The sequence below is a fragment of the Varanus komodoensis genome, unplaced genomic scaffold (assembly GCF_004798865.1).
Source record: "Varanus komodoensis strain SLA01 unplaced genomic scaffold, ASM479886v1 scaffold1, whole genome shotgun sequence".
Taxonomy (NCBI): Eukaryota; Metazoa; Chordata; class Lepidosauria; order Squamata; family Varanidae; genus Varanus; species Varanus komodoensis.
In genome coordinates this window covers 121,131,612-121,193,264 of record NW_025335268.1, presented here as the reverse complement: position 1 = coordinate 121,193,264, position 61,653 = coordinate 121,131,612, and the positions used below count along the sequence as shown (strand labels likewise).

Here is a 61,653-nt window from a genome sequence, read left to right as displayed (position 1 = left end):
AGGCCTTTTGCTTTCCATCTAACCTTGTCTACGATGGTGCTTTAGGAGAATTAAGGACATGAAAGATTGCATTTCACCTTCCAGGGGCCATTCTGGAATTGTAAAGTTTCTCAAGGCCAGGGTAGCATCTGGTAAATATTCAAGAATTCCACAAGGAAGAGGCTGTCCTTGAAGTCCTCTTCTAAGTTACTGAGTGAGCCCTGTAACAATCCTGTTACAGCAGGTTGTTCTATTTCAGATTGGATCTCTTAAGAGCTGCCTTTAACAATTTAAGAACACAATTCTATTTATGTTTGGACGGAAAAAAAGTCCTACAAGACCTACTATGGCTGACTGTGACATATTGGGAACTCTACGACCTTTCTCTCTGAACATGCATAATATTACACTTTACTAAGCTTTACCAGTTCAAACATATCGCCAGTGTTTCACACATTCCTTCTTTGTCATGTTTAAGCACTTTCTTCTCATTCATCTCCTAATCACCCTAAAGATTAAAAAAATAAATAAAATGCCACCTAGAGATTCTCATTCCCTTTGTCAGTCTGCTTCAAGCGGGATCCCAGAGGACTCTCAGTTTTCATATTGTTATTGCGTGCTGTCAAGTAATCTTTGCCTTATGGAAGCCCCATGAATGTGGACCCTCCAAAATGTCCTGTCCATTAGTTCCAATTTCAAGGCTGTGGCTTCCTTTATGAATTCAGTCTCTCTCAGATTTGCTCTTCCTTTTCTTCTCCTGCCTTCGGGTTTCCCTAGCAGGATTGTCTTCTCCAACGAGTCTTGCCTTCTCCTGATGTGCCCAAAGTATGACAGCCTGTTTTGTCATTTTTGCTTCTAGGGAAAGCACTGGCTTGATTTGATCCAGGACCCACCTGTTCCTCTTTTTGTCGGGGCAGGGCATTCGCAAAGCTCCTCCAGCACCGTGTTTCGAATGCATCGATTTCAAATTCTACTAAGCAATAAAAGTGTGGGGGGTAGTGATTGTTCTCCCCGGGCAGCTTTTGATTAGGTCTCTCTGAGCCACGTGTCAAAGGCCGTTTCTCGAACTTTTCCTGCTTTTTCTGTGAGCTTTTAAGCAGCGCTGGCCCTTTAACGAGTCCTAAGAAATCGACGCCCCTCGGCGGCGGTGGCGCGCAGAGCTTTTCTTAAGCTCCTCGCTGGGGGCTTCCTCTTTCGCTACTTCTGCAGCGAGAGCGCGAGGCGGGGCGGTCGAGGCAGCCGGAGCCGATTCAAGCACCATCATGGCCATGATTCTGGGCTACTGGGATATTCGAGGGGTGAGTTTCTTCCCGTCCAGAGAAAGACGAACAGGTGCTTCGCGTCCTTTTGCTTCCCCGAACTCGTAGCTGGACCTCGAGTGTCGCAGATCCCTCGCCAGCGTTCCGCCCCCTTCTACCGGGGCGCTGCTCGTGGCTTGCCTTCCCAGGTGGGCACGCCGCCGGCCACGACTCAGCAAGCCTGGCGGCTCGCCCCTGTCTGCCTGGGCCGTGGAGGCGCGGAGGGCTGGGCAGGAGTTCTTTGCGGAGGAGAGCTGGGGGTGGGCTTGGGGGGCCCTGAGCTTTCCTCGGGGCGCGGAGATGGTGTTGATCAAAGAGGCGCTCGGGGGGAGGCAGGGTTGTCCTGCTAGCCGCAAGTCGCCTGAAAGTCCCCCGTGGATCTGCAGGGAAAATGCAGCGTGCCTGCAGCCAGCGGTTGGAGGGCCTTCGTCGGTCTGCGGGCGCGGAGAGCTCGCGGGCCATTCCTAAAGCGTTACAGCGCCGCTGGGCACTTCGGCTCGGCTTTCTCTCCCGAGCAGTTCGCGCTCCCGTGCACGAGGAGCGCGTGGGTTGCGCGCCGCAGCGGAGACGTGGGCGCGTGCAGGACAGCGTCCTTTGTCCTCGGGAAAGAAGCAGCGGCTTGTTCGCCGACCTGTTCGCGCCAGCAAAGCTCTGCTCGGTCGTCCGCGTCTGCCGTGCTCCCGCCTCTCTTCCTGCGCGCCTCGAAACGGTAGGAGCTCAAGACGCGCTGATCTGGGGGCGGCGCGAACCCCGCTGGGACTTGGCGCTGCCTAAATGCAACCTGGGTGATGCTGCGCGATAAGGAGACGCGCAATCTTACTGTAGCTAAGCGCGTAACTCCCGCTCTCTTTTGAATTCTCGTTTCTTTCGGTGCATCGAGTGAACAAGCTTCGCTTGTTCCTGGCTCATAAAGTTGTGTCTGTGTGCATTTATACTATGCAACATATATATCACATGCGCGCACTACCTTTAGTGGCTCTGGTTTTCCCAGGGTGGCCTGTGAAGTTGAAGAAGGTAAAATATCAAATTAGAAAGCACCCTTTTAACTTTCAGTTATGTGAAAATATGCAAGCTAAAAATAAAATGTCATTGAAAATGTATCGAAGAAGCAAGCAAGCAAAAAAAAAAAAAAAAGGTTCTGTTAAAGGCCAGAGAGTGCAAAGATTCTTCAAAGGAGCCACAGGTGGTGTCACTTGTGCATATGACACCTGATAGGTTTCTAATGACTGTATTGTTTAGGTATTTAAGCTGGATATGGTTTGATTTGATTTCACCTTACAAAGAGAAGTTGAGGGGATGCATCGGCCTTAAGGTACGATCAGTGCCCCATCTATGGCTGTGGTGGGAGGATGAGAAGAGCGGTAAGATGGGGAGGTGGGGGAGGAGACAGGGGTTATGGCAAAAGCCATGGGAAGGGCCAGAGGGGGAGGGCGGCAGGGAGGTTATAGTGATCTGAACGCACAATACCGAGCTGAGTGCACAGAGCTGCTGACTTAATTGTGACACTGCTTTTTTGTGTTTACTGTTAGTAATCTTTTGCCAGTTATACTGGGGTTGTTGACCTCTTCTTGCTCAAAGGGGAACCTTCACTGGCACTGCATTTGTACTGCCAGCTGGCCTCTTCTTCATGGCAATGCCCTGTTTGCACAGGGGGTGAGGAATCTTGTGCCAGGGGCTGGTTGTGGCTCCTTGTGTAGCTTCAGCCAGTGCCAGGCATTTTCAGGGAGCGCCATCCCTCAAGGGAAGGGCCACCCAGCAGATTGGCCAGTTGGGTGCAGTGCTCTGCAGAACTGCCTGGCTGTGCCGTCCAAAGGTCTCTCGTCTGTCTGTCTTGCCATTGAGAAAATGTTCCCTGGTAGAAGAGCAGATGTCTAGGTTCTCACTTCTTATCTTGTGATATTCCTCCTTTTAGTCAGTGGAGCTTCAGCCAATGCCAACAGTACAGTATTGTATTTGTAGGCATTACAGTATGCTTAATTTGTGGCTCATATAAATTAGAGTTAGCCTAACCTTTATAATCACACCTTCCTGCCCAAAATGTGCTTAGCATGGCTAACAAGGATAGGACATAAAGCTATGTCATCTATTTGTAAAGAGTCCTGGGTCTTAATTTAGGAAATAATTCACAGGTAATATCTCTTGCATAATAAATGGTATCCAAGCAAATTTTGCAGGGATACACCGAAGACACTTCAGAAGTTTTTTGTTGATATTCCTGCAGGTCTGCTTACTAGTTTGAGTTTGTTAGGAAATGCTGCATAAAATATATTGCTAATGTATGTGTTTCATATTAGGACTGTATGCTTATTCAGAAACCATCCTGAAATTTCTTCTTATAATGGTACCCAATCCTCTTACCAGTAGCTACTGTTTTCTCATAGTACTTTGGCACTTTCTCCTTTACAGCTTGCCCATAGCATCCGGTTGCTTCTAGAATACACAGGAACACCTTACGAAGATAAGCTGTACAGCTGTGGGGAAGGTAGGTGTTACTGGGCTTTATATGCCAGAGCCAGGCAAGGGTAGATGAAGCGTCTCTGTTGTACTTAAGCCAGCCCAATTTGTTCCGAATGTTCATAGCTGCAATTTGCAGTTGTAGCACTAAATTGTAAAAGTTTCTGATGGATTGTTGAGGGACTTGTAACATCCATATACAGAATGAATCTGTTGTAGGAGAAAGTATCACATAAAGCTGTATTTTCAGAGTGGTTGACACACCCTCACAGATGCATACACTGCTTCAAAAGAAACTGCATTGGCTATCTGGTATTATTTTGAAATCTATTTCCAGAGTTGTGTATGTTGAGATTCTGAGCAAGAATACAAAAGGAGCCTGCTGAGAGTCTTGGGTGTTCTCTCTGCTACTGTTTAGGGACCCGTAAGCTTGTAGCTTTTACTGTGCAGGCTGTATCTCTCTGAAATCTTGGGAGCCAGAAATATGAGAGGTCAGAGCTGCAGTACCTGCTAATTATGGAAGGAATAAAACAAAGAAGGAGCATTCCTATGGTACCAGCATCTAAGGGGCCATGGAATGTTTCATATTCTCCAGTCTTTCGTTAGATCAGGGGCTCTGATGTCAGAGGAGGGAATTACAGCACTAGCACCTCTCCCCTTTGCAGCCAGTTAGAAACTCAGTGCCAGAGAAGGGGGCATTTTTATGGGTTGTGGAGAGGAGGTTGATGAGTATAATGTATGAGTTATCATGAGGCCTCTGCATCCAAGTTAGACAAATAGCCCATCTAGTGAAAATTGCAGAGCAGGAGAATGGGGAGGTGAAACTCATAAGTTTCTGGGGGTTTAGGATTATTAAGGGTGCAGCCCATGGGACTGTGCTCTGAATGATTTAAAATTCACATCTAATGGTACAGAACTTGGATGACATTAGGGTAGTAGGGTAGGGATATTGGATTCAGGTTAGTGTGTGAAGCTGCTGTAACAGAACCTTACCAGATTAATCAGAAAACAGCTTTTATACCACTGACGCATTCTAGGACCAATAATATGGTCGCCTATCCCAGCTTTCCCCAACCTGGTTTGTGGCCTTGTCCCTGGAGAAGTGTGTAGCCCACAAGGAAAATATCAGAAGATAATTTTCACTGTTCAGACTTTTGATACTCAAACTTATGCTTTCACCAGGTTGTGGAAGGTGACGGTAATCACAAATCCTCCTGAAGTATGGTAAAAACTAGTTATAGCATTAAATCATGATGATGGTGTTTATTTCTTGTCCCTTAATGTCAGTCTCAGTTCAGTGCAATTCTTTCTCCAAGAACTTGAAGAGGGAAGGGGCTTAGACTGAGGAGTCGCAATGGCGCTACTTTATTTGCTCATTTCTCCAGAGAGAAATCTGATTGGGTGCTCCTGGAGTATCTTTTCACATTAGGGGAGTATGTAGTTAGCAGGGATAGCTCTACTTGAAATTTCATACATGTTTCAGATACCTGAAATGGCAGGACAAAGGCAAGAAGTGGGAGAAGGCCTTGTTAAGCAAAGCAGGGATGGAAATCATTTAAAGGGATTAAAAACACACCTCAAAATTCCATAACAATGGAGTTTATTGATAGCTTTCATGCTATGTGATGCCAAGTGTGTTCCTTCTGGCCTGTGGGAGGGGAAGAAACTTTCCTAAGAGTAAAGAGCTAACTGAAGGAGCTCTTTCTACAGCAGAAGCAAGGACCTTAGGCAAGATGGCTGCATTTGAAAATGTATGCCAGTAACCATGTTTCTTGCTGAAGAACAGTTTGTTTGGAAAAGCCCTACGTGGTCCACTAGAACTATAATGGAAGCTTTGTCTTCTCATGTGCTTTAAACCGCAGATCTTGTTTTTTTGTCTTAATATGTCTTCAGCCTGCCAGTCTTTTTTTTTAAATCTGTTGAATGCTCTGTGGTGTTAGTTGATGCAAAACTAGGCCAGAGTGAAAATGCTCCACAGAGGCCTGGTGCAAGAAGCTTTGCTGTGTGAGAAGGGCAAGAAGGCCTCCTTCCCTGTTCCAGTTCCATATGAAAAATCCAACTGCAGTGCTGCTTGCCTTTCTATATGTCTTTGGCTATACATTGTTCTGTCTTGCCACACTTTGCTGCCACCTCCTCCTGATTCCACCTCATTGTCCCTAATGGCAAGGCCAACTCTGGTTTCACATAAATACCTTTCCAAGATCTGTCAGAATGAAGCATACCAAGAGGATAAGTTAAAGGCTTGGTTGGGGGGATTAAAGGACTTGCCTGAACTTGTTATCAGCTTGAGTAGTGTTTCTATAACTCAGCAGTTCAAGAGAAAGCCTGTTAAAACATCTCGGTGCATTTGCAATGGGGTGTGGTAAAGCTTAGAAGTAAATCTTGTTGAATGCCTCGAGCTCTTCCTTGAACAAGTGTCTGGCTGCAGAATCGACATAGACTTTCTAGCGTGTCTTAAGATTGGATCTTCTTGGGTAGGTGAAAAACTGAATTGTGATTGAGCATATTTTCTGTGCCGGAATTTAACCCTCCCTGCATCTTTTTCAGCTCCTGACTATGATAAGAGTCAGTGGATGAATGAAAAAGAGAAGTTGGGACTGGATTTCCCTAATGTATGTAACTTTTTTTTAACTCATATGATGGGTGGGAAGAATATCTTGCCAGGTTGTCCATGAGGTCTGGATGTATGGTGGAGGCACATGCTCTTACCTGTGGTACTCATGTGTCAGACCTTAAAAGAGAAGAAACAGCTGAGGAACAAGTATGAGTATTGTAAATAAAGTGCTAATAGTGAGCTGGAAGTACAAAGCAAGGATTCCACCTTAAGCCGCTCACTTTGCTTTTTTTCCAGCTTCCTTACCTAATTGATGGTAAGACCAAGCTTACACAAAGTAATGCCATCCTCCGGTACATCGCACGCAAGCACAAACTCTGTGAGTATACCTAAGGACTTCTGGGGTCTAGACTGGATGCTCAAAACCTGTCTGCCCAGGAGTTCTCATCTTCTTGTGGTGGCTCCAGGTGGAGAAACTGAAGAAGAGATGATCAGAGTGGATATGCTGGAGAACCAGGTGATGGATTTCCGCTTGGCCCTTGTGATGGTCTGCTACAATTCTGATTTTGTGAGTTGGTCATTTTCATCTGCTACTGTATTGGGCTAGATGGGGATTTGGGGTGCTACAGGGTGCCTGTAAAATGACGTTAGGTCCATGGTGAAGAGTTGCTATGTATACACAGTAGGGGTGGGATGGGCCCTATTGGATGCCCTTCCAAGCATTCCCCGGCTCCCTCTTGTTCTTGGCTTGGTTTTCCAAAGTGAGCTGAGCCCAAGGAAAGTCTGTGAATGCTCACAGATGCCCAGTTGTGCAACTGGGAACCACCTTGCGTTGTATAAATGGCAACTGCACCTGATGGAGGAGGAGGATGCTGCTTGCCCAGCATGTGGAATTCAGTTCCTGGTGAACGTTCCGTAAATGCTGGGCACACTCACTAGGAATTTGGTGGGAATGCTGAGCACACTCACTAGGAATTTGGGCTGCTGCAAAGCAGACAGGAGTTTGGGGAGCTGCGCTCAGGGAATCCAGTGGATTCCTCACACATCCCGAATGTGCTCCAGTGTCCCATGTGATAAATGCATAAAGTGTAGGTGATGTGCATGGACTCCTCCAAAGCCTGTGTCTGGTTTCTGGGAAGCTCATATCCTTAAAGGTATGGCTTATTTATACTTTGCAGGAAACAGCAGTGTAGACTCGGTAACTGTCCTTGCTGTGTAAAATATAAAGCTGATCGAGAACAGCATCTTTCATTCTCTCCTTTCACTCTGTGCGTGTTACAGCAGTGATGAATAGAATTTGGCTAGCGGAAGGAGGAATGCCTATGTTATGATGTAAAACTGCTGTTCAAAGCCAAGCCTAGCCTTTTCTTGCCAATACTCTCTGAAGGCAAGGTGTCTCCTGGATTATACAGGGAGTCCCTGAGCTACAAGCCACCCGTACTTATGAACTGCCCTCAGGTCTGTTAATTTAGGAAAATTGTCATTAGCCTAGGGAGAGAGGAAGCCTATCCAGAGAGGGAAATCTTTCCAGCATGTTCTTGTTGCAGAGGAGGCACTGGTGAGTTTGGGTGGGGGAAGGGACCTAGATATATTCTTGGTTTTTCCACTCTCGCAAGGGTCCTGCACCCCTTAAACCCTTCCAATGTGGAAGGCCAACTATATGTGAGCCAACTTAAATACAAATTTGACTTACAAATTTCTGTTTTGTAAGAACTCATTTGTAACCTGGGTCATGCCTGTACTAATGCCTCTTGGACTGATGGCACCAAATTCCATAGCTCTGTGGAATAGATGGAAACCACTGAACTTTTATCTATGATTTGCAGTTCATTTTTCCTTATTTTGCAGGAGAAACTAAAACCTGGATACTTGGAACAGCTGCCCGGGAAGCTCAAACTGTTCTCCCAGTTCTTGGGGGACCGAAAGTGGTTTGCTGGTGACAAGGTAGTATATGTTCACACGGTGGGTGTCTGAAGGCAGGGCTGATCACTCTGTGGTCTCACTGTTAATTCTTTTTCCAGATCACATTTGTTGACTTCCTCATGTACGATGTACTTGACCAAAACCGTATGTTTGAACCCACGTGCCTTGATCAGTTCAAGAATCTTCAGGATTTTCTCACCCGCTTTGAGGTTAGTTTTTGTCTTGCTGCGACGTGCTAACTTGCAGGTCTTTGCTACTATCTAGTGACTTGCTTTGCTAGTTACTGGCAAGAATCCACCAACAGATTAATTGACGACAAAGTTTCAAACTGACTAGAGCAGCTGGCCAAGCTGGCAAGGACAGGAAAATGAGAGAAACACAGTTGGCACATTACGAGGAGTGGGAGAGCGTTCAGAAATGCGTATTTCTATCAGGAGGCATGGTAGTAACTTTCCTTGTTTCCCTTATTCAACCTTTTCCTCTTTGATGTGGCTGCTAGCAATGCAAAGATTAGCTCTGCTGCAAGCTGTAACATCTTGGCATGTATCTGCATATTTGAGTGAACTAAGATAAGATAAAATCCCTACAACTCCCATATTCCCTAGTCTTTCCTAGAACAGCATGGCTCCTAGTTTTCCTAGTTGAAAACTTTCCTCATTATTGTGTGTGAGTGTGAGTGTGCGTGTGAGGGAGAGGGAGAAGTTTCATTATGAGTCACAGAGGCCTTTTGAGATAAGAGATTATGGCGGCTTGATGCAAGTAGAATTGTGGGGCTGGAATGAGCCAGCACAAGGAAGGCACGGTTGTGGCCTTGAGTCATTCCCGGTGTTCACATGGCACCTGCCAGGAGCTGAGCCCCGTTTGCTGCACAACCATCACCCCTCTTTTGCACCGTGTGCCAGCAGCCTTGGTTTCTGCTGCTGCACCTAACTGAAGACTGCTGATGATGCAAACGTTGTTCTGCCAGTGTGGCTCACTTTTCAAGACCAGGCTCAGCGTGAGGGAAGTCCACGAATGCAAGAGGAATGGCTTTTCCTGAGTTTCATCCCAACCCTTTGCTCCAGATTTTTTGGGCTATAACTCCAGCCATCCCTGCCATTGCTTGCTAGGTCAGATGGAAGCTGGAGTCCAGGATCTTGGCAGGACTAGAGGGTCCGTTTTCCCATGGGCAAATCTTAGGCAGGCAAGGGGGACTGTTAGTTTCTTAAAGCTCTCTAGCCTCTCCCCCACCCCCAAGTCCCTTCTCCCACAGCACTGTTTTCCTAAAGTCCTCCTGCTTCTGTGTTCTCAGGCTCTGGAAAAGATTGCTGCCTACATGAGCTCCAACCGCTTTATGAAGACTCCCATTAATAACAAGATGGCCAAATGGGGTAACAAGAAAGAATAGAAGGATGATTTAAACATCTCCTTGCTGCTGTGAATGACAGACAACTACTACTTCTTGCTCTTGGCTGGAGTCAATCCAATAGACTAAAGCAGTTGCCTTTTCTAGAATTTGGTGCACTCTTTGTGTAGAATGGTGGTTGATGCTTTTTTGTATCTTGAAAGCCGTAGTAGCCAATAAAGAATCCTGGAATGATGTGACATTGTGCTGAAAGTGCCCTCACATCTTTGCTGGCCATTGGCCTCATGGCAGACTGTCTTGAGGTGCAGTCTGATGCATATTGATATAGAAAAAGTTGTACAGCTTCCAGCATTCCTTGGCTGGCAAGGGAATGCTGGAAGCTGTAGGAATTTCTCTCTCTAAACATACACAGGATGGCATCTTTAATGTCACAGTTCTTTGAAGGATTATATGAGCAAACCTTAGAAGACAAGACTATTGCATGTGGTGATCAAAGGTAAATTGCCTGTTAGCTTTCTGTTAACTCAAGGATAAATTGCATATTTTTTGTTTATTAGAATATTGCCCATCAGTTCAAAGGCTCCCTGGGCAATTCATAAAATCAAAAGATACAATAATATAAAACAATCATTTTAAAATCTCAGTAATACAATTACTATAAATATAATACTATAATAAAAATGATCTATCCACTACAACTGCAGATAAATCAATCTAGAGGGACACTAGGAAAATACATTAAAATGGAAATAAGTCTATTAAAATACTGGGGAAGTAAAAGGGTTAGAGTACATGCCAGGTGAACCTCTTGGGGGAGCTGGTTCTACAGATGGGCTGCTACACTGGGGAAGGCCCTTGCTTGCTTTGGAGGGAACTCTGCAAAGGACTACTGATGATGATCTCTGCTAGGCTTGTACAGGAGGAGGTGTTCTTTCAGATAATCTGGCCCCAAATTGTTTAAGGCTTTAAATGTTGGTATTAGTACTTTAAATTGGCCCGGACATCAATCAGTAACCAATGTAGTTGATAGAGGACTGGTGTGCTATCAATGCTGGAATTATCTGAAATGGCAGATTTCCTTGGCAGCAAACTGTATTTTCTATAGAATTCCCCCCAATATTTAGATGAACATCTTGACTTAACAGGGTAACAACCTTAGCACTAGTATTTGCAGAAAAGCAGTTACTCAAACAGCCTTCTGCAAATCTGATTGTAAGAACATAGGAAGCTGCCATGAGCAGACCATGGGCCATCTAGCCCAGTAATTTCCACACTTGATTGGCAGTGGCTTTCCAGGGTTTCAGGCAGGAATATTTCTAGCCTTACCTGAAGATGCTGAAGACTGAACATGGGACCACTGAGCAACATGCTTATTGGGTCGTATGGTTCTTGCTATGTTCTGTTTGTGGACTGTCCAGCTTTTTGTGCTTGCTGGTTGGTTCACTGATGGAATCAGATTTCTCATTTTCTTGAACCTGAGAAATACATACCCTGCACTTAATTGCAAAAGAAAAGGCCATGGAGGAGGAATTTCTGGTCCTCTTCCATTGGCTAGAATACTACTGAATACTTCTAGGATGTAGTCTGGTTTATGTTTTAAACAGGGAAGTCTCTACAACTTAGTGTTCCACAATCAGCTTTGTTGGGAATACTGGCAGTTCTAGGACTTCTGTTTAAAAGTGCATAGAACTCCCCACCCTGCCCCACTTTATATACATGTTAAATTAGCTTCATTGGTACTTTCTTTAGCTCCATTCATTTTCCAATAGCCTGCCCTGGGGAGCTTTTCCATTGTTTCTGGTTATGCTATTTTACTACTGCTACTTCCATTCTCAAACTTTCAGCCCAAACTAAGTTTTGTAAGTTGTGTTCAGTTTTCCCATCCTTCAATTAATGAAAAAAAGTCTGAAATGAGTGTATACTTGAGCACAACAGATGCCCAGGTACCTATTCTTCCCATCCTCACATCTTCAGCCTAACCTGTCAGGGCATCAACATATGGTTGGAACTGCAAAAAATATTACTGAATAGAGTGTCCTGAAAATCTTTCATGTTTAAACAAATTTCTTGACCTTGTGGTTGGAAAGGATGTGAAGTGTGGGAATGCCTGATAGCTCTGGAGCCAGGGCAGGTGGATTGTACATAGTCTTGCATGAGCCATTGTTGAGTATGTTGCAAAGGGAAGGGAGGAGAGGACGCCTTAAGGAACACAATGCCCTTCTGCTTTCAGTATCAACTAATTTATACTTCTGACATTATTTAGCCCTAGTTTTCTTAATCTTAGCAACCTAAGGGTTTCTTCCCAGTGGGGTGGGTGGGTTCTGGCTGCAGGGCCAAATGTTACCTGCAGATTTTGTCCTCGCCCCCAAACCTGTAATGGAAAGCACATGCCCAGGAAAGCACATGCCCAGAATCCATGCCCATGGAAAGCACATGCCCAGAATTAAATGTACTATTTACAAACATTGAAATAATTCCAAAGTGGTCGGTATAATAGGGAGCAATATCAGGCGAGCTTAAATGGAAAAATGGTTTACAGTTCCCAGCATGCTTTAGCCAGCTTTGGGTTTTTGGCCGTTTCTGTTTCAGAACATGCATTGGATTGCACCCTTTGTCTAGCACAATAAATACCAAAGCATCTTAGAAATGAACATTTGTTTGGAACCAGCCCTACACAAACAAGAGTCAGTCTTTGAAACTAGTAGGATAACGGGAACAGAGCTTCTTTGGCAGAATGATGTCATCGGAAAGTCAACATTCTTCTACACAGGTAGACTTAGGATTTCTGAATTAGGATTTAAATTTGATTCTATTCTCAGGCATTCAATCAAGAATAGAGTTTTCTCTCCCACTACAGGTTTTCACATTGGTCCTGCAAGTTTTGGAAGATGCAACTTGAGCTTCATAAAGGAATGTCACTGGTAGGGTTTTTGCGTTGCATGGTCTACTATCTCACCACTCAAAATTAGTTTTCCTTTATAGCTGTGCATTTGTGGCATCCATCACCTAAGGATAACCAGTTTCTGAGAGAATGTTCTTGAAAGGTACTAAAGCAGAGCTATTGTTGTCGTGATGATCTCTTAGAAGTCAGCTAAAGGCAGCTACATCAGACCAAGCTGTTAAAGGAAACAGGCAGAGAGAAGTATCAGTTTGAAGTAGAATAAGGTCTAACCTTCCAAATCACACATGGCCAATGGCATGCTTTGGCAAGGGTGTCAAAAGTTCAGAGCCATGAGCCCAGGTCTGGTCAGCCTCCCTTTCCTCTGACCACTGATCTTTTGAAGGTTTCTTGGCTTTTGTGCAGTTCCCCCTCCATGCTAAAAGACTGAAATGCTTCTCATAAGACTTGGTTACTAGCAGTAAGAGCTTCTGAGCACAATCTTATTGCTCCCACTCTATCTGTAAACTTCCAAACTTGGCGACTTTGGGTGGAAGAGGCTGAACACCCCAAATCTATGGTCTATCCTGCATCGACCTCACAGCAGTGCTGAAATTGTGGGGCTTAGCAACAGTAGCTTGCCCAAGGACACCCAGCAAGCTGCACTGGAGAGCGGGGTATTCAGCGGACTGGGAAATGAGTGGAGAGGTCCTGTAGATAGAGATGCTGAGTAGCATCTGAGATGCCTAAAATTGGTCTGATTTTAGTGTCCAGTCCTTAAATACAAAGTGTGTGTGTGTGTGTGCGCGCGCGCGGTGGGGTTACAGATGCATGGGGGAAAGGGCTTCTCTTACTACTGCTGTCACTGCAACCATCCAACAGGTGGATTGAATGGAGATCAAGCAACAGCCAAAATGGTGAATTAAAGTACTAGCGTGGAAATTGCATTCCACTTCATTCCAAAAGTGCCAACTTTAGAATAAGAAAATGTATCCCTAGTGACAACATTCTTGTGCTATAGTTGTTTGGCTAGGAGTCCCTCCTTGGGAGGAATACAATTTGCAACAGTAGCACCCAATCTCTAAAAGCCTCAGATGAGATTCATTCTGCCATGGGTTTCATAATCCAAGTACAATTTTTCTGCAACAGTTTAAAGATAACAGATCTTGGTCAGCATGTGGCCCTCTTCATTCCCATGTCTGTGTTCCTTCTAGATTATCAAGTTGCCTTGGGGCTGAATGTGAGTTTATGCTCCTGCTTCCAGGAATTTAATGCACAATTAGCACAAATGGATTCTCCATACCCCTTTTGACAGCTAAAAGACTGATATAACATTGGAAGGATGAATACTCACTTCATGTGAAGCAATGGAATGGGATTTAACATTACAGTAGCATATAGATACCACTTCCTAATACTGTTTGGCCTGATTTTTGGAAACATGTGTAAAATTCTTAAAGCTGTATTTGCATTTTTAAATATAAATCTAATATGCACTCTCATTTAATAAGCATATACTGAAATCAACACATTCAGATTTATGCAGCAACATGTAAATATTTACAAAACAAAAGGGAAGAAAACATTTCCAGAACATACAGTTAAAAGTAGTAAGTAAGAGAATTGGACAAACCCTTCTTAAAGAGACATTGTGGAGCCCTCTGGACAGGAGTTTTGTTTTGCTCAATAACGTATAACCTAAGATGTACAGATGTTTTGGATGCAGACACAAAAGCAGAAATCCAGTGATAAGGCAGACTGGAACAATCCACTTCCCTTTTCCACTCCTGATTAAGACTGAAACCAAGGTGCCTGAAAGACCACCTCCTTCCATACAAGATTGCCTGGGTCTTAAGATTCTTGGGGTGCGGGGCATTACCATCAGTGGCACCGTATCACCCCTTGCTCCATGTTCACCACTGCCCTTACCGTTTAGCAGCTCTCTGGTGGCAAGACAGATGGGTGCAACATCCATTTCTGCTGGCTCTTACCTGTGTGTTCCCTCCTGAAAGTATGGAAAAAACTTTCCTCCCTTCTTCTGGGCAGGCTGCGTTTAGTTCAGCTTGGCTCAATGACAGCAGTTGTCTTCCGTTAAGGATACCCAGGGTCTTAACTGTGCTGTTTAAAGATTACGAAAAGGTACAAATGTGCCCAGGCACTTTTCACTATTATGCACAGCTCCTCCTCCCATGGGTGTGGCACTGTGGTCACCCGACCCACCTGACCCTCGCCTCCATAACTTTCCTTGTCTTTCTAATAGCTCTAGTTTTCGGCTGTAAGGACACCAAGAGTGGGCACACAATCTTGCCCTTCTGGGCTGAGCATCTGGATCGACGTGCACTAGACTTCAGATTTAGTTTGAATGCTAGCTCAAGGATTTGGAGGCCCTTGGAGAAGAGGCTGAAAGGGCTGCTCTTCTCAGTGTACCTGGGAACTGCCATTACTACCTCTATTACCTCACCCTCCTCCTCCTCATTGCTACCACTTGCCTGCTCAACAGGGAGCGAGGGGCAACTAGGCAGTGCCCGCTGTTGTTCCCTGTCACCACCAACTTCATCTGGTCTGGCATGAGAGGCAGATGAACATGAGGTTGCAATGGTCAAAAGCAGCAACTCCGGGGGGTCCTTGCCAATGAGCCTCTGCTGGGGTGCGGACACGCAACAGGGAGGTGCCCAACATATAGCCTGTGGGACATAATACCTTGATGCTAAGGAATACAAGAACGGCACTTGCAAAATGGGCAGAGCTCTCCCCACCTTCCTTGCTTCCAAGTGAGAATGTAAGGAGGAAATCTCTGAAACTGCAAATGAGCCAGAGAGCATCATGATAGCGGGCAATGCCATTGCTCTTTGCTGTTTTCTGATTTGCTAAGTCTAGGTGGGTAGTGTGTGCAAAGTTGTGAATCAGCCTGGTTAGGGTATGAGGCCAAGAGCGATCACTAGGGAAGAATTGTTTGGTTAGTTCGAAAAGTGACCCCTACATTTTGGAGAAGCCTTTTGTCCTGAGCCAAGCTGTGACCTCTGCTGGGGTGGAACTTGGCTGGAGGTCAGGGAAACCACTTGAGACCTGAATACAGAAACACCAGGGAAAGATGTTTAATAGGAAATGAGAATATTAGCAGTGCAATTCTACACATGTCCACTCAGCTTCCAAGTAAATGGGCATATGATCGCAGCCTATGGTTTTTTAAATTAATTTTTTATCATCCATTTCAAAATCAAATCCAAACCCTAATATACCAATAAAATGAAATAAAATATTAATTTTCTTACAATGAGATTTGAGTGCACCTATTATGAAATATACATATATACTATGTATACCTATATGTTTTATAGATGACAAGATATAGCACTATTGTTAAAGATAATTAAAGGCTGCATGGATATCCACATATTTGTCCATTTGTAAATTACATCTGACAGCCACCTGCTCAAAAATTGAAGGTTTCATCAAGTCCCCCACCCATCATGTTATTGCAGATGGACACCTGGACACCTGTCCTTTCAGTAGTGTAATATTAGTCCTAAAGCTGTCAAAAGGGGGTGGAGAATCCACTTAATGTTGACTTTGTTCTAAATGTCAAGGGTATTTCCATAAATATTAAAGACCTTTTCAACATAAAATGTATCCAAATTATTACCTCCTCCCAAAAGGAAGTAACCATTGAGCATTGCCAAACCATAAGAATAGGAGAAGTGTTAGCTGTGTTGCACTAAAAAAGAGATTGTGGCATCCAATATACTCAAAGCATCTATGATTCCATTGAGTCTATTCTGACTAAATTTGGATCAAACCTTACAGTTCTGGTTGTGTGTTATATTGTCCTTCTTGGGGGCCTCATGGATGTAATCAAATATTGCAGTTAGGAGGAGGGACATGAGAATTTTACAAACTTCAACTATTCTGCACTGCTGCAGGGGCATTGGGTACAGCAAAGAGTTGTAATTACCTGCTGTGTATTGTTTCCCTTAATTGTCCTTGGATCCACAGTCTCCAGGATGTTGTTAGGAATGTATCCCTCCATCCCTGCAGTATTTCTAGCAAGCCACCATTTCTTCTTTTTGTCCAAAATCTAGAAATGTGTGCATGTGTGAGAGAGAAGCACATGACTTGTAACAGCCTATCAAATCCAATGTTCTGGACCCCATTTAAAAGACATCTATCCCAGTATTCAGCTTTCCAAATGCTAGTAAGTGGGATATATAGCATTAAATAAAAGAGCTTCCATCTTACCTCTAATAGATCTCCTTTCATTACGGTAAGTTCTTTGGGGTTTCTTGCATGGAAATCATAAATGGCTTGCAGAAGCTGCGGATGCTGCGATTCACTGAAAAAGGAGATGAGATCATTACTGAAAAAAGGAAAATGGGGAATGGGAGGCCAGGTCTCCTTTTTTAGATTCCAGGTAAAACTGCTGGGCAAATTCCCCAAATTACATTGCTCATTTTTGCTCCCAAGGGCATCAACACACAGGAATGCTGGTAAGCAAGAGATGTACGAGAGTTGTTCTGGCAACAGCACTCTGATACAGATGTGGTTCTGCATCTGTATTCTTCCTATGGTTAAGCAGGTGGGGATCTTTGGCTCTCACTTAGGTCAGTGTAAACCTAAGCTTACAACTGAGGTGTGTTCATATGGAGTATGATATTCTCACTTGCATCTGGAGGCAGAGAGAGAGAGAGATTGCATGCTCTGTTCCACTGTCGTGTCTGATGCAGGTTGCTGTTGTTTGCAACTAGAAATGTCACCCTTTGTGAATATTCTCTGTCACATAAGGCAGTCATAAGAGGGCATACCTGTCCAAGAAGTCCTTAGTTCCATTAGGGACCTGTGTGAAAAACAATACATATGGGATATTCAAACATTTATTGTGAGTGGGAAAAGGCATATTGCTACTATGCATTACATGGATTTTTAAAAAATCCTAATTATTCCATATCTGTGGACAAAGGCATTATTCCCAGTGATACACAGTTCCTTATATACAGTGCTTTGCAGCTTCTTGCCTATATATCTGAGGTGGGAAGTTGCAGTAAAATTTTATTCAAATGATCAGTGAATGCATTGATGTGTTGGGATTGGTTCTGCAATCTTTGGCAATGTTATAAAGCAATTCTTTGCATGCGGCAGGTTGTCCAGAGAAGCACACTGCATTCTTTTAATAAACAAAGCCCATGCTTATTGTGAGTGATAGGAATTGCAGTCCAACCCATCCAGAGGACACCCAGTTGAGGAAAGCTGAAATACGGAGCAACATTGGAGAGGAATCCTTGTAAATCTTTTTCACATAAGGCACCGCTTGGCAGCTCTACATGGGTATTTCCAGGAAAACTAGCTTTGTTCTGGAACAACTTACTGGAGTATAAGATGGGGCTTTTTTGTCCTCCCCCTGAGTAAAACAGGAGGTCTTGGCCAGATATCTGCCATCCATAAAGTGCCTATGTGTTATAGACTGAGGAAGTCTGGTTCCAGTTTGCCAGTGGTATTCTGCCTTTCAGGAGGCACTCACCATTTCCGAATGAGCGAGTCTCCAAGTGGGCATGGGAAGCACCCATCCATCCGAGAAAATGGGCATGTAGGAAGGGACGGATTCTCCCCCTGGATACTGTGACCTGGAGAGAAGAAACGAATGTGTTGTTCAAGTCCTTCCAAAATGAAAAAGTTGATCCAAAGCGGCACACAGGCCATTTCTAATCACGTATGAGCTAGCAAACGGTGACACAACTTTTCACCACAACCTCTGTTTGAAATTGCAGATAGAATTACAGTTTCAGAGTATGACCAGGAGGACTGAGGTGGAACAGCGAATGCACACACGCAGTTCAGGGCACAAAACTGGCCAAAGCTGGGTGTCCTTCCCTGGAAGGAATGCAATAATAGGAGAGTAATCGGGCTTGTACATGACATTAGCCCATTTTTTAATACGAGGGTTCTTCAAAAACTTTCCGCACTTTTAAAAACTCCTATTTATTAAGAATTTCAAAAACAAATTAAATCACTTTTCTACATACTCAGCTTCCTTTGCGATGCTTTTTTCCCCAGTGTCATACCAAATTTTTAATGCAATCAGCAAAAAATATATAAAATATATTTATAAAATAGAAAAGTGTGGAAACTTTTGGAAAACCCCTCATACATGAGTTGTTGAATCCTGGGTTGTTGTATCACAACACTGCTGCACCAAAAAAGCAAGTTTTCTTAACTATAAACAACTAAAATTATCATTTTTTAAAACTGAGTTGTCAACACTGAGTTGTTTAAATTGTTATACATGAACCAAGAACTGTGGGTTATTCATGGGTAGCTTTGCCAAGTTACAGAAGCAGCAGGCAAGATTGGTAAAAACAACAGCCAGTACTTTATTTATTTATTTATTAAAACATTTTTATGCCACCCCATTCGCCGAAGCCTCGGGGCGGCTTACTTGCAACTGCATAGGAATTTAGCATACAAAGAAGAGAGGGCAAGCACAGTAAGAGGGAAACAGCAAGTATAATAAACCATGTTTTGTTGCTTTGTTTTGTTGTCTGTCAGACAAACCCTGCATAGGACAATAAACTGGGTTAAATCTCTAACAGTCGAATGACTTAGCATTGTTTGCAAAATAGGTAAAATGTGTTTCCGCTTTGTGATACTCCAAATCAGCTGCCTGAGCCAGCTGGTATGTTTCACCTGCTGAGGGGGAAAATAAGTGTAACTATAATGCAAGAACACAAGAAATCTCCTACTAGATCAGTTGGCGGGATGAAAATACTGCTTCCGGGAGCGGCCTCATAGATTTACCAATGTTGTAAACCAAGCATGAAGGCTCCTGCGATGGTGTGGTATGTAACTGGCACACACTCGGTTTTCTGTCCACTGTCAAATGACTCAATTTGCACGTGTTGCCTTTTCACTGGGCATCAACCTTACCTGGGCACACTCCAAGCTATTCCCAAACTCTTCCAAGTCAGCTGCTCATCATAATTCAAGGTGCGCCTGAGCATGTCAATAGCTTCGGGAATCAACAAAGGTGATACCACTGAAGAAGCCACGTAGGTCCCGGAACACTTGGACAAAATCTGCAGAGTGACAGCACACATGATTCATGGAAGCCAGTAACTTCTTCCTCTCTGCCCACTATGGCCCAACTTTCAGGATGGTGCTGCATTCTGCATCTTTAACCACTCACATTCAGTTTGAAAGAAAAAGTGGCTTTGAAAAAAAAAATCAAAGAAAATCGTGAAGCTGTTCTCACAGGTAGGTTTTAGACTTCTCACAAAGTAACCAAGAATGTGTGTGAGTGGTCTATCTTTCATATTTTATCTCTGGCAGCCTAAAGACTCCTTAGCTTCCTGCACTTCGATTAAAGCCCAGGGGAAGGCATCATGAAGTTATTCCTCCCACTGGGATTTTTCAGATCAGGAACTGCAGGAAGTCTGAGAGGCTGCAGAGCAATGCAAAACTGCACAATGCAGCAGCCTGGGCCACGTCACAATGCTTAGGCTAACCCAAGAACATCACCAAAATAAAATCAAAATAAATTATATCATGCCCCAAGAATGAGACATAGGGGCTTTCCTATGCTCTGTTAGCATTTGAGAGGCATGCATTGATGGGAAGAAAAGAAATAAGAACTATTCTCTCTCTAGTAAGAAGATGCTTAAAGCAGAAAGCAGATGATTGCAAGAGGCCTGAAGTAGTCCTTGCCTGGCTAGAGTACTCACGGTAGATAAAGTGGAAAATAAAAGATGAATCAGCTGAGGAACACTTGGCTGTTCTATCTTGCCTTCGAGTTTCCCCTGCAAAAACACAGACAAACAACCCCACTCAATAAACCATTGACTTTCTAATGAATGGATGGACTGGAAGCAAGAGAAACAAACAGCCTCACAGATCTGTGTTTTCATTATTCATCTGAAGCGAGGGTAGCACTAGGTTCTCACCAGCCCGAGTGAGGATCATACATAGATTTGTCCCATGCTCCAGCTCCAGTGATTGCCATTTTGAACCTGTTCAGAAGTAAAGGCAAGGCTTCTGCATGTCTAAGAAAAGTAACCTGAATCACACAACAGCATTTTCAAATACCATCCCAAATGCAAAGTCTCTGTTCTGTCTACTGATGAATAAGCCAGTCTCCTGCCTGAGAGATGCACAGCTCAGTTCTTTGCAAGGCATCTAGAGGTGAATTACCCTTTAAATACCCTTCTTGGGCAATAGTCCAGAGCGGCAATCTTGGTGGAGCTGTCCGTGGTGCTGAACCTATTCTGGGGAGAGGGTTGCTCACCATGGAGGGCTTTTTAAAGGTTCGGACTAAAACCCAGACTGACCCCGGTGCCACTGGCCTGCCCAGCCTCTTCTCAACAGCAGTCAGCTATACAGCGAAAGAATCCTGTGGGCCAGGCAAGAGGCCCTTGGCAGCAGCTGCATGGGCACTGAGGGGCAATGGTTAGACTGTTGGACTGGGGGCACTGGGGTTCTGGACCCCCTGCAGCCATGAAGCTCACTGGGTGTCTTTGGGGCAGTCACTGAATCTCCACCTGACTGACCTCACAGGGCTGTTGTGAAGAAAGAATGGAGAGGTGGAGAACCATTGAGACCACCCAAGCTTCCTTGCCAGAAGGGCAAATGGTGGCGTGTAAGTATAATAATAAAACAGACAAGCATGGGCAGGAAGGGCCCCGTTCCTGTCTTAGCCTTTTCTGCTTGTTTCCCATCTCAAAATTTCTCCTCCAGCTGCTTTTAGCCCCCTGAGGGAAAAGACGCAGATGGAGTGGAAGGACAATTTGGATGTGAAAGCTCAGGAGAGAGGAGGGGATTTGTTTGTCTCTCAGGTATCTTCTTGAGTACTGAAGTTTGGGGAGCTGCAAAAGGAAGAAATGTTGTGAAAGGGACCTCATAGTCAGAGCCCTCCAGTTAAAGTAAATAAGATACTATTTATGCAATAAGACAGTGTTAGAACGGTCTGAGAAATGTACATGGTGGACATGAGGGCTGAACCAGACCCTTCACCCCCCCACCTGGCTGTGATCCCAGTCCAGCTCCAGCTGCTTGCACCAACCATTTGCATTGGAAGAAATGCTTCTATTTTCTTTGATTGGCATGAATGGGAGTTTGTCTTGTAACGCAAAGAGCAAGTGGAGGGAAGGCCAGTTCTGGACCACAGTGCTAAAGAGATCTGTTATGCCCCTCAAAAAGGGCCATACATGCAATTGTTAATGGCATCACATTTGGTTTGAACATGAGATTGTAAGTCTAAAGATAAAGTCTGTACCATTACAGACAGTGAAAGACAGCAGCATTCCTAGGTTTAATTGCTGTGAGTAGCTTTGGAAGATTGTTTTGGTATGAAAATAAGGATAAAAATATAAGAATTATTATTATATAATAATAAAAATATAAGCAGCATAGAGTATTAAATATTCCTTCCAAGTACATATAGCACTTAAAATTCTATGCCCCGTCTTCCTTATCCCCATGTTTCTTCTCCCACCTCTCAAGTCTGAGATTGGCCAAAATCTTGGGATTTTTTTCCTATCCCCACATTTCTTCTCCCACCTCTCAGGTCTGAGACTGGTCAAAAATCTTGGGATTTTTCCCAAGAAAAATCACCTTTGGCCTCTGTATTTGCAATGCACGACTGCAGCTTGTTACAATACAGTGCTTTGTGCTGCTGTCCTAGATAGCATCTAGGACAGACAAGAAGAATCCATGGCTTGCGAAATGCAGCCAGCTCTGCTGGTGCTGGAGAAAATTCAGCCAAGGCCACACAGGCTGTAGACCTACCAGCAAATTGATGCCATATTTGATCTTCTGGAAACAGTCCTCAAGTTTATCCTTTGAAGGCAATCCTGCAGAACCAGAGGGATAATGAGAGCTTATTCACTTTGGCCTTGAGATAAGACAAAAGGACTGCCACAAAGAGGTAACTCTACCCATGCCAAGGATTCCAGACTGGGCCATAAATCCAAATGTACAGCCCTGAGAAAAACCATGTCAGTGCACACACACACAGTTCACAACCTCTTCCTAACCTAGCCAAGTCAAAATAACACATTGTGACCTGTTTTATTTGACTTGTGGCTCTACCTAAACTTGTGGGTGAAGAGAAAAGTGGCCAGGTTTACAGATGACACAAAAATATTCAGGATGTTGAAAACCAAGCAGGCTATAAAGAGTTCCACAAAGATATTTGCAAATTAAGAAAATGGGCAATAAAATGACAAGTGAAATCCAACATTGGCAAGCATAAAACGGTCTATGCTGGGTCAAAAATCCTGACCTTTCCCATGTCATGATGAGCACTGAAATGGCAGGAAATCAGAAAAGAATCCTTGGGGTCATGGTGAGCAGCTTCTTGGAAACATCAGTTGTATTGTGAAAGCTAAACACTTGTGAAAGCTAAAGTCCATGTATGGAACTATTAAGGATCAAATCAATGCTAAAACTGCCAGAGTTGTAAAAGGTAATGGTAAAGGTTTCCCCATGACATTAAAGTCCAGTCATGTCTGACTCTAGAGGGTGGTGCGCCTCTCCGTTTCCTAGCCGAGGGAGCCAGCGTTTGTCCGTAGACAGCTTCCATGGTCATGTGGCCGGCATGACTAAACACCGAAGTGCACAGAACTCTGTTACCTGCCCACCAGAATGGTACCTTTTTATCTACTTGTATTTGCATGCTTTTGAACTGCAAAGTTGGCAGGAGCTGGGACAGAGCAACGGGAACTCACCCCATTGTGCAGATTCGGACCGGTGACCAGCAGTTTAAACCACCGTGCCACTGCATACCCTATAGAGCTGTAGTACTTTGCTTCAAATCAAAATATCAGGATGTGGTTCATTTAACAAAACTGGCTGCTAGTAGATCCAGAACAGCTGGAGGAAATTACTTCTTCCTCACATTGCACAACCAATAAATAGCATAAAGATGTGATAATTGCTACTTGCTTAGATGGCTTTGAAAGAAGGTTGGAAGGAAAAAACCCCACCACAAATCTGTCCATGTGGGAAGATCTGCAAAGTGGTCAGGAACACTGAATTGTGATACAGCCGTGAGCATTTATATGATCATAAAGGTACAGATCCCCTTAGTTAAACTTTATTATAATTAAGTGGCTCTGCAACTTTATGTATGTCTTCTTGCCTACGGTTGTTCTCTGGACGATCTTGAAGGGTTGGTTGCTCTCAAACAGGTTGGCCAGACCAAGCATCTGAATCCACATGATCAGGTCTAGGGCAGACATATTAGCAAGGCTAACACCCCTGCTTAAAAATCCTGATCTTACTGTAAGAACACAAAGTCTTCCTTAATCGATCGATCGATCGATTGATTCAGAAGCTGTGGTGCTGCTCTGAGTGTGCCTGCAGCAAAGAAGCCTCCCCACTGCCAGCTGGGGCAATCCGGAACGGTTTGTTAACGTTGCCAAGGGTAGACAAGGCAGACCGTATCCTGGCCACTGGTCCGGGGAGCAGCAGAGACGGCGCTCCCTCCGCCTTGCCTCGGTTAGGAGCAGCTGCTGCCTATGCAAGTCCCAAGTGGACTTCCCTACTGAAAATACACCTCCCGTTCTGGAGGATTACATAACAAGCATTCCTGAGCCTGGTGCTCTCCAGATGTGCTGGGCTGCAGCCCGCATCATTCCAGCCAGCATGGCTATTGGTGGGGGATGATGGGTGCTGTAGTCCAGCAAGTCTGGAGAGCACAGGTTGGAGGAGGCTGTTCCACTCTGTCTTCTGCTATACTGCTGCTTCCTCCAGTTCTGGGTGGCCTATTTCCTAGGAGGTTTTCCCTCAGAAGTTCATGGGTGCCTCTTTCCCATTCTTACTCACCATTTTGACTTTTCTTCATTTTCCAATTCCATTTCTTCTTGTTGACACTCGAGGAGCCACTGGCTGAATTAAGCTTACTTACTAACCGTTCAATGTCATCCAGGACATGGTTCAGGATCTCCTGTGCCCAAGAAACAAGAACAGAAACTGAATTGGTCACTACATCACAGGCTTTGTGCTAAAAGCTCTTTTTAAAGGAGTAACCAGGAGCAAAAGGTCTCACAAACAACATGCAGAAGTTTAGCATTAGAAACTATGGGTTTGATCCAGACTTAGTCACGCTTAGAGGAGACCAGTTAAAATCAATGAGATTTAAGTCAGGCATGCTTGAAATCCCATTGATTTCAATTGGCCTACTGTAAGTATGACTAAGTCTGGATCCCACTCCATATTTTATACTGGCAGATGATCTCTCCCCTTTACTTCATTCGGTTTTTCATCTGGAAAAATAAATCTCAGAGGAGGAGACACATTAACTAGCCACAGGACAAGACTTTTTATACATAGGCTATCATCGCTCCAATTTCAGAAATTATCCCTGGATGAAAAGGTTACACCAGTCCTGCATTTGTAAGTTTGTTTCCTACCTGCCCCCTTTCGTGGTTTTCTTTCTAAACCAGTTTCTAAACTACTTGCAGAAGAATGTTTCATGGCCACCTCACATTGCTCAAAGCAGCATAACTTAACATAACTCAAAGCAAATTCATAACTCTGTTGAAAAGGCATTCCTTGTAACCCTTTCTCCGCCCAGAAAACTCTCCAGACCATGCAGCTTCCCTACCCTATACATCTGAATGTGGGACACTTTCCACCCTGCGGCCCTTCACAGCCTAGAAACACCACAGGGAAAGGTGCCTTCTTTCCAAACTATCAGCATTTGCACCCAGAAAAGGGCTGAAAGTACTTACGGCATTTCTCTCTGTTTCCAGTTTCATCACAGATGGCTCAGAATCACCCCACTGCTGGCCAGGTGGCCGTTCGGCTTCTGCAATGGTCAAAGTCCAAAATCACGTATGGATGTGCCATAGCAGGAAGAGTCTCCGTTTGAAATCTCTGCCCAGACGGCACACGCCCCAGTTGGTTTTATTCAAGGGCCCAAGTAGTAGCCTGGAAGAAATCTGGCTGCAGCTGCCAGTGGTGGCAGAGGTGAGTGGGAGGCTGGGCCACTACCAGCTGGCATCTTTTGGGGACGACAGAGACAGGGGGGTTGACCTATGCCATGCAAATCTAGTCTATGCCTTCCTCTGGCACTAACCAAGCAATGCCAAGCAACAGGACTGGCAAAACTGGGGCCCTCCAGATGTTACTGGACTCCAACTCTCCTTGGTTCTACACAGCATGGCACTGGTTAGGAATGAGGGGAATTGCTGCCCAGCATCTCCTGGGGGACCACAGGATTCCCTAATCTTCCAAAATGCAATGGCAGAGCCCCATCCTCCCCAATTTTGGCTACCTTTGAGTCTTTCTGCTCTAAGGGCAGGCTGCCACCAGAGTGGGCATATAAGAGCTGTATGCCATTTCCCAGCCAACCCACACAAGTGGGGCTGCTGTGGGACGCAGCCTGCAGACCAGCCCTGAAGATGGCGGCTGATAGAAGTGGGGGAGTGCCATGAGATATTTTAGCATTGAGTCTTTCCTGCTTTATGAGGTCAAATAATAATATCGACGGACTCGTCATCCCATTCATCTAAGTGGAAGATGCAAAAGACAAAAGAGAATAATAAAGTCACCTATATTGTTGCCCGGTGGGGCTGGTCTGGATGTCCAAGGTTGCCGCTGCAGTCTCTGTTGAGGCATTTGTGTTGGGGGAGGAGGAGGGAAAGGTCCTGCCGCCCTTTGGTCCTGGGGCATCCACCGTGGGTTGTTATTCCACTTCTGCTGGGACAACATATTCTCCAGGTTGTTCCTGACAAGGAAATTAAGAATATGTGCTTGAATCCTCGGGAGAAGAAGTGGGGGAGGCTTGAGATAATCCAGCATTACATTTTAATTTCTAGAAGCTGAATGAGAGCAGCCAAAGTGTCTGGCTAGACATGGAAGAAAAAAATTCCCTAATCTTGACGTGTTTTGCAAACAGGGGAAAGGCCAAGATAACTATACATTTTAAATCTGCTTTCTCCATTTCCATTTTTATTCGAGAGCAGGCATGGGGACCAATCCAGATCTTGAAAGCACCACCCACCCACCCACTCACACACACGCATTCCATACAAAGGTCTCAATAAGGAGTCATTGCTCTGAGTGCCTTTTTTTTTTTTTTTTTTTTTTGCAGAACAGTGAATTAGAAAGAATAAATAAAGGTTACCTGAGCAAGTGATCATTCTGCTGTTCATTCCTCTGTTCCTCAATGATCTTTTCCAATTTGATTTTCAGCATATCTGCCTAGAGGAAAGACAAAGCACTGAAGCAGCCTCTCACTGTTCCCCAAAACCCACCAGAGTTTCCATGTTAGGGCCTTCCGGTATTCCTAGGCCTGCTTCAAGATGAAACCACCAGTTCCAGTCACTGTCTGAGGCAGAGATCACTCTCAATTCCCATGATTCCTGTCACAACAGCAGGAATTAGCATTTTGCCCTGCAGAGGCTCCTATTCTCCTGAGGAAGAAGTCTGCAGATGGGTTAGAGAAGGCCTCTCAGCTCATAGCCTGGCTGAATGGAATGGAGGGCTCACCCCAGAGCAACCCTGATTGAAATCGAAACTGAAACAATCCAGCTCTTCCTCATTCAGCCAGGGGTAGTGATGCTAGGGAACGAAAAGACCTGTGGCGCAAACCCACAGGAGGGCACAAAGTGCAAATTTGCACCTGCTAATTTACATATGCTCTAAAGTCTGTAAAGGACCCTGTATCTTAAGGACACCCCTTTCTGTAAAAAGGGGTATATGGGAAAGGAAGGCATCTGATCCCAGGGGAAAAAAACCTTCAGGCAGAAAGGTTCAATGGGGAGAGCAGCAGGACATGATGCACACTGGGAGAAAAGCCAACTAATCCAGGTGCAACAGAGATCATGAAGAGGCCAGTTTTGTGCCTTCATCTGGGCCAAGTTCCCATGGAAATCAGGGCGATGAGGTGGATGCCCTCCTAGAGATCCGGGCTCCAAATGCAGAGCGGCAGCTTAGGAGTATGCTCCCTAACATCACTTCTGCATCCCTTCTTTCGTGTTTTCTCCCCACTTCCCCATGAGCCAAATGACATGTTATGTTAAGGTGCGGCTGCACTTGAGGCCAGGCTTGAGTAGCAGCCATGCAGGACCAATCAGAGCTGGAGCCACAGAGAGGCTGTTCAGAACTTGCCCCATTGCCCTGATAAGGCACATGGTGAGGCAGGCAGGCCTGGGGGGCACAGAGAAAACCTCCTTCCCTTGGCCCACGGTCCCACTGGGGCCCAGCACACCAGCTGATACAGCAACCCAACGTATTGCGTGCAATCATGCGCTGAAGAATAGCCTATAGTTTGACCCTGAGCTCCCCAAAGTATCTTTTCCCACTCCCTCACTCTGGGAAGAAGAGCTTACTCCAATGTTCTCGCACTGAAAGAGCAGGATCTTATTTCTGGGGAGTTTCACATCTTTCACAGTGATGGCCAAGATGGAATTGTAAACACAGCTGTTAAGGACACAGGCACATTCAAGGATGCACGGCAGCGGGTAGCTCTCCAGCTCCGTCTAGCAAAAGAAAGAATCGGAAGGCAGTCAGCAGCTGGATGGGCCACTGGGGAGTTCCCGGCAAGGAATCCTGGCTCTGCCAGCCACCCACAGCTCCTCACCGGCACAAGGGGGAGGGCAGGGTAAGGCAAGGGAGCTCTCTTTACCTCTGTCTCAATATCAGTCAGCAGCAACTGGAAATCCTTCACCTGCAAAAACATGCTTTGTCCCCACACGTGGCCTTCGGCACTCATCATCTTGAGGCGGTCAATGCAGTTCTTCGTGTTGCTAATTTCTCTGCCGTCAATGATACAAGTGAGCAGGTGCTGGGAATGGAAGTCTGTGTTCAGCCATCATTGTAGGTAAGTTGTGCTTGGACACACAATTCCCGAAAGAGGGACCAGAAAGTATTGCACAAAATTTGGTTTTAAATTTTGTAGTGAAATTTTATGGATTTTGACTGCTACCTGTATTTTATACTACATTTAATGAATGCTGTGCATTGTGGTAAACTGCACAGAAAGCTTCAGCTATCGGTCAGAATAGAAATAAAATTAATTGTAATCATCTTCTTCTGTTTTAGCCTTTCATTTAAATTGTATTCATATCTATAATGATTGGAAGTTTTAATTGCTTTAACCAGTAGGTTAATCAACAAAAACCTCAGTTGATTTAGCAGAGGAAATTTTAATTAGCAGGGGCAAAATAAAATAAATGGTGTTACATAATAAGGGTTAAATTGATTATGGTGTGTTATTGTAATAAGGAAGGGAAATTAAATTTTTTAAAACAACCCTTTTTATCAATATTTTTGTTTTGTTCATTAAACTGTAAATTATCTTTAGCCTTCCTTAAACCGCAAAAAACACTCCCCCTAGATGTATTTAAACCAATGTATTTAACCAATACACTAAACCAATGTATTTAAACTGCATTGGTTAAAAGAGAGATGGTCAATCAATAAATGTTCTTTCATCGGCTGACAGATGAATTCTTCTCATACTGGATCTCAGGGCACCTTTAAATCTGAGAAAGCCAGGCTTAATCCCCTTCAAGCATTCAAAAATGTGCATTGCAGGTGGAAGGACAAAATCACCATGGCAGACCTTGCCCCTGACCTCTGCATTCATCTGCATGTGTGAACAGAGCCCCTCTGCATACACCCAAAAACTCCCAATTGCATGAAGAGATCTGTGGTTGTACGCAGCTGTACTTGCAGACTCCCTCAAATGGCTGGGGACGGAGACTGCTGCTGCGATTTTGCTCCAGCTCCACACACAGGCATGATCATTTGAACATTTATTTGTAAATAGCTAGCTAGACAGTTGGTGGCCCACATAATCTCCTGTAGGATGTGAGTCACACGTAACAAGAAGCCACAGCTGCCATTTTGATTCTTTGAGCCATGCCCTAGCTTGTCGTGATGTGTGAACCTGACTAGGGTGGGTTCTTGTGGTGTATGGAAATCCCAAAACAATCCTGGGTCAAGCACCCCAACAACCCGCCCTTGCTGAGTTTGCTCATAATGACAAGGTACAGCGCACTGCTGCCACTGCTTGAATATTAACCATGGCCACCTCTGCAATGAGAAGCCCTGTGGGTTAATGACCCCATGGTGGTGCCTCATAACGTGTGAACCAGGCCATTGAATCATGAAGCTGGAGACCATCTAATCCAACTTCCTGGCTAATGCAGGGATCTAGAGCTCCAGCATCTGCAAGAGCTGGCTATCCTGCAAGGGAAAATCCACCATCCTGCTAGGTAAGGGCTTCGTCACCTGTTGTACAGGGCCACCAGTTGGAGAGCAAGATGTTCTGTGGAGTCATTGATTGTATGAACTGTCACTGTCACATGAATAACTTCCACCTCAATGGCCGGTTAGGCCTCTTTCAACCGTATGATTTTATCTTTTGCAAACTGGACAAACTGGAATAGCCCCTTTCTTGCTTCCTCAAGTTTCGCCTACCTCCACCGGATGCTGCAAGTCATTTTCCTGCTTGATAATATTTTCAGTGTATTCCTTACGCTGTTCTGTGAGAATGAAAGAGAACAGAGTATAGAAAGTAACTGGAAGAGAAACTCAGTGTTGCCAAAGGTGTGAGAATCCTCATATATGTGCAAGAATCCAGGACCTCGGTATGAAGTATGAGATTTTCCCCATTCTCACGTGCAGCGCATGCATTCCAGGGGTCCTGAGCGTTGCTCAGACTTTGTCTCCAACTATTCTTCAGGGGGCAGCCTGGCAGCACTTCCCAGTGTGGCCAGAGGGTCTTGAGCAAGAGCCCAAGCGGGAGAGAGGCCTGTTGGGAGTGAAATCTGGGAGGGCTTCTACTGGCCTCCCTGTGCAAACTTGGAGTGTTGTATTATTGAGGGTTTCTTGTTTGCTTTTTCAAGGTGGAAGAAGTGGGGGGGGGCAGGGCCAGCATCAAGGTTGGCACCCACCAAGGGTCCACACTAGCCCCCTGGAGGTGGTGCTCCTCCTCCTCCTCCTCACCATTCCCACCTGCTTCTTCACCTGCCGGTCACAGTAGCGCAGACAATGGTGGCAACGAGAAGGAAGAGCTATGGGAGCCAGCCCCTCCATGCTGATTGGCTCTCTGCCTGCCAAGCAAGCAAGTGGGAGCAATGAGGAAAAAGAGGAGGAGGAGCAGAGGCAGCTGGTAAAAGGGGCAGTAAGAGGGTGGACTCTTGATGAGGCGCTGGGGGAACCCCCACCCTGTCCAAACTAGTTTATGGGAGTGGGGTGGTTGATATGTCTGGGTTCGTTGCTTGGTCCTGGAACTAGGAAGGTGAAATTGTCGTGTAAAATGGCACATGCCTCTCTCTGAGGCACTTTCTTCGGGTCAAGCACTTTAGGGTACTGCTGTGAGAAAACAAGTGGGAAGGCAAAGGGAGTGATGAGGGGCTCCTCTCTGTTCTCCCCCCGTGAAGGCTCTGGGCAAAAGTTAATGCATGTGCAGGTCCCAGAGTTAAGATTCCAGCTTAGCGAACTGGAAACACACTGGAGACAAGGAACAAAGGCGAGAGGAGCAGATGATCCTTACGGTAGATCGACTTGCCACTTGGCCTGGACATGCTGTTAGCTCTACTGAAGTCGCTTCCGGTTTCACTGCAGAGAAAACAAATAAAGTCGTGGTTTGGAAACATCTCCCTGACATGGAAAGAGACTCACTTTACCCACATTATGTTTCTTCATCCTTTCTCTGCTGCTCCATACAGCTGGCCACACAGTTAAGGTAGCCTCGTTTATATGGATCGGACTCCAGATAGGTGTGGAGCTCTTGGTGGCTTAAACATTACTCCATTATCAATTCCAGTCCTTGTTCAAGCCATGGAGCTTGCTAAGTGACTTTGGACCAGTCAGCATTGCTCAATGCAACCTACCTCACAAGACTGTTACATGGATTATAAAATAGGAAATACCCACATCCTTCATCTTGAGCTGCTTGGAGCTATATATACATCTAAGAGCAAACATTAACTAGCAGCAGCAGTGAAAAGCTAAACCATTCAAATTTTCATGGAAAGTACCTGGTATTTTGTATTTCTAAATTGTGGTGTCCTAAGTAAAACATAACATTCCTCTATAGCCCAGTTTTGGAGCTATTTTTTAAGTTTTTGTGCTCAGGTAGTGTGATACTATGAGCTGAAAGTGGCATTTGCAACTGTTTTTGTAGTTGTCATAACTTAAGCACCAGCTGTTTGATGCAAAACCTGGCATTAAACTAGAGCAAAAAGTAAGCACGTCAGCTAAATGATTGAACTAATCAGGCAAGGCTCCACGTTATCAGATGAGACACTCTGCCTGTAGATGCCGACGCCATGATGCATTTGGTAGTCTTTCCCAGCAGCCCGAGCTCTTCTTACTGCTACAGGCTAAAGCAACTATCCTTTATATTCAAAGGAAGCTTAGGAGGCACAAGTCCGTTCTAATACCATGTATCATTATGAAGTCCACTGCATGAAAGCAACATCTCTTCTGACATTAGTCCAGATTTTCAACAATCTGGCACTACATTTCCATAACAGGAGCACTGTTTTAAATGGGATCAGGCCCAAGTCTCAGGATTCCAAAATTGAGTCCTGTAGACAACAGCCAAAGTTAGGGTGATCTTGTTTTCTATTGTAGAAAAAGTTAGATAGTCCTCTATTTGAAAGGCCTAATCCAAATCTAGTCTAGTGAGGACCCACCAAGGTGAGATGTGTTTCTATTTAATGTATGCCAATAAAAATGTTAGGAAAATCTGCATTATTTTAAATCTCTCTTTGGGTGAAGCATTTCCTCTGTTTTGGTGATATTTAAGTGGCCATCCTGGCCAATATACCTATGTTTCTGACAAAGTAAAATTGCCTGTACAAGTTGCTAAGGTGCATGTAAAGTTTAGGGTGGATTTCAAGGTCTTGGAGCTGATAAAATTTTATCGTGTTGAAGGAAGGTTAAATTCTAGAGTCCATCTGCACAGAAAAATGTAACTCAAAAAAAAAAAAAAAAGTTCACTGTGGCAACCAGAGCCTTCCAAGATCATAAAGTGGTCATTAAGAGGTATGTGGACTTACTTGTACTGTTGGTTACCCCTACGGCCAAAGAGATCTGCCATCTTCCTAAGTTCAGATCCTGTAGATGATAAATTCCATCAACATTCCAAACTGGTGCACAGTGCTGATTCCCATGAAATCAAATGTTTTGGGGATGTGCGGGTGGGTGTGAAACAGCAGAATACGAAAAGGGTAGTAGAATGCATTATAAAGGTGCTTGTATTTACCTTTGTTAGAATCTGGGCTGCTCTGGGGCGCCATCTGGTGGCCAAACCCAGAACACCCACCTCACAGGATTCACAGGATTGGTCCCAGGCCCTGCTGGAGCTCTCAGCCTCCTGATGTCCCCCAGGCCAGTTAGGAGGCCTGGAGGGAAAACTATGTAACAGCAAGCTCTTCCCTCCAGAACATGTCTCAGCAACACACTTCTTGCCTGAACAAAATCCTGTCTTACTGTCTCACCTCAGCAATGCAAGGTTTTCCTGCTAGCTGTGGGTCAGCTCCTGCATCGTGCCTGACCCTTGCTGTGAGCCTTGCCTTGCTGTGCCGTGCTGGGCCATGTATCCTGCCCGGGTATCCTGCCTCGACATACCTGCACCTCTGCTTGTCTTCTTGGTTCGCAACCCTTGCCTTATCCATGACCATGTCTTGCCCTGACACCTGCTCCTGGTCCCTGACCCTGGCCTGGTTTGTGGCCACAACTTGGATTTTGCTACTGAAACTTGCTGTCTGGCCTTTGACTCTGTATTGACCTGAGCTCTCTTGCCCTGGTCCCAGAGTCTCTATTTTGCCTCCTGCCAGCCACCCCTGACAGCAACATTATATTTAGCTGACTGGCCCAATTTATTGCACTGGAGTAGGGGTGAACAGAGCCATTGGATTCAGTGCTGAAAAGCTAGGAGGAGGTGACTAACACTCCAGATCTTTGTTATTTTCCGTCAAGAGGGTCAGCAATTGAGTGAGCAGGTTATGCCACTTCCTTGTCTCTCTCTTCCTCCTCCTCCTCCGTTTCAGTGGAGAGCAGGTGAGTACGCAAATAGCAACAGTGACGGGGAGGAGAAGGAAGAAAAGTGGTCATTCCCGCCCATTCCTCTGCAGTGCCCTCTCCCTGTGGGCAGCGGTGGGTCCAATCTCTGCCACCCTGAAGGAGATGAAGGGCAACTGAACGGTAGCGCCAGCCACCTTGCCCTGTTGCCCCACTGCTCCTGCTTCATTGCTCACCAGGACTCCTGGGTAATAAAAGTGAGCATTTACTGTGGTGAAGAGGGCAGATGTGAGCTTTCCTCTTTCCGAATGGTGTCGGGGCGTGGGTGCTTTTCATTCCTTTTCCAGCCAGAAATGGGGAGGGGGCACCAACTAGCAGGGTGATGCAAGGATCACGAAAGAGCCAGCCCGAGCTGCGAGGGAATAACTCCTTCCTCGGAGGTTCCCTGCATAAATCCAATTCCTGATGGCCACACATTCACCACAACGAGGAGTTTTGTTTCGTGCAGGAAACCCCTGAGGAAGGAGGAGTTCTCCAAAATGTTGGCCATGTTGTGAACTGTTAATACATTCAGCAACTCAGCTACTCAAATCTATGTGCAACCAGAGACACACTGCCAAAAAGAAAAGCCAATAAGCAGAAAAGCCACAAAGAAGAGAAGTAAAAGAAGGGAAAGAGCCAAGGAAAGAAAGCAAAGATGCAGAAGAGAAGCAAAGCCCCACCAGAAGGCCCTGACAATTTGCACTGCATATTTTTCCCGCAAAACTCCTCATTCCCTTAGAATCAGAGAACTGGAAGGGGCCATTTAAGCTGTCAAATCCAACCTCCTACTCAGGGCAGGAACCCCGCAAGCATCCCTGACAGGCCATCCAACCTTTGCTTGGATACCTGCAATGAAGAAGAGCCCCCCACCTCCTCAGGCAGATGGTCGTACAGTCTGACTGCTCTGACCATTAGGAAGCTTGTCAACTGAACCTGTTGAACCAAATAGTCAACCAACAGCTGTCTTCTTGCAGCTGACGCCTGCTGTCCCATGCCCTGCATCCTCTGTGTGACAACACTCTAGCTATTTGAAAGGGATAAATCCTCCCTCACGCTCTCTTCTCAAGGCTAAAGATACCCAGTTCCTTTCACCTTTTCTTGTAAGTCTTAGTTTCTTCCTTCTCTGTTGCTCTTCTCTTCCAATTTATTTAAATCCTTCTTAATGGGTGGGGTCCAGAACTGGAGCTGTGCAGAGGACAGCACAGCTATTAATTTCTGAGATTTAGAAACTCTACTTTGATTGATGCAAACTAATACTGCATTTGCTTTTTATTTAGTTATTGGCAGCCACATCACACTGCTGATTCATACACAGCTTGTAATGGACTATTGCTCCAAGACTGATTTCACATGTACTTTTCTCAGGTCAGGTATTATTTCTCCTTCCTCTGTGAAGAACTTGGCACTTGTCTCTGTTAAATTTCATTCTGCTATTTTCTGCCCAGTTTTCTGTGCTCAAGATAATTCTGTTTTCATTTCCTAAGGCATTAGCTATCCCATCCAATTTCATCTCTTCACATTTGATAAGTGCCCCTCCATCCCTTCCTCCAAATCATTAATACAAATGACTTTAATGGAATGGACTTCAGCTCTCTTACATACTATAGCTTTTATATGCCTTGTCTTCTTTAATAACCCAGTCCACTGGTTATATGTCTCAGTGATAAGTCTGAACTTTCTACAGAAACAGGACAAGCTGTAAAGCTTGCATTTTATGGCCTTTGGAACTCATGAATGCAACTTTCTTTATATTCATGCGTGTTTTATCAGCCAACTGTGGATAACACTTCATATATCTGACAGAACAGGGTGTCTAGTCTTTGCAAGTCAAAGCTACAATAAATCCATTAGTCTTCAAGGTTTGTTTCTGTGCACCCGGCACAGCTGCTTCATCTGGAATTTGTCTAATACAACACATCTCATCTGGAATTGGTCTAAATAACCCTATTGTTTTAGCCTTAACCAATATGTCTACAATCTCTACCACCTAGCAACTGCTTCCGCTTTTCTGACCCAAGTCCTTTGTTCCTTCTCAACCTTCCAAATAGCTGGAACTTAACCTTAAACTAATAATGAACCACAGGAATGCTGGTCTTTGCATATATTTATTCAAATGCCAGGAAGCTTTGCATAAGGAACCAGGAAGATGCCTTCTCTACTACAAGGCAGAGGACCAGTTATTTTCCAAAACCAGGACTATCCATTGCTGTCACTATAAAGAAACAAACCAAGCAACCAAGCAACCAATAAATAAGACTTAGTGCATGTTACAGGAATTAAAGCATTGAAAGAGTTACATTTCAATTTCAGTACAAAAACATTGAAAACAGTAACAAATGCCAAGATACAGTGAAGCAACTAGGGGCAGAACCCTAAGGCCTGTAGATGCTTTCTGGCCAGACATAGGAAAAGGCAGAGTCCCCACTAGAACTCTGGAAATGCCTTCCCAGGTTGCAGCAGTGACCCCATGTTCAGAGGGTGCCCCTTTCCTTCTCAGCCAGCACAGCTCTTTCTGCATCAGCTGAGGACGGGAAGACGGAAGACCCTCTTTGAGATGGGTGTGGGGTCTAGGGATGTGAGGGACAAAGGCACTGCTGCCTTATACCAGATCCAGATGGTGCCTCAATCCCTCCTCCTCGTCTGTGTGTGTGTGTGTGTGTGTGTGTGTGTGTTTGGGGGGGGGGGGTGGGGGAACATTTAGACGGCCAAATCCATCCATCTAAATATTTTCGAGGGTGAGGGAAGCATTGAGTCCTTTTTTGCCTCTGTGCCCCTTGCATGCTGGATCAGATGCCTGTGGCCTTACGCATGCAGAAGGTCCTCAACAAGGTTGACCTCAACAAGGCCCTCTCCCTTGTTTCCATCCTCTGTCCTCCCTCACAGGAAGACGTGACTGGTGACTGTGACTGGTCACGGTTGCTCCCTTCTCTCCTGACCCCATTTCCCCTTTACTGTTTAAGCCCTAAAGAGACTGACACTAAAGAATAGCATAACCAGGAAGGTTGAAATACCCAGAAATTGGCTTTGGCTGCCCTTGGATGGGCTGTGAACTAATCAACTGAGGAAAGTATTTCTGAGTTTCCACGTTTAGGGACTAGGAGATAAAGAAGCAAGCCACTTACCTTCTGAGTTGCTGGAATAATACCTCTTCTGCTGGGCAGCAGCATCAGAAAGAAGGCAGGAAATAAACGCGGTACGTGGTTCCAAGTTTAGACTTTGTCCCTCTGTGCAAGGAAGCCTTTCTAAGCCAAGGTAAGGGCGGTGCTCTGACAGGAATGTGACATCAGACTCATCAGAGGCTGGACTGCTTTGTGACGCAGGACCACTCCTTTTGCTCTTTGCTCTCTCTTAGGCACCAAGAAACTACCTGCTCTCGCTGGGTTACTCTCAGTGCCAAACACTTATCCTAACCTGCAGCTGTTGAACACTCCCCACTCCCTGATTCTCTCAAGCCAACCACAGTGACAACCTCAAGCAACATTTATATACCTCTTGTAATTTGGAACAAATCCTGGACTGTATTTTATTTTATTATTTTATTTACATGTTTGGTCATTAAGTATTCTTAATTCTTAGGTACTGGGAGTCTCAGCCCACACCAAACCCAGCAAGTAGGGTTAAAGAAATGCATATACTAGTAGCCTAAGGACAATGGTCATATAGGAGGTGAGGGAAGGGAAAGGAAGGGAGGCTGGGAAATTTCATTGTGTTCAGAGCCGCCTCTTCCAGCCGTACACAGACGGGAGGCCACTTGGACCATGTCAGCTGCGTGCAGTTCAGGAGTCTTTGGCATGATGCATGTTTTGATGCATATACGAGGGGCAGGGGAGGAATTTATTTATAAAAAATAGTGTATTTATGTTTATATGTTCAAACTTCAGTCACCTTCAAAGTACTCTCTGTTTGATGCAATACACCTATCAAGACATTTTCCCCATGACTCAAAACAGATTTCGAACTCATCGATTTTGATGCCTTATAGTACTTCTGCTGTTTTTTGTTTCTCCTCCTCCACATTGGCAAACTGTTTCCCTTTGAGGACTTTTTTCACCTGGGCAAACAGAAAAAAGTCACACAGGGGGAGATCGAGCAAATAGGGAGGGTGGGGCACAAGAGTGATGCCGGTTTTGGTCAAAAACAGCTGAACACTCAGCAGAACAAAATTTCACTGCCGCATGTTGTTCGTGTAAATCAGCCATCATGAAATAGGCAAACACGTTGAAAGAGTCTCAAAATTTAAACAAAAATCACTGAGCCCAAATGCAGCATCTCACAACAACCCAGTGTTGTGTCCCGCGGTTTTACGGATGAGACCAGAGACCAGTTGGAATTTTCGAGAGGAGGTTTATTACCTGCAGGGACCACACTCGTTAGAGTGCGGTCTCGAGCAGAAGGAAGGCAGCGTTTTTATACTCTTTTACAACTATGCAGGTGCTTGAATAACAGCGAACAATAGGGGAACCCCACTGAGCCCCATTTGCACATTTTTCATGCTAAAGCAAGCGAGGGTACAAGGGCGTAACGTCTGCGATTATGCTTGAGCGTAGCCTGCTTTGTGGTCAGCCTTGCGTAGCGTGCACATTCGTTGGGGTTCTTGTTCTTACGCGAACAGGACAGCCTGATCATGCTTTTTACCCGTGACGAGCCATGTCCTGGTTGCATGTTCGATTAAGAGGGAGGTTACAACACCCAGCTGGGTACACGGATGCAGGTGAGTTCCTAGAACACTCACCTAGTGGGCGAAGCCTGTACTACAAGGGGCCCACCCTCCAGAAGACAATTCCTGGTTTTTTGGCTCTCCCCCCCCCCCCCCCCGTACATGTTCTCTTCTTTCTTTTCTTTAGTTACTTGATACTATATATTATGTGTGAAGGAGGAGAAGGTAAATGAGGATTGTTTCGCTATATGCACAGTAAAGAATCTTCCAATAAAATGGCAATAAGCAACCAAAAACCAGAGCACACGCGAGGGCTTCCATCTGTATGGACAGCACAGCGTGGGTAGGAAGTTTCTCTGTCCATCTGTTTTTTTTCCAGGGAGGAAGTCACTCCACGGCTACTTCCTTGGCCATATCAACTTCCTAATGATAGCTTTGCTACATGAGACTGTTATCGGCTCTATTGACTTTTGGTTTTGTTCTAGAACTGAAATCTAAGCACTATAATAAAGAACATTGCCTTTCCTGCTTTCCAGCTTTTCTGCTACATCATTTCTACACTGACAGGGATTCCCCTCAGGTTCCCCCACTCGGCACTCAAAAACACTCCCGAATACATGCTCAGATTCGAAGAGGACTCCCCCTGCCCCCCTCCACACACACACACGAAGGACAGCAAAAACCAATGCTAGGTTTGTGCTTTTGCCCCCTTTCCCCCGAGTGGCACCGCTTGTTTCCTTTTTGGGATCCATTATTGGCATCCCAGAAAGCAAACTCTTCTCTGGAAAGTGTGGCCATCTGTGTTTGTGACTGATGGGCCTGAAGGCTGAAAAAAATCAACTTGATTAACTGCGTATCCTTTGTTTCCATCCCGAGACAGTAGTAGTTGGACGGGAGACAAAAACTTTAAATAAATAAATAAATAAAGGAGAAGTCTGAAGAAGAGCTGGAGCTGAGGTGGTTCACACAAAGGGGTAGCAGCACTTTTCCTTCTCCCGCTCCCCCCCCCCCCCAAAAAAAGAAGCCTGGTCCAGACAGAAACCACCCTCCCCCACAGCGGGCACTTCATTTTTGAAGACTGACAACGTACACATGAAAGCTAAGCATGCTATTTCTGCCTGGTGCACACCCAGTGTCAAAAGACAGGACTTCCTCCATTATCTCCCTTTGGTTAAAAGTAGAGCGTTCCCTTCTCCTACCCTGGGCGGCCTGCCCACACAGTGGCATCTGCTGGCCAATGCTGCTCAAGAGCTATGTCTTAAAAGTTCAAAGGAAACTTTGCACAGAAAGAGAGATTTCGCCCAAACGCCAAAGTCTTCTACATCCACCTTCCACCAGCTGGTGCCCTCCAGATGTGCTGGACTGCAGGCAAGCATAATCAAGGGCCGTGCCTGCTGGGGAATCTCAGTGGAACACATCTGGACTATAACTCTCATAAGAGCAGGGAATGCCTGAATAGGGCTCGGGCTAAATGCATATTTCAGTCTTCGTAAGCCAGGTGGCCTCCAGGTGAGCTAGACTGCAACTCCCATGAGTCTCAGCCACCAATGCCATTGGCTATGCTGGCTGGGGATACAGGGGGTTGTAGTCCAATACATCTGCAGGGCACCAGGCTTGGGAAGGCTAATGAAGGTCACCTCTGCAGCTCCATCTGGCAGGGGATGCTGACAGAGCAGAAGGATCGCCTGGCGTGACAGGCTGTTGCTTACACATCTTCTTCCTCTTGGGAAGAAGTAGCTGGGATCTATGGTACCCCCACATCTGCTCCCATCCTTCACAGGCCACACCCATCCCTTGCTGTCCCCCCCACCACAGTGCCATAAAGAAAAAATGGCAAAAATTGTGATAATTGTTGAACATCTCAGTGGTAAGCCACTACAGAGAGTGCTCCCATCTTGCAGCATTTTGCCACCCAATTTCTGGATGCTGGGTCACTTCTATAACGTGACTAGACAGTTCAGAACAGGGCTATCGAAACGAACGCCTCTCTCCATATATCCTTCCCAGACCGCTCAGGTCTTCCTGGAAAGTCCTCCTTCGTGAGCACCCCCCGTGAAGTGGGGGGGGGGATTGACAGAAAAGGGCCCTTTCCGTTATCATGCCTCATCTTTGGAACGCTCTTCCCAAGGCGGTACGACGGGCTCCCTCATTTTGTTTTTGCTGCCAAGTCAAGACTTTTTTTATTTAGTACCTGCTTTTAGAACCATAGTTTTGTTTGCTTTTCACTGCTGGCTTTATTGCTGTTTTTGTTGTTGTTTATTTTATCCTCCTGTTTTGCACCTTATATTGATTGGATTTAAAGTGGTTTTTAAATGTTATTGTTTTATTTTACTACAGCTATGTTATATTGTCGTTCTAGTTTTCTTTGTGAGCTACCCAGAGAGCCCCCAGGCTATGGGGTAGCATACTAATACAATAAATAAAAATAGATAGCTAGAACGAGCGAACGAACAAACGAACGAACAGGAATGGGAAACTGAATGTGATTTCCCCCATTCTGGAATCGCAGAATGTGCTTTACTATTCTATAATTGTGAACTGGTGATGTAACAAACAACCATCCTGGGTTCAAGGCAGAAGGTGGAGAGGATCTGGCTGATAACCCCGTCTGAATATTTTTTTCAAAGCCCCTTTATTTAGAGTCCAGGCAGGCAAGAGACCTGGCAGATGGGTCTGCCCCTGCCCCCCCCCCCCCCGGTGTGTGGCTTGCTTTTCCGGCATGTGCCCTCTTCTGCTGCTTGTTCAGCAAGCACCTGTGCTTTAGCTCACCTGCTCTCTGCATGCAACATACTGTGAGCCGGCTTGCATACAGTAGGTTCAGGCCCACACCTCCCATGCGACATGGTGATACCCTTTCCCTCCGCTGGTGAACAGGAGGGGCAGTGCATTGGACCGCCCAAGGCAGGCTCTTTCCCCACCCACCTCCCTTCAGTGGCAGGCATCTTCTGAACCATCCCGAGCTGTGCTGCTAATGGGCTGGCGGGCTGGCGGGCTGGCCTTCGGGGCCCACGTGCGGGGCCAGTGCGGGCTGCTTTCACTGGCTCTGTGTGCTGAGATCCCACCAGCCCTTCACTGCCGTGTGCCTCGCCCTTCCCGCAGCACCTGCAAATGGGACTGGAGGCAGGGTGGGGCACCTGGCCCTCTCCACCTGCCCCTCCCCGCCAAGCAGTGCAGCTGCACCGCAGCAGGCAGGGGGCAGTGCACACCGGCAGCAGTGCACCTCCCCTGCTTCAGAATGGGGGAGCTGCTCCGGAAGGCCTGGCGTGCTCGGTGCAAAGCATCCCGCACATATGAAGGGGAGGGATCCATGTGCAGGAGGAGCATGATATAAATCTCCAGCGGAAGGGTAGGTGGCTGAGCCTCCCTTTGCCTACATGGCCCATTAGTCCCTTCCAGCAGTGACTCTATGACTAATCATATAATTAATCTATGATTAATCAGAACTGTCCTCCATTGCCTTTCCCTTTTGCTCTCCTTTGCAAGCAGTAATACGCCAGTCTGCAGGAGAGGACTCTTGTCATTCCTTGGTGTGTGTGGGTTGTACTCAGATTAAGAGTTGCCATGGTCCTCAAGGAAGGGAAGAATGCCCGCACGGTAACTATGGAGATTCATGCCTACAGTCTCGCTTGGTGTTTCAATGATTCCGGCTGGGACACAGTCCTTTGCCTCTATTTGAGAATTCCATTTAAAAGGAGCTAACCACCCCTGTGCAGTATTCAGCCATATAATTGGAAGAAGCCGAAATGTGTTCTCCCAACCAAAAACATCGAAATGTTTCTCCTCTCACGTCCCTATTTAATTATTTTTCCTGCACAGTTAAATGCAAGTGTTTCCAAATCCTGTGCACATGATTCCCATAAGACTTTAATTAATTGTCTCCCCCTGCTAGGATTCTTTTGGTTCACAGTATTCCATCATTTTTTTACTGTGCCTATGAGTTGTCATAGCTTCCCTCTCCTTTTAATAAAAGTGTTTCTTTCACTGAGTAATACCCCCAGCAGAATACGTTGCCTTTTGTGCCTTAGTGATCATCAGGAGATTGGGTATTTGGTAATGATTACCATATTTCTCCTTTGCTGGGCTTTACCACCTGCCTGCCCTTTCAGGCATCCTCAGTGCAGTGATTTCCCAGCCCCAAGAGTGAACTTATGGCACATCTTCAGCGAGCATCCCGGAGACACTGAACATACTCGTCCAAGCAGCTGCTTTGGCCAGCATCAATTTTGTGTCGCCTCCAGAGAGTCCCGAACGCGGTGCTGTGGAGAAGCCCTCCATGGACACACCTCCTGAGCCCCTGGGGTCCACAGGAAGCTTTCCCTCCTTCCTTCCTTCCCCCACTTCTTAAACTTGCTGGTGATGCTCTTTTTGCCACTCTTGTGCTCTTATTGGCCATCCTGGCAAAAGGCAGGATTAGTTGGTTCGGATAGTAGCTCCTCTAAATGCAAGATGCATTATTGTGGTGTTTGTTTTATTCTACTCAATTTTTGTAAGCCATCCCAAGATGCTTGTAGTGGACAGGTTAGAAAAACTTTTAATAAATAATAACAATAATAACAATAATTAATATTATTAGTATGTCAAAATGGAGTAGAGCAGGCTGCAGGCTTGTGTAGCTGTCTGCTGCAGCATTTCTTTTTGCAAGTGGGGCCAGCTGGGCAAGGATGAGGATCAGAAGAATGGGAGTTGCAGCTGGATCAGCAGCTGCCTGGTCCTGGCAGCAGCTATGGCGGGGTAAGGCTGATCCGCAGCGGTCCTCCCATGTCAGCCTCTTACACCAGGCCTCCTCATACCCAGGGAATGAATATTGGTGGGCAGGCTGATCCTGCTGCTCACCTGCCAGCTATTGCACTGGGCACGTCTGCCTGCAACCTTAAACCATGTCCTAGCTAATCCCGAGTTCCAGGGCATCCTGGGAGTTGTAGTTCTGCAGAATGGAAGGCTAGGGATCTGTTGGAAAGATTCCTCCTAGTGCAACTCCCCAGACCCTCTGGCAGAAATATAAGCAATGTAAGATTGGTATGCATGTGAAGCTTGGACCAACGCTGGCATAACCGATTCAGGATCCCGTGCATTCCCAGCAGGAAGCACAAGAGCAGCAGGAGGAAGGAGAGCCAGCACAGCGATACTGACAGGCATCCGAGGTGCCTCTGCCACTGGCCACCGATCACAGTGTACGTAACAGCACCGCATTAGCCACGCAAAGAAAGCACCAGCAAGCGACGACGCAAGCAATCCAGCAGTGGCAGCCCGCAGCAGCTCCTCCACACAACGCACAGTCCCGCTCTCAAGAATTGTCCACAGCACCTCCACAAGCAGAGCAGCAGCAACAGGTGCCTGTGGTTCAGAACTCTCCAGCCTTCCCGCTGCGTCAGAGCTGCGGACTCACTGGTAGCCCAGACACCACCTGTCAGCAGCCTGTAAACAGCCTTTTCACCTGGGAAGCAGCCGGAGCCAGAGAGGGAAGGAAGAACTGCTGCTTCACCCAAGGAATGTCAGATCACCCACAGGGCAAGGGGAGGTTCGCAGCTGGAACATAAAAGCTGCCGGCTCCCCGGTGAAGGCTCCACGTTGTCCTGCTGCAGACCCGACGATGTCAAGCAGACAGTGCTCTGGATGCTGCTTGTAGCACGTTTCTGTGTGATTGCTCAGGCTGCTCATCCTGACACGATGGGCAGCACATGCCAATTCGTCCCAGGCCAGCTCCTCCTCTTGGGGATGGAATGCATGTTGCAAAGTGCTCCCTTTTGCTCCCCAGACACAAGGCAGTGTGGTAGCTGCTTGAGTGGCAGATGCAGGGAAGGCGGAGCTTGCTGTGTATGCTTCATAAACAGCCCTGCTCCCCGCAAGCGAGCCGTCAGGTGTGATGTCCCACTGCCAGTGTGGAAGAGTCTCATTCCGGTCTCTATGTGGAATCTGGGCGGGGACAGCCATCTTGCCCTTTGTCCCAGACAGGAATCTGCTTTCTTATTAGAAAGGCAGCTTTCACAGGGGGACTTTGGACCAGTGAAAAAACAGGGCTGCAGCTGAATGTTAGCAAAACAAAACTCATGACTACAGAAGAGTTGGACAACTTTAGCATCAGCGATGGAGAAACTGAAATTGTGAATGATTTTACATACTTTGGCTCAGTCACCAATCCAAAGGGAGATGGCAGCCGAGAAATTTGAAGAAGACTGAGACTAGGAGGGGCTGCAATGAAGGAACAAGAAGGATCACCAAGTGTAAGGACATTTCACTGGAGACCTAGGCCAAGATCATCCACACTATTGTATTCCCAAACACAATGTATGCATGTGAAAGCTAGACAGTAAATAAAGCTGACAGCAGGAAGAATGATGCAATTGAAACATGGTGCTGGAGGAGAGCTTTGTGAATACCCTGGACTGACAGAAAGATGAGCAAGGGACTTCTAGATCAAATCTAGATCAAAGCCTGAACTTGCCCTAGAAGCAAACGTGACAGAACTGAAACTGTTGTGCTTCAAGCACATTATGAACAGGCAAGATTTAGTGGGGAAGACCAAGGGCAAACAAGGTACAGGAAAAGCACACTGAGATCAAATGATTCCATAAAGGGAGCCATAACCTTGAGCTGACACTCCCCTGCAGGGCTGTGAAGGATGGGGCAGTTTGGAAGTCATTCCTTCATAAGGTCAACATAAGTCAGAGACAACTTGATGGCATGTAACCATCACGACAACTTAACCCACTTACATGGTTGTTGTGAGGATAAAATGGAAAGGAGGCTGGCCACGTCTGCCACCTGGGGGTCCTTGGAGGAAAGACAGAATCCAAATAAGACACATCAGTGCTTTTTTTTGTAAGAAAAAGGGTGCTGGAACTCATGAAATTATTTACCTTTCGCACATAGTCAATCACTGTACACACACCCACACACTTCAGGTGTGTAACGAACCATAACAGTTGCCACCTGCAGAAAGCACTCAATGTGCGACCACACAACCCGTCACACGCTGAGCAGTGCTACAAGCTGAGCAGCAGCATCACAACCAGTGCAGACGAAGTACACATGCATCGGATTCGACACACAAGCAGCCCGCATGCACCGTTTTAATGATTTTTGCCACCGACCCGCTACATTCAACAGGGCAATTCAAATCCACATGGACCAACATCAAATTTTCAACAGTTACTTTTAAAACTTGGAAAATCTGTCGAAAAAAGGTGCCGGAACTCTGTTCCAGTGCGTTCTATGACAAAAAAAGCACTGTGACAGATAAATAAATTTAAGGCAGAAGCCAAAATAAGGTCCAGCGAAATAAAGCAATGCTCGTCTATTCAGTGCCTGTCCAGTAGAGGGCGCTGCTTTCCAAAATAGGCCACTAACCAGTTTTAGGTATAGATGCCAGACTGCTGCTGCTTGTAAGCGTTACCTGCGCCCAAGTAATTTGCATTCTTGATAAAGCGAGTGTGTGTTTCTTTAGTGATGATCCTGGCTGGAAGTTGACTGTGCGAGGAAGGAAGATTCCCAGAAGGAAGCTATATGCCCCAGAGGTTCTTTCAACCAACTCTCTCTCTCTCTCTCTCTCACACACACCCCCGCCCCGCCGTTTCCCTTTCTTACTCACCAGTGCTTTCTCCAAGCTGTGGGTGTGCAGCATTCTCCAAGCTCTGATGGAGATGATCGATATAGATATTACTGGAACACAAATCCCAATCTGTCAGTAAACTGTCACCTAATGGTAATTTGCAGAGGTGTAGTTGGGATAGTCTGTTACAGCAAAGCAATGAAGAACCTTGCAGTACCTTAAAGAATGACAAGCTTATTATGGGAAAAGTCTTTGTAGATTGGAGTCCACTTACTAAGATGAATATAGTGTTACCTGCAAATCCATACATGGTTGTTGATGTTAACCACTGAACGTTGTTGATGATGATGAGATGAAGTTGGGGGGAGGGGGTTGTAAGCTACATTACATTAACAGTGATGACTTGCAAAGCAACATGGCCAACATCCTGTCACAGTAAACTAATAATTAGCACATGTTCGCTGGATAAAATCTCACAGTTCCAGTTCAGCCCAGAGAGGATGGAACTGAAGCTGTATTATTTAGTCTTGCATGCAGAATTGGCTTGCTTGCCTTACGTCGCATGTAGAGAGAGGCTTCTTGCAAATGACAGCATATCTTAAATCCAGAGATGAACAGGCGAATAAACCCTTGATATTTTGGCTGACATACGTAGCTCTTATTATACTGTTGCCTGAGTAGACATGGAAAGAGAAATGGTCATCAGTGGAGTTGGGGGTTCTTGAGCCTGCCTTATTTAAGAAAGAGAGCATTTTTCATTGCAGAGTCATTTGTCTGGTAGCTGGAAGTCTCTACAGCTTTGCACACAATAATTAAAGCCCAGGGGAAGACACAGAATAGAGACAGAAGGCCATCAAGCTCGACCCCCTGCCCTGCTTCCACTTGTGGTCACCCATCTGGCTGCAGGCCCATGCCTTTCCAGCTTAGCGAAGGTTTCTCGGCATGTTGGCTCAGGGTATAAGCTGCAGGGCATGTTGCGTATATGGATTTGTGTAGTGGAAATCAGGACAAGCTGCTGTAGCGTCTGCAGGAGGTAGCGGGCTCTGCTTCACCGCAGATATTCAAGCAAAGGCCAGGGTGCCTTCTGTCAAGGATGCTTCAGCTGCACCCTTTATCATGGAGCAGGGAGTTGGACTAGATGACCTCTGAGGTCCATCTCCCATTCTGTGAACTGGAACTAGTTTGTTCATTGCAAGGATGCTTTGATATACATTCCTAATCCTGCTCTGACTTTATGAGCCACTTGAGGCATATCTGCGTGGTAAAGTGGCCCCCAGATAAGAACCACAGGAAAAGCCACAACTGTTCCTTGTTCTGCCTCACAGGCTCTCAGGAAGAAACAGAGCAATGCTGCTCAGCCAAGGGAGTGGCAAGCAAGGCCGACATTTCTTCTTTGGCTGCCTGTGTAACATCACGTGCCCTGCAAATTCTCTTCCGGGGAAAGGGCTTGTAGGGGGCAAGAATCTTCTCTGCAGCGGAACTCTGTCCAAGCCAGATGTTCCCCCTCTGGCTACAAGGTTCCAGGGGTGAAACCATGAGTCCTCTTTCTGCTTTCTCCTTTTTATTTTGTCCTTTTTCACTATTTCCTTGACGAGTGTTTCACACAATCTTTTTCCACAAGTCTCTGCCAGACTGAGGCTCTTCCCATTACATGTCCGGCTGCTGTCAGACTCCCCTTCACTGTGACAAGGATGCTGGACTGTGTACTCCACTTTCAGTTGTGTAGGGTTCAAGGCTGGGCTGAAGAACCGGATGGGACAGACCACTCTAGAGAGAGACAGTATGCAGGTTGCGTGCTTATCGAGATGATGAAATGCCTCTGGGATTTTCCTTTATCTGTCCATACTCTTGTTTGACCCTACCCAGGGGCAGTGGGGCTGCAGGAGGGTTCACTATACAAAAAAGGAAACAGGAACCTGGGGTGAGGGAGGAAATGTTTGCTATACTTAATGCGACAAAAACAAAACAACAGAGGAGTGAGACAGCAGGGAAGGAGCTAGACTTGCTGTTTTAGTTTTAGCTTTCTTTTTAAGGGTGGCATGAGAAGGACCAGAACGAAGGCCAGAAGTGCCCACTGGGGGCAATGAGAACTATCTGAAGTTCTGCAGGAAACAAGGAGAGCGGAGTATGCCTAAGGGCACAATGAGTCTTCATCGAAACCAGTGCAGCAAAGAGCAGCTCTGGGAGAAAACGAAATGCATCACTGGGAAAGGAAGGGTTGGCATTGCTCTCCCCATTTCATTATTTCCAAGGTTAAGGTTCCTAAATGCAATTTAAATATGTTCTATTGGTTGCTTTAGAAAAATAATAGCTATAGAGCCAATGTGGCATGCTGGACTGGGCACCTGCTTGATCTGAGTTCTAGTCCCCATCCAGAGATGAAATGTACTGGGGGAGTTTCAGCCAGTTACTCACTCTCAGTGTAGCCTACCTCACAGGGCTGTTGTTATGAGGACTCTATAAGCTACTTTGAGTTCCTTGCAAGAGGAAGAAAAGCAGGATATACATGCAGTGTAATAATAAGATTTTCAGAGCTGATCTTAGCCACTTGGAAAGCTACCAGTGATGGGGACAGCAGCATCAGGTGACACGTCAGCCGAATGAATTCTTCTGTATTTGATTGGTACAGTGCAGGAGAGCTCAGCTTCCAAATGCTGTTATGGCATCATTAGAGTAACAGATATTAATTTCTGTACAAGACTTAAATATCTATTCCAGGATGGAGGCTTTTGGAGTGATGCAATATCTTCTGGTATGAAAATTTTGGAACAATAAAAGATAAAACAGATAAAGGAATAAAGCAAAATGTTAACAAAGAACACCAAAAAAACAAACAAAACCCACAGCTGGTTAGTTCAAAGGAAACTTCCTGCAATTAAAGCGCTTTCAGAAAGCCCCCGAATAGTATAATGCTGGTGCCTTCCTGACCTCCAAAGGCAGAGAGTCCCAGAGACACTGAAGGCTTTTCTCCAGTAGGATGCCAATTGAGCCATGGGAGCCTATGGAAGCACCAAGTGAATACGGCCCTTAATGACTGCGGAGGTTGGCAAGGCAGAAGGGACATGAAAATAACAGCCATGATGATCATCATCATCTTAACATGATAATGATGGCTCCCTGGAGCCAAAGAGTGTTAGTCATAGCCAAGCGCAGTTGCCAGCCATGGGACTTCAGACAGCTGCCCACAACTAAGAACTTGTTCCACAGATTTCAGCACAACTGAAAAGTACAGCTGACTTCCAGTATGTTTTTAAGGGCATGGGCTCTGGGGACAAGAGTTTACATTTGTCAATACTGCTGTTAAGGGCACTACAAGCTCGTCCATGTTTTCCACATGGCAACCGAAAGAGCAATAATTAGTCTTCTGTGAAGAAGGATACCATTTCCCAGCAACAAGATCCTGAGGTCTATGCTGAGGTCTATGCTGCGGGAATGTGAGAGCCTCACAACTGCTGGCTGCTAGTAGGACAGAAGGCAGTCTGGCTAGGGGACAAAGCCCAGCACATCTGGACCAGGATGCCAGGATGGAGATGGCCATGCAGCTGAACTCCCAGCAGCCAGAGAGTGACTGGTGCATGTATTATTGTGCTAAAGGTGCACAATGGCTTTCTGAACGGGAATTAGACAGTTCAGAAAGCTCAAGTTCAGAAGTAAAGCTTCTGCTTGGAGACGGAATGTCACTGCACCTCTGGAACAGCCCCATCCGGCCTGTTCTTGAAGTCCTCCAAGGAAACGTCTACTTCACTCTCCCCAGTGCTTGTTCCTGAACTGCCCCTTCATTAAGCAGTTCCCCTGGAGATTTAATTAAAACAGTTCTGACTCTCTGGTCTCACTGCACCTTTCTCTATGCTCAAAAGAGGTGGCTAACAACTGTTCTCCCTCTATTGCCTGAATTGCTTGGAAATGTTTGAAAATAATGCTACCTTAGCTAAATCACGTGCAGCTCCTTCACCCATTCCTCACCAGACTTAGCAGCTGGAGCCTTGATTGTTCTCTCTTGAGCAGCTGTGACTTAAGAGGGAAGATTTTTGCTGGAGCCTGCATAGGGGAAATGGTGGAACAAGATGGCCCAATTCCCATGCACTCTCCGGCTCCACAGCCACACAGATATCTTAGATGCAATTACATCTAGGCTATCTTGAGACACTTAGTGAAAGACAGGATAAAAATACTTTATTAAATTAAATTAATTAAATATTTTATAGTGAAATAAGTGATATTTTTTACCTCCATGAGCTCTTTTCACACTGGTTTGTTTTCTGAAGGCTGTGGCACATGGCAGTGATTTTACAAATTAATTGTGTGCATAAAGAAAAATGGTGAGGGGGGCCCCCTCAGTGGCCCAGTACACACAGCAGAACGCACTCTAGACTTGGGCTTGCAGCTGGTTGTGGGGATGGTGGGCTAAGGAATGGAGGGCTTCCAATGGCTTCCTCTGGCATGGTCATATCACTTCCTGTTGAGATTTATGCTGACCGTGGCTTTCCCCACTGCAAGGCTGGGGCATATTAAGAAGGTCCAGCCCTGAGACTAATGGATCCAGATGCCCCTATCCAGACAGAGATAAGCTCACTTCAGCAAACTATGGCCTGGAAACCGCCAAGTAAGATTACTGCAAGGTACTCTACCCGGGGGCTGCCCTTCAAGACTGTGCAAAAGTTGCAAAATGCCACAGTCACATTAATAGCTTGGACTATCAGATAACACCAATTCTGTCCCACATTTATTTATTTATTTAAAAGATGCATATGCTGCCTATCTTGCCCATGGCATCTCTAGGTGGCTAACAATCAAACAATTAAAAATCATTATAAAAATGATTGCATTTGGCTGCCTGTCTGTTTCGAAGCCTGATTCAAAGTAATGGTATTAGCGTACAAAGCCTTACATAGTTCAAGCCTCATGGAATACCCTCTCAGCATGAACCTACCCAGGCACTACAATCAACAACTGAGATCTCCCTCTGAAGGAGAGAATGGCAACAAAGGAAAGGGCCTTCTCAGTGGTGACCCCCGATTATGGGACAATCTCTTCCCTGTGGCTGCCTGGTACCAACACGGTCATCTTTCTGACACCAGATTAAGACCATCCACTCTTCCCAGACATTTCATGGCATACAATGAGGCAATTGTGTCAATTGTCTTTATCAGGTCTCATATTTTATTGAACGTTTTAGCTATTTAAATTGTGTATGTTAAAATTCTATATTATGTTTTATTATCTTGTGATTTTTGTGAACCACCCAGTTCAGATGTAGTAATAATAAAAATAATAATAATTTGGTGGTGGTGGTAGTGTGGGGCTGTGCATGTGAGAGACCATTCTTGACCTGTCTTCAGAAGATGGAACAGCTTCCAAGCAGAAGAGGAATCTGAGATGTCATCATACCTTTGGTAAAATTTCAGCCCTTTTTCTGAAATGTTATGCCAAACCAAGACACCATGTCCATTTATGGGAGGCCAGGTGCAAGGGAAGAGGCGAGATGACTCATGTTGAAAAGAACAAACAAACATAAAAATAGCCATCAACAGATTAGAAACAAGAAACAAAAACATGCTTCTAATATCCATTTGTGCATAACGGCTCTCAAGTGAGTTATAGATGCACCTGAATGGATTACCAGAACTGATCCAGATCAGTTATGAACATATGGAACATCACACGGAAAGTCAGATGAACCAGCTATTCAGTCCTGCCTTTGATTTGCCATTTTACTCCTTAAAAGATTATTTTAGGGGTTATGAAAAAGTAGCCATTTTTGAACTTGACAGTGACCACTCCATGAAAGCTGCATATTTGGTAAATATTGTAGCCATGGCCAAGTTGGAGTTTATAGGTCAACAGGTACTTAAATCCATCTTAAAGCTGTCTAGCAACCCTCTTAGGGTACAGTCTAATCAACCCAGAAGATTACAGATACCTTGTGCATGGTGGGAGCAGCCATCCAGGTGTTTGGCCTTGGATTGGGCAAGATAGGCAAGGCACCACCAGAATATCTTGCATGCTTGCAGAGCCTTTATCCTCCTTGTTTCCCTGCTTCACACAAAATCTTATCTCCAAGGAAGTCCTTGGAGCCACAGCCCAAGAGACCCTGGAGTCCCAACCCAGGAGACCTCGGAGCCCCAGCTTACATAGTCCTGTCTGATTTGGGCTCCCAACTATGACCTTGGAGCAAGTGTCAAAGGTCAGAGCAGGGACTCCAAAGATCCTGTGGTTGTCTAGACTGTGTCTAGCAGCCCAAAGATTGTGCTGCTCATCTCTCATTAAGGTAGGCCAAGTCTGCAGTTCTAGGTACACTTGCTTAGATTTAAGCCTATCTGAACTCAGTGGGACTTACATCACAATAGATGTGCATTAAAATTGTGCTAGGAGTTTGGCAATAACATCCTGTATTAGATTGCCATCCTCTCTTTATAAGGACCATCTATGATCCATCATCAGAACTTCTACACTTCTACACTTTCAGATCAGACTTAAAATTATGGGAAAGCAGAGGTGAGTACGGGAGGTTTTGCCACGTCTGTGATGCTGGAGAAGAGAAGATGGATCTTTCTTCTTTGCACCATTTCCCTAATGTAAACCCCCCACATGTTATTAGCTCTGGAGAACTAATAAAAGGCATACTCAACAGGAGTACATTCTCCACTCAATATGAGTTCATTCCCTCATGGCTAATACCATTTTGGAATGGCATTTCAATGACAGGGAGAGAATGAGAAAGGGGTTAATCCAACTCCATCCTGAATGCTTATGCGGAAGGACAGGATACAAATGTTTGTAATAAAATCAAATGAATAAACTCCAAATCTCTGTAGCCTCACTTCAATTCCTCCCTGAAGTATCTGTTGTGTCTCCCTTTTAATCTAAGAACAATCAGAAATTCCAGTCATTTTCTTTCTCATGTCTTATTTATCTTGGCCTCAGTCACAAGAGCTTTTCTCAACTGCTCTTCTTGATTCAGGAACTTGCTTTCATGTAATTGTGTATCTGCCAGAATCATGTATAAGAAAAATGAAGCCCAGCTGGCCAGCTGTAGAACTGGTTAGCATTTCAGCTTTCTAGTTGGCTTGACTATGGTTTGGGCATGGATGCTAGGAGGAAACAGCACGTGCTGATGTGGCTCTCATGGAAGGGAACCTGGCAACCTCTTCCAGGACCTGCACCGTCCAGCTACATCAGTTGCTGATCAGGTTCTTCCTTATCAGGTGCTGATAAAGCCACCCAGTTGTGGCCAGAGCTGCACATCTGTGTCTGTGCATGCCAGACACGGAACATAAGTGATGGCAGCAATATCTCTATGTCCATTCTCTTTCCCTGCCCTTTTCCCCCTCCGGCCTCCCACCAGTTGTGTCCTGCAAAAAAACCTGCTTGGCCTTTTTTCAGTGGCACAGCTTGAGAAGTCTCTAAAAATCGCAATCTTTTCTGTTCATCATTTGCTTTAAAATATTTCATTTGGCTTGTTGAAGGCCCGGTGCTTTCCCATCTCTGATACACCAGTCCTTCTAGCTATCCCTCTGCAAAAATGCCACCTCCTACATGAACTGGACAGATCACCGTTGCCTTTGAATTGTGACTTGGGTGACTATCTCACTAAAACATGCATGAGGCAGGGCCCATGGATTGGCAGATTCATTCTAGATGCAACAGGCCAGTGTTGAGGCTTCCATAGCTTAGGGGTAGAAGTCACCATCTTTTCCTGACCCATCTGGCGCCTGGGGCAGGAGACTTCTTTCCCCTAGAAGGCTGACAGCACACAGATGAGGTGCCAAGGACCACAACCACAGTGGGTTACACGTTTGGGAAATGTCCGTGCATCTTGTTTTGACACAGCAGGAAGTGGTAGAGAGACTCATGAGGGACTTGCTAAAACATGCTAAAACATAAGACAGGAAAGGTATGAGGTGGGGAGAGAAACAGTGCCCAGTGATGCTGCTCCAAATTATGCCGTCTGCAACCAAGTACCCGCACCGGCAATGGCTCCAGTCCACCACTTGCATCCCGTGAGTCATCTGACCATTGGCACACAGCTGACGCTCCGCCTGTGCAGAATTGCCTAGAAGCTTGTGAAACAAACGCTTTGGTGAAAGTTGTCAGTAAGTGGGTGGGCAGCAGCAAGTGTCTGGTGGGTGAATTGCATAATCATTTCTCCATCAGAGGACGGAAGGCTGGGCTTGGCGACCTCCTGAATCTGCGGTGATGTGGACCAGTGCCCATGTCCTTGTCAGGTGGGGCTGCTGGGGGAAGACTTGGGAGATGACTTTGCTTGAACTGAGGGCCAGCACTGGCATTGCAGTGAATTGCTTTCCTCATTATGTGGACCTATGGGACAGACAGAGCAAAGAGCTCTTCCTTCAGGCAAGTAAGTCCCAGGAAGGGCCTTTCAAGCTTCAAGGGAACAGGGAGTAAGGGGACTGCACTAAAAGCAAACGATTGGTGGTTGGGAGAAAGGGGTGGGGCCACAGGTAGGGGTGTGGCCTTCTGCGGAACAGTGTCCAGCCCGCTTGGGAATCTCGGAGGGCTGGACGTGTTCCCGGGTCTGAAGCTCCCCAGCTGACTTTGATAGACTCCTTCACCAACCTGGTGCCCTCCAGACCCTCCCTGGCCCTCTGGCAGGTGAGGTGGCGGTCGGGTGGGTCTGCATAGCCCAGCAACCTGCGGGCACGTGCTGGAAATGCCAGGGGAGGCTCTTCCGGCACTCCTGGTGGGAGTCCAGCTCCAAGAATGAGCCGCAGGGGATAGCGATGCGCGCTGGCGCCTTTCGGGGCAGGAGGAGGCCCAGCGGGGACCTCGGCATGCAGCCAGAGCCAGGGACGCTGCGAGTTTGAGAGGAATCATTCCCCGTCGGAGGGAGGCCATGCAGCTGCGGGCAAGATGTGCGTGAAGAAGGGGAAACCGTTGCTCTGTGTTACTGGAGCAAGTTCCAGGACTCTTTGGGGACAGGAAGCCGCTTAGGAGCTTGTTCTCAGGAGCGGGGAGGGGGGCGAGAGATTCAGGGTGGGGAGCTGCCCTGAATCCCTGTGGCTCCAGGCAGGAAGCCGGTGGGCTGCAGACCCCACCCATGATCTCACGATCCGGAGGCCCATCGTCACGGGCGCGGAAGGCCAATTCGCCGCCTCATTGCCTGATCGCTGTCGGCTCGTTCATGCAGCTGCTGCGGGTGACGGATGGAGCGACTCATCCCCCCCACGCTGCAGCTGCGGCTCCGAAGGCGAGTCGGAGGCCTGATGCCTGCCCTGCTGAGGCCTCGCCCACGGCTCCTGCCTATTGTCATTCCATTTGACTGGAAAGGGATCGCATTCCCAAAAATGTTCCACGGAGAAGAATATTTGGAGACATCCTTCCCAGGAATTTGCATGCCTGCCTGCCTGCCTCATGAGCTGGCCGGCTCGTGTGCACGGCTGTCCTGCCTTCTTTCCTGCCTTCCCACAGTCATCTTTCCGGCTGCCTCTCCTGCTTCCCGCACTCCACCCAAAGCCCTGGGGAAGGCGCTTGGACACACTCCCCGAGCAGCAGCGCGTTTCGCCTTCGGGAAGCCTGGGCAGCCGCGGGTGCCGCAGGGCAGCAGGGCAGGTGTGGCGAGCGTGCCTTGTGCCCTTGCCCCCCCCCCCCCGCAGCCCTCAGGGGAGCTCCAAAATACCAGCCACTGACTGTGAAAGAGGCAGCCAGGAAAGCAGGCGCCCCTTTCTGGAGGAACCACGCCTGGGAAAGTGCCGTGCAGGCACCCTGATTCATTGTCTTCCCCTCTGTCCTGTTTGGCTGCCCCAGGTGGGCGGCATTTGGACTCCAGAGAGTCGACTTTCTGGAGGGCCAGAACAGCCTGGAAATGACCAGTGCAGGTTTTAGCTCCTGGCAGGGCTGCGCTTTAGAACTGCTTTCCAGAGAGCGTCTTTGCACGTCAAGATCCACCCTGGCAACCAGCCACAGTGAGTGTATTGTCGCATGAAATGTGTAAGGAGATTTCTCTGGAAACCAAAGCCAAAATCATCCACAGTATTGTTTTCCTGATCATGGTGTTAAAGCTGGACTGTGAAGAAAGCTGACAGGGAGAAAAATTATGCATTCAAAATAGGGTGCAGGGAGAGAGCTTTGCAAGTATCCTGGCACCAAAGAAAGTCAGAAAAGTGTGCTCTAGACCAAATCAAGCCAGAACTTTCCATGGAAATGAAAATAACAAAACCAAAGTTCTCATGCATTGGGTGCATCATAACAAAGCTGGTCTCACTGAAGAAAAGAAGCATGCTAGGCAAATTCAAAGACAGAAGAAGAAATGGAAGACCAAATATGAGATGGACTGACTCCAAAAAGAAGCCACAGCCCTAAATTTAAACAAACTGAGCAAGGCTGTGGAGAACAAGACATTTTGGTGGGCATTCATTCATGGGGTTGCCTTTCATCAGAGATGCCTTGATGGCACATAAGAACAACAACACAAAGCACAGACTGATCTTTTTCCAAAATTCTTTGGTGGGCTTCAGTAGCCAATGTGTCTTTCCAGGATGATCCTGAGTTCCTCTTCTTTTTCAGAATCCAGCTCAAATGCCAGGCATTTCTCCCTACAGATAAAGTGATATTGTTTGTTGAAATACCTTGAGCATCACTTTGCTTGCATGGGACATTCATGCAATGGACCTACAGTTGCTTTACCCTTTTGCACCTCATTTCCTGGGGATTGCATTGCATCTTGAAGGTTCCCAGTCTCTGGGTTATTGTTTGTTTTTCATTAAGAATGACAGGCATGGGCAGCTGCAAAGTACCGGTCCATTCCTTGCCTCAGGCAACCAACACTTCTTGCACTTCAGCTTTTCTAACCAGGACACTTGTTTCAGGAGTTTTCCCAGGAAATCATGTACCTTCCCTTCTGCAATCTGCACAGATGTCTCTTCAGATCTTTTGGCCTACAATGCCCATGGTCCCTTGTTATTGGCCATGTTGGCCAGGGCTGATGGGAGTTGCAAGTCAAAGTATCAGAAGGGCCACAAACTGCTTATCCCTGCTCTAGAGACTGGCATCATGAGCTGGGGAGCTGCACAGGGTGAGCAAAGCAAAGGAAGAAATGCAGGTCACTGCTAGAAGCAGGGGGAAAATAAAAAGTGGGTGTAAAGGTATTCTTATAGTATGCAACCACTGTGCAGTCCCCAGTCTCTCTTTGGAGTGAAGCTGTCAAGTTCTAATCATCTTGTTTTATTATGCAGACTGTACACAAGCAAGCTTTGTTTCCGGTTGCCAACAATATCTTCCTGCAGCCAAAAGAGGCAAAACAGGTTTCGCAGAACACAAGGACCGAGCTCCCGCAACAGGACAAACCCCTGGGGAATTGTAACCATGCACTGTGGTTGCAATTCCTGCTGTGCCTGACCTGGATCAGGCACTGCAGGGGTCGCGTGCCTCCTCCTGCTTCCTCTCCTTCCTCCTCTGTCTTCCGGCAGCATTGCAGAGGACGCCATGGGAGCCTCAAGAGGTTCCCTGGATCCCAACAAGCCATTTGGCACTGGTTGCAGCTTAACTTTTTAAAAATGTGGAAAGCACCCTTTGCAGCAGAATCCTCAGGGATGACTTTTTTTGGGCAGGGGGAGAGGCATTCCTGTGTCCCTGGGCTGCCTTCCCTTTCCCAAGTGTGGATAACACAGAGGCACAACCTGCCATCTTTCCACAACTTGTAAAAAGAACGTCTGGGGAACAACCCTTCAATTCTCTGTCTTCCAAGCAGGAGCCTCAGAGATTTTTTTTTGGGGGGGGGGGACGTTGCTAGGAAGTCCCAACTGTTCCCTTGGTTTTTCAGTTTACCCTGAGTGGGGCTGGGGGGCAGCATGAGGGCTTGTGATTGAAAGGAGCAATCCTGCCTCTCCACACGGGGGTTTCCTTAAGTTTGGAAGCACCCACCTGCTGCTAGCAGGGATGGAGGAAGCCCTTCCCAGCTGTCGCCACATGCTGCTTTGACCCTTTGGGGTCCTTGGGAAGACAAGTCCCTTGGCTAGAGCAGTAAGCCTCTCTGACGCTCTTGCCCAGGGACTTTCTGGTACTTTGACTTGCGAATTCACCTGGGTTCAGAGGAGACGATGAGCCACAGTGAAGTTATTACATCTTACAACAAAGCCAGGTCAGTTGGAATGGTTTATATAAGCCTCCAGGAAGAGAGCTATGTCCTGACAGCACAATACACCACTGTGGCTTATACACTGCCACAACTTACTGCACACGCATTGGAAAGCTTCCCGGGCTAGAGTATCATGAAGGAGAGTTGTTACGAAACACACTCCGTCTATGAGGATTCACCTCTCTCAAGGTGAGCAGGTTACCAAGTCCTTCCTTCACGTGGGTCTTCCCACAGGGCCACCTCTCCGGGTGCAGATCTCTTTGAGCACCTCATGATTCTGCAGTGCTCCTCCTTTTTCACCTAATGCCTAACTGGTGTTCTTCCCCCTCCTCATGACCCTGCATTCCCATTGGTTCAGAGACCAACACTTGCTGTACTCAGAAGATTAGGCAACAGGTGGGCTTCCTCCCTGCCTTTCTGCCGTTTTCCCTTATCTCTTCTTCCCACACCTTGGATGTCCCAACAACACTGTTCATCTCCCTCACCCTGCCTGATTCAGGACCGATTCAGGACTAATGGAGACCCTCTCAAGGGGGTTCTGGACATTGCTCTTTATGCCCTTTACGGAGTTTCTGGACATTTCTGTCATTCATTTCTAACACTCACATGCTTTCCACCCACTTCCTACATCCTTTTTCTAATCACTGTTGCCGAAGGAAAGATGGAATCTCTGCACCACATCTCTTGACTGCTGAGTGCCCGGAAGGCCTTTAGGACACCATCACCGGCCTCACCCACAGAAGCTAATGTGGGTCCAGACAACATGTGTTCCACCACTCCTTCCAGCACTTTTCTTCATGCAGAAAATCCATTAAGAAAAAAAGACAGGGCAACCCCACAGCTCCTCCCAGTCTAGGAGCACTGCGCCTGGAGGTGCCCTTTGCCTAGCACAGAAGGAGGCAACCTTCGGCCCTCCTGAGCACTCCAGGAAATTGGAGAAGCTGTCCTAGATGCGACCATAAAATAACTGCCGTGAGTTGACAGGATGGTCTTTCGGTGCCCACCACTGGAATCATCCATGGAGTGCAGGTTCCTTCAGTACTTCAGACCGATGGCCAAGCTCTCAGTGGAATTGGGCAGCACCGTGGAGCTGAAGGTTGCCTAAAGACAGCAGTGAGGGCTTCTCCAGGAGTGAGGTCTTGCCTGAAAAAACAAGGGATCGAAGTGGCACAAAAGGAGAGGGAAGTTCTGGCCCTGGAAATAGGTTGGTGTAGATAGTTACAAAGGACAAGTAATTTTCCCAAAGTGATTCAGGAGAAATGAAGAGGGCAGTGCTTGAGGTTCCATTTTTTATTGAAGCAATCCCAGTTGTCAATAAGAAAACCTAACATCCTATTTAAATAAAAATTGGGAGAAATATGGTGTTGCCTACCCATGATGTAACAAAAATAAAAACGAGATAGTATCATGCAACAAAAGCCTCATAGGGGTACAATCTCATGCGTGCCTAGGCAGACAAATGGCCTACAGTCTCCGAGATTTGCAAGCCAACATGATGGAAATACTGGGAGTCGCAGGACTTTTTTCTGTCTAAAAGTGCACAGGACTGTGTCCTAAGGCAATCAAATATTTGTAAGCGGTTATTTAGAATATCCAGAGAAAGTGGAGAACAAGAAGTATTTGCAAGCAGCAAAAGCATGGAATAAGTGATAGCTCTGCATTCCTGTTTTATTGGACCTCTGGCACTATTAAACTCAGAATGGGGGAGGAAATAGGGAGAATGCCCAGTGCAGAAGCAACTTCCGTCCATAATCTATTCTAGCGTTTACTTGGAAAGTGAAGACATTGCTATTAATATAGATCTTGAAGCACAGTTTTCAAGCAGCCAACCATGCCTGAAATTCTGGGTGGTGTTGGCCAATTTCTAAACAACAACAGTAAGAGCTCACATAAATAGACGCAATATTGTGTCAGCATGTTTGTTTATTCAGCTTATGAGCACATGATGGCTTCTTGCCACTTTCAAATCAATAAATCTCTCACCAAATTATGAGAGCTTATGGTCATCATTTGGCCATACTTGCTTGAGTTACATGTGTGCCTATAAAGCGTGTCTGTTAATTCACATTGATTCACATTCAGGAAGTCTTGGGAGGTCGGCAGCCTCAGAGCAATCGCTGATTATGCTGGGCATTTACAAACCACGGCGATACTGCCAAACCTGATTGGTAATTAGCAAGTTTCGAAGAAAACTGGATTACCAGGAAAATGTTACCAAACTTTCCTTATCTACAAGATTCTGATATAGTAATTTCACAGCGCGATACCATGTCTGCTTACTTGGGAGTACATCCCATTAGACTCAGAGGGACTTATATTTGAGGAGATATATACAGGATTAAACTGTACACATTTACATTAAAGTGGGTGTTTAACTTGCACGTGTAATTTCTAGGAAAGGGAAAGTAATTAACTTTGGCTGGATCACATCCAGAGGTAATGGGATGAGTCAGATATTATAATCATTTCCCTTGGTAATAATTTTCATAGTAAAGCTCAATGGGTTTTCCCCATTTTTATATCTGGCATATCAGAGAATGTAGAAATGCATTGTTAATAGACAGAAGGGGTTGGATTCTGGCCCAGAAAAGCAAGACGAAACAGAAATTATATTTTCATACTGCTCATTCAACAATCTATGAGCACTGATTAAGTAACATTGTAATAGGAGCGGTATTTAAGTGAGGGATGGGCAACTGCCAGGCTTGCAGATTCAACCTTTATTTTTTCCCTAGAAACTTAAGGTCTGTCAGTCTTTTGCCAAGTGCAAAATAGTGACTTGATGGAGTGGGGTGGGAAAGGAGAGAGAGATGCCTAGCCTAAAGGAATAAGAGTACCTCTGAGCACATGCTCCACCCAGGAAATTGTTTTCAGTCCCTGAACAGACCTCACTGTCCAGTTACACAAAAACCTATTCCCACCACCACTAAACCTCCACCTCTGCAGCCTAAGCCAGCAGGAGAAAACAGAAGACTTCTTTTGGTCTTGTTTGCCAGTGTGAAGCTACTGGGAATCATAAACCATTGGTGCTCTATTGCAATCACCCAGAGCTCTGCTATGAGATCTGGACCCACGTTCTGCCCACCTCTGATTGAAGTGACTTCAGCAATAAAGCCTGGAAAACGGATGGATCCAGACTTCGTCATGCATGGGACAAACCACTCATGAGAACTCTCATTGATTTCAATGGCTCTGCCTTGAGACTGGATTCAAGCCCACTTTTCCTGGAAAATTCAGAATACTGGGAGTTAAGCAACCACTTTTTAATTTTAAATCTACATTACGATCTGCAGAAGAGTGATCAAGAGGGAATCAGAGCAGTTCTGCAACCCCTGTTCGGAGCATTGCCAGAAACTGTGGCTGCCCCTGCCTCTTTGAGGGCTCGCCCAGATGGCTTTTGCTGCTGGTACCCTGAGCTCATGCGGCTCGAAGGGCTGCCTGTGGGCTGTGCATGCCAGCTGCAGGGTTGTTTCCAGCCTTTTGAGGGCAGAGAAGTTCCAGATAGAAAGGTACTACTTCTTATTTTGCAGAGGAGGTTCCCACACTCCTGCTCGTATTCCTTGGTAAGGAAAGCAGCTGTTTGGACATGTCCTTGGCGAGACAAAGCAATCTGCCAAATCCATAATCTGAGGCCATTGTTGCCTCGTGGGGATTAAATGGTTTTGTTTTTGTTTTGTCTTTTGCTTAAGTCAGCCCATAATGTGAATCTATAGTGACCAGAATGCATCAAATCTGGTTTTGAAAATGTCTTTTTTTCTGCAGCCTATTTTGAATGGAGGAAATTTGCACATGCCACAAATAATGATAAAGTAGTCAAAAGATGCAGGCCAGATCTGAAAATAGTCTATCAGCAGCCACAGCTAAGTATAGCGATGAGCTTATCCTGGACGGGTCAAGACCTCAAGCTGCA

At 46.1% G+C, this 61,653-nt stretch overlaps 2 protein-coding genes across 2 annotated transcripts; one reads left to right on the top strand and one right to left on the bottom strand.

Annotated features, from left to right (window-relative positions):
- Positions 1-1,068: 1,068 nt before the first annotated feature.
- LOC123029909 (glutathione S-transferase Mu 1-like) lies at positions 1,069-9,792 on the top strand. Its single transcript, XM_044443320.1, has 8 exons — positions 1,069-1,277; positions 3,684-3,759; positions 6,279-6,343; positions 6,583-6,664; positions 6,753-6,853; positions 8,134-8,229; positions 8,307-8,417; positions 9,500-9,792. Exons 1-8 carry the CDS (start codon positions 1,242-1,244, stop codon positions 9,593-9,595), a joined length of 663 nt encoding a protein of 220 aa, XP_044299255.1. The 5' UTR covers positions 1,069-1,241; the 3' UTR covers positions 9,596-9,792.
- Positions 9,793-12,654: 2,862 nt separating this feature from the next.
- On the bottom strand, positions 12,655-32,677 carry EPS8L3 (EPS8 like 3). Its single transcript, XM_044431712.1, has 19 exons — positions 32,644-32,677; positions 32,438-32,495; positions 30,925-30,989; positions 29,847-29,911; positions 28,048-28,206; positions 27,752-27,901; positions 26,545-26,621; positions 25,410-25,419; positions 24,240-24,360; positions 22,200-22,264; positions 20,141-20,215; positions 19,347-19,495; positions 17,944-18,046; positions 17,231-17,262; positions 16,668-16,761; positions 16,384-16,506; positions 15,412-15,497; positions 14,423-14,549; positions 12,655-12,669 (listed from the first exon to the last, which is right to left on the bottom strand). Exons 1-19 carry the CDS (start codon positions 32,675-32,677, stop codon positions 12,655-12,657), a joined length of 1,608 nt encoding a protein of 535 aa, XP_044287647.1.
- Positions 32,678-61,653: the final 28,976 nt, after the last annotated feature.

Excerpts from the sequence above, each read along its gene's own strand:
- LOC123029909 (XM_044443320.1), top strand. The coding sequence starts at position 1,242 with ATGGCCATGATTCTGGGCTACTGGGATATTCGAGGG. Across the intron at positions 3,760-6,278 it reads GCTGTACAGCTGTGGGGAAG|CTCCTGACTATGATAAGAGT; the intron begins GTAGGTGTTACT and ends CATCTTTTTCAG. Across the intron at positions 8,230-8,306 it reads AGTGGTTTGCTGGTGACAAG|ATCACATTTGTTGACTTCCT; the intron begins GTAGTATATGTT and ends TTCTTTTTCCAG.
- EPS8L3 (XM_044431712.1), bottom strand. The coding sequence starts at position 32,677 with ATGGCGCCCCAGAGCAGCCCAGATTCTAACAAAG. Across the intron at positions 30,990-32,437 it reads AGGGGTAACCAACAGTACAA|TGAAACCGGAAGCGACTTCA; the intron begins GTAAGTCCACAT and ends TTTTCTCTGCAG. Across the intron at positions 26,622-27,751 it reads TTCAGTGCGAGAACATTGGA|GCAGATATGCTGAAAATCAA; the intron begins GTAAGCTCTTCT and ends TCTTTCCTCTAG.